The 72,089-nt window shown below is 39.7% G+C and overlaps 3 protein-coding genes, 1 long non-coding RNA gene and 1 pseudogene across 26 annotated transcripts; 3 read left to right on the plus strand and 2 right to left on the minus strand.

The window, feature by feature from the left end:
• The first annotated feature begins 14,934 nt into the window (after nt 1–14,934).
• LOC105040165 (protein NRT1/ PTR FAMILY 6.2) lies at nt 14,935–19,145 on the plus strand. The gene is given in 7 exon segments (XM_010916570.4): nt 14,935–15,073; nt 15,202–15,304; nt 16,631–16,848; nt 17,193–17,743; nt 17,856–18,115; nt 18,118–18,198; nt 18,428–19,145. Coding segments are annotated over 7 exon segments (1,746 nt in total). The 5' UTR covers nt 14,935–15,070; the 3' UTR covers nt 18,958–19,145.
• A 5,799-nt stretch (nt 19,146–24,944) lies between these two features.
• Nucleotides 24,945–35,931, minus strand: LOC105040163 (uncharacterized). 19 transcript variants are annotated; one of them, XR_012140332.1, is made up of 6 exons: nt 34,837–35,911; nt 28,160–28,473; nt 27,047–27,228; nt 26,306–26,644; nt 25,920–26,052; nt 25,572–25,816 (listed from the first exon to the last, which is right to left on the minus strand). It is a non-coding gene; the product is annotated as an uncharacterized lncRNA (long non-coding RNA). The 19 variants fall into 19 exon arrangements; XR_012140318.1 differs by adding an exon at nt 24,945–25,231 and having other exon boundaries at nt 25,406–26,644; nt 34,837–35,921; XR_012140333.1 differs by adding an exon at nt 30,853–31,112 and having other exon boundaries at nt 25,572–26,644; nt 34,837–35,931.
• An 11,967-nt stretch (nt 35,932–47,898) lies between these two features.
• On the plus strand, nt 47,899–52,285 carry LOC105040162 (beta-glucuronosyltransferase GlcAT14A). The gene is made up of 4 exons (XM_010916569.4): nt 47,899–48,567; nt 49,153–49,228; nt 49,346–49,461; nt 51,434–52,285. Exons 1-4 carry the CDS (start codon nt 47,982–47,984, stop codon nt 51,946–51,948), a joined length of 1,293 nt encoding a protein of 430 aa, XP_010914871.3. The 5' UTR covers nt 47,899–47,981; the 3' UTR covers nt 51,949–52,285.
• An 827-nt stretch (nt 52,286–53,112) lies between these two features.
• On the plus strand, nt 53,113–57,535 carry LOC105040161 (DCC family protein At1g52590, chloroplastic). 5 transcript variants are annotated; one of them, XM_073254984.1, is made up of 7 exons: nt 53,113–53,375; nt 54,181–54,238; nt 54,384–54,401; nt 54,762–54,869; nt 55,185–55,277; nt 55,390–55,500; nt 57,262–57,535. In XM_073254984.1, the coding sequence occupies exons 1-6, from the start codon at nt 53,192–53,194 to the stop codon at nt 55,475–55,477; spliced, it is 549 nt and encodes a 182-aa protein (XP_073111085.1). In that variant the 5' UTR covers nt 53,113–53,191; the 3' UTR covers nt 55,478–55,500; nt 57,262–57,535. The 5 variants fall into 5 exon arrangements, with proteins under 5 accessions (XP_073111085.1, XP_073111084.1, XP_029118910.1 ...); XM_073254983.1 differs by having other exon boundaries at nt 57,341–57,535; XM_029263077.2 differs by lacking the exon at nt 57,262–57,535 and adding an exon at nt 56,681–56,896.
• Nucleotides 57,536–71,330: 13,795 nt separating this feature from the next.
• LOC140856729 (2-alkenal reductase (NADP(+)-dependent)-like) overlaps nt 71,331–72,089 on the minus strand; it is a 2,499-nt pseudogene continuing 1,740 nt past the window's right edge.

A 72,089-nucleotide genomic window follows, 5' to 3' on the forward strand; every position in this document is an offset into this window, starting at 1 on the left:
CAAATCAATACCCTAGATCTAAAATATTTTTAGATCTAAAACCTAGATCATATCTATATAAAAGAAGAGATCAGATCTCTTACCTTCATGCGGGTCGAAAACTTCATGGTTGATTTTTTTTATTGCTTTGGAGCTGCACCCACGTTCGACCTCTACAGGTGATCCACACGAGGCTGCAACAAAATCAGAGGTTCGTCGAACGAAGATCCGCTCAAAGTACTAGCTTCTTGCAGATCCCTCCGGATGGTTAATCTAAAAAATATTTTTGAATCTCTTGGAATTCTAAGAGTTGAAGAATATGAGAAGAATAAGAAAAAGTCAAACCTTTCGACCTTCCTAAAATCAAAATTAATATTTAATAGAAAAGGATCCTAAGAGAAGACAGATCTTCTCCTTCAGTACATCAACAATTGATATCCTGAAAACATCTCTATACTAGGACATGAGAAGACATTCTTCTCTTAATATTTTTTAATTTTCAGATCTTATGATATCTGATTTTTCTCATAGAAAAATCTCATGATTTATGGAGAAGAAGGGTTCTAAAAGAAACCTTAAGAAAAGACCTTCTTTTCTTCTTCTTTTTCTTCCATCAGAAATGATCATATTATGTCCAAAATAAGATCACCATGCTCCAACTCTTTGGAGCATGAATTCACCACGCCATCCCTCTTTCTCTTTCAAATTTTTTATCATATAAAAAAAAATATAAAACAAAGAGATATTAATATGAAAGAAAAATAATAAGAGAAGACAATCTTCTCTCTTATATTTCTCTTTACAAGACATCAACCTTTGATCTCTTGATTGAAGAATTTTCTCAAAGATTTTGACACCTCAAACCACCCATGTAATCCTTCTTTCTCTCTCATATTTTTATCACATAAAAAACAAAAACAAAGAAAAAAAAAAGAAAGAAAATCAATAAGAGAAGACAATCTTCTCTCTTACCTTTCTTCTCTACAAGACATCAACTTTTGATCTCTTGTTAGAGCACTCTCTTCCATGGATTTTGGTGCCTCAAACCTCTCAAGTCTTCCTCATTCTCCTCTAGTATTTTTTTCAATTTTTCACAAATTTTTGACTCCTATATCATGGCATATGGGGCGGCCTCCTTTTATATGGCAAACTAGGTCATAAGACCTAGTCTAAAAAAGAGTCCTTGGGGGTCCAACTCTTGGACGCCCCCTATCTCATTTATTTCATAGATAGCATGAAAATAACCATAAAAGGGGCAATAAAAAGAAGGATAAACATGGGAAAGTTGGCGCAAGAGAGGAGGGAAGAGTCCTTGTGAAGAGGGACTCTTCAAAAAGAAATAGGCTAAACCACTTTGCACAATGAACAAATTAATTTTCATATTGAACCAGATTAAATATGATTCAAATCTCTAAAATAAGTGGTGTGAGATTACTTTCCTTAATGTAAAAATTATAAAAAAATTATCTAAAATTAATTAGTGGTCGTGGGCTTTGATTTTCTTAGGTAGCGCAAGAGAAGATGGAATCCTAGTCTAACTAGGATTCTTATTTAGATTAGGTAAATACTTTGAACCCAATTTAAATTAATTACAATCTAATTAATAATGATCTAGTCTAACTAGGAGTCTAATTAAATAAATTAAATTATATTTAATTTAAATCCTAACTTAATTAGAATTAGGTGCATACAATCCTAGTCAAATAGGGACTTGTTCTCTCTTGCAACTGACTTATCCAATAAACTAATTAGATTAATCCAATTAAATTAAATCAATTTTAATTAAATCATATTCAATTAGACTTGATCTCAGCTCAATTGCTCAATCAGATTAAGCCAATTAGTAATCCAATTACTAATGATCCTCTACAACACTTCATTAGGTCAAACATCAATCACATTGATTGTTTAACCTTTGAACGATTCTCAATCATCGATTAACCATTGATTAGGTTACAACCTCTTATGTGTGTATCTATAGGTTCGAACCTAAGCTGTAGCATAGGAATCAATTTTTGTACCAGTCAAAGTAATATCTAGCAATAATTTCCGACATCCAGATAGGTCGAATGTATGCAAAGCAACATTTTAAGAACCCTGACCCATGGTTACTATATAATTCATCTTTTTGACAATAATGCTAAGATGACTTCGAATATGCTGTCAATTACTCATACAAGTCATCTCTATTATGTCTCAAAATTTTACAAATTCTGTGACTCCTCACGAGGATTACCAGGCCTAGATTTTGCTAAATTGAAACACAGTGAGACATTCTCTTCTGAATTAATCAGGAGAGGTCAATCCCATCTTGACTCATACACCAACTTCACAATATTTGACTGTACCTAAAAACTTTTCAAACTATATTAAAAATACAGACAGTCCGACATCAAAGCACAGTGAGTTGCTTGCAAGTCACCATGGAGATCTCAGATCGGAGAGACACTTATATCCATTGGTCTTAGCTAACTACTCTTGATAGTAGAGTGTTACATTGATCACGTTCAATACAGATATACTCCTACATCTCACTTGGATGCCATACCAGTGTCTCCACACCACTTGATTACGAGGACAACCAACGCATATGGCATACAGCGACCTATACTTGATAAGTTATCATTCTTGTTAATAACTTATCATTTGATCGTGAACAGTTTAAGAACCATCCGATAAATTCTTCTTTATCGATTAATTATGGTTCTAAGAACTTCATCATAATTTAGGAGTTCATTTAAGGAAGATAGAACTTTTATGATGAACTTGCCAAATAACTATTATTATTAGATAATTTATATACTAATTTCAATCATCTACCATTTAGATGATAAGCTTTAGGACATAATAAGTCTTTATTAACAACTTTTTAAGGTCATTCTTTAGTAGGTTGTCCGTCATTACGATCATCACGGTCGACTAGTCCAGGTCACGGACTTCTAGGATTGCCGCATTAAAATGATTAATGAAGAAGCAGATCTACTTGCCCTCCTTCTGCTTAATGGTGTGGAGGTAGTCGGATCGCTTCTACTATCATCGGCTATTGACAAAATGATAGATGAAGGATCGGCATAGCTCTTCATAAGACTGGATGGAGGTCGGCTTTAAGCTTGAATACTACTGTCGAGCGACCCCCTTGAGAGTAGTGGAGAAGGCTCGACAGAGGATGGCATCTATCACTCTCTGAAGGAGCATCACTATCTTGAAGGTCTCCAAATGATCGATGGGGTCGGCAGTCCCATCGTAGGTCTTGAATTGGGACACTTTGAAGTGCCTAGGGAGGCCAGATCTCAGATGGTGTAGGCCTCGAGTGTTGAGGAGAACGACGATCAGAGGTCGAATCATGCCTTGATCACAGACTGAAAAATCACCGCCTTGCAGGTTCCTGGATCCTGAGGTGGCTTTGGTGGGTTTGCCTCCTCTCTAGGCTCTGAGGAAGCACCCCATTGCTCTGGTTGTGGTGGTGGCTGGGAAGTTGGATTTGGTAGGGGCGCCACCACAAGAGGTGCAGTGGTGCTGCCGAGAGTATTGGTTGCACCACTGGAGGAGGTGCAGGAGCAGTCTGAGTAGGCTGTGATATCGTCGATGGAGGTGCAAGGATAGTTTGGACTGCTTGAACAGTGGCAGTCAAATTCTGAACCTGCTGAAAGAGCAGGTTGAACTAATCTGTCATAACCAGTACTTACTGGGTTGGTGGAGGAGTCTCCATTGTCAATGGCTGTGCTTGGCTGTCAGCCTGACTCCCCACCTGACGAGAGATGGTGGCATTGGAGAGACAAGATGAAACTCATTTTGGTGGCATAATTTAAAGATTATGCTCTTCCTCTATCTGTTGTTGTTTGTTTCGACTGAGGTCGGAAGATGGACGATCGGATCTTGTATGGTGGTATTCGAGTGACCTACAAAATAAGTCCAGACCGAAGATTTTCGCTCCGACGAAGATCCTCCATCACTCAAGTCAGAAATCAGAGAATAATAGAAGCAGCAATTGATTCTCTGAGAGGAATTACTTATCTGGATCATCAGGATTTTAGTTATTTATAGAAGATGTGGTTGAGTAACCATAGGAACGTGCAGTTCCAAGGTTATCGGATTGTTGGACGTGTTGTTATGTGCGTTATGGACGAGATATTCTAACCCTTATCTGCTCTCACGAGATATAGGGAGTTAGTTCCATCCGAGCTTATCCACTCGAGGTGGACAATCAGTGGGCCGAGGCAACAAAGGGAGCCCACATGCCAGATAGGCCGCACCACAGGTTGGATACAAATAGATCAGTTCCACGTACCTCAACTTGATATTTGGGTCGGCAACCACGAAGATAGCTTGCTGGCCTGAGGTATTAGTGATAACACATAGGATCCGAGACTTTCTCAGTACATAACACATCAGATCCAAGGTATTCACGGTACCTCCGTAACATAGGATATAGTCTAATTAACAATGAAAATAAATGGAGCGATCAGGAAGTCCATGAACTTCAATAGAATCTCTCGAAAAAAAAAAAGAAATTCAATAGAAAGTAAAATTGGTATGTTTTGATTCCACGCCAGAATACCAATAAACTTTTCAACGGCACGAATGAATGAAAGAAAATCTCTTCTTTAGTTCATGGACATATAATTTTTCAAATATGCATGTATGTATATATACATGTAAATATATGTATGTGTGTATTTAAACAAAAAAATTTATGTCAAATAGGACCGTCTGCTACACAAAATTAACCTCAAAACCTAAAGCTATCAGGGTAGAATAGTGACTTGAAACCTCGGACTAATATTCATTCATTAAACTTCATATTTTTTGCTTTTATTGAGTATATTAACTGTAATAGAAGACTCATAAGACTTGTGTTTGACTACAGGCTTACGTGATAGAAAATAGAATAGGCAGCATGTGTAAATTTTAAAATTTTAAAAACATGCAGCGAAAAATAAATCGGATTAAATTCTTTAACCCCACATGCAAGATACCAGATCTAAACTATCCAAGCCCAGAAAAAAGTATATATAATTAATCTAAAATTAAAAAAAAATATAATATCATATCTCATTATCTTTGCGCGGTAGAAATTTATCGCTTCAGATGATCTCGGATTCATAGAAGATGGAGCTGCACACATGTCCGACCTCTATGGTATCCGTCGGGATCAATCTCGAACTTTTCTTCTCGTAGAAGATTCTCTTCTCAAGAAAATCTTGATCTTGAGGACTTTGATTAACTCTTTTGATCTTAACTCAGAGATCAACTCCTTAATCTACAACCTTCTTCTTTTCTCCTCGATCCTTGATTTCTAAGTCACCAAAACTCCTTCTAGATTGTAGAAGAGAGAACACCCAACCTTTGGACATGAAAAGGAAGAATATGAGAGAGAAGAGGCATGAGATGAAGAGAGAGAAGGTTTTCTTGATGAAAAATCAATACTAAGAAACTCTAGAGACCTCCTTTTAAATAGACATAAGCCCTGACACATATTAGAACTCTGTCATCTTAAAAAGATAGATTCTTATCTCATAAGTATCATCTACATTTTAAATATGATTTATACCAAATAAAATCAGATACAAAAGATAGTTAATCAGTCCTTTTAAGCATGTACAATATAGCCATCTATGGAATACATGTAGGTGGTTGGGATGCCAACTCTTGGCGCCCCACAAAGGGATCTCACCATTGGCGCCCCACAAAGGAATCTCCAGCCATAAGAGATGGGGCATGGACCCCACCCTCTCTCTCCTTCACACCATGACACATAAGAGGGGTGGACCCCTCTAGGATATGGCGCTCAATAATTTTAAAAAAAAAAAATATGCCACCCATTTTTTATCTATTCCATATGCATACTTAGAGATAATTAGGAGATATGGAAAGATAATGTTAGGATAATTATGCCAACTACTTGACTTAATTAAATTCTCTCGGACTTATAATTAAGAGCCCAATTAAACCCAAATAAATTTAGGTTAGTTCAAGGCTATGGACTTGATCAAATCAAAGTCCCGAGAAGAATTAGGTTTAACCATGTGCTAGCATGATTCTCATAAATCAATAGAGTTTCAAATAAATCTTAACTCAATTAGAACTTCATAAGCTCAATTGGTAAATTCGAGATTAAATCTATTAATGTGTGATCCCATATATTTCATTCTATCTAATAGTGAGATATATTGTGATCTCTATCACAATATCATCGAAACTCTTTACGATGGATTGAACATTTTCAATTCTACCCTTTAAGAGCCATCGATCATCAAGATGATGTCCGATGAATCTCATAATCACCAGTGATACCTAGCAGTATGTAGTAACGATTCAGTAGAATAAAAATACGAACCCCTAGGTGCAGTTATCGTATGATTTAGTCCTTCTATCATGAGTTCCGACTTGACGGAGGTCATGGAGAACTCATCAAACCCCATCGTCAGTCTTATATAAGATTGACTTGACTCGAGTTCATTTGTGAATCCCATGGAAACTCTTTTTCAGTATTCATACTTGCTTTGGCCAAAGACTTTCTGAACTCAATCTTGCAAATCACATAGGACTTCTCCTTTTCTACCAAGGTCGATAAATTTCATCTAGGTGCATCCTACTCCAAACAGCGAATCTAAACCTACTGAAGCCAACATACACAGCAAGGATTCGAATGGCTAGGGACCAAGAGAACGTGCAGTCAAACTCAGTAGCCTCGCTGCGAATAGCCAATATCACCGTAAGTCAAAAGACCACTCATACCACTGCAGCATCGAGAAGACCACTGACGAGTGAGTAGATATCCATGTGGTTCTCGTGTTGGTCATGCTCGGTGCAAGTTGTTCTCTAACAACCACCTGCACCTTCACCCCAGTGTCTCTACACTGCAGACCCAAGACTCATCTACCTACAAGGGAGGTGAACTGTGCACCGATTTCAAATGAATTGATCACTGTCCTCCGTGATGATCTCTTGATTTGGAACATTTAGAAATTAACTATTAATTAATATATGTCTCAAATTCTTAACTCTTTAAGAATATACAAAATCATCTTTGTTAATTTCTAGGACAAATCATAGACAAATAAGCATGATTGAAAAGAAAAAAATTTTATTTATAATAAAATATTACAAGTATAAATTTAGGATCTGAAAATACATAATATGTCAGTCAATAATTGATTTTTAAGATACAAATCCAACAATACGCACACCAATTTGGGCAATTTGACATTCACTTAAAAGTTGCGCACTTCCAAAGCTGCAGCGAGCATCAATAATGATCATTCCAGTTGAATTTTATTTATTCCACATCATTCCGTTTTACCGCTTGCGCAACTTAATAAATTATATTTTTTATATTTTCAAAATGGCATTGCAACCTTTTGCTCAAAAGAATAGGCACGGCATCCACTTCTTCCACCCCCACCATTACGGCACCAATTATTCAGCCTTACCCTTAAGCAAGTCGTGGCAAACTTCAAATTGAGTTGTTGGTGAATCTGATCTACCTCTCTGATGAATCTTCTAAGAAGGACCACCCTCCAGCCACGAGGTTCACACAGTTGTGAGAACATACGGTTTTGAACAAGGCATTTAGCTTAAAGCTGGCGCAGACACATGAAAGTTGCAAAGAACACAATTATCAGCCTTCCATCATGGTGTTCGGTACGCGACTTTAGAAACACCTGATAGACATTGGAAGGAGAAATGGAAAGATAATTGATGGAATGACAAACACGTATATGATGCGCATTGGTGCGAGGGGTTGCTTGTTCTCTCGCATCATACACTTCTGTTGACTTCTTTGTTTACCTTCAAACAATTATCTTCATTCCTGTAGTGGAAATCAAATCAAAGTTGATTTGTTGGTTCACAATCATATGCCAGTGGTTCTTTGTAAAACACATGCATGTATCTTTACCAAAAAAAATAAAAAAACACATGCATGTACATATACGCATCCATATATACATCTACATAATTATAACAAAGAAAATTATAGAAGTCACATGCTTATGAATAATTAGAAATATCCTCAAGATGTTGGTAGTTCTTGTTGCACTAGCATTCCGATAGGAGCAGATGTGGCCGAGGATGGAGGACATCTGAGCACTGAGACGCTGACAAGGACCTACAAAAGAAGTCTATACTTATCGAAGGTTCTCCGATAAGGGATCCTCTGATAATTAAATAAGCAAAAGTTTGAGAATGGTAAGAGAGAGAGTATGAGCTTAGTATTGGCTGATGTTGTGTACCTCAAGGATCTCCTTATTATCTCTTTTATAAAGATGGAGTTGTAGGCTTTTATGTAAGCCGGTAGGTCAGATCATGATATGTTAGACTGTTAGGATAAGTAGTCTACCAACTAAGTTGTCAGTCATAGATAGTGGCCACATTCTGACATTCCATTGGAAGATTCCTAATTGCAGCCCACGTGGCTTAATAAGCCGATGATCTGAGGTCGGCACACAATCAAAGCCTTGGCTTGGATGCACTATCATCGGTGTCGGTCATGAAAAATCATCTTATGTGGTCAGTGAGATCCCGACCATGAGGTTAGTAGGCATCTGAGTCGGGGGATCGGATGGATGCCGACGGAATCATTCCATCCTTACTCTCATGAAGGTCTTGATGAGTTGTCGATCGTAGTTATCCATGCTAGGCCGATTGCAAAGTCAATGACAGCATGTTGAGGTCCTTAACATGTGATCGAGTATGACGTCCAAGGACGAAGTCTGATGAAGTGGTTCATTTCATTATCAGGATATTCAGATGGTATTCATCATTTAGAGTACACTTTGGTACTTCAGCCAATTCGAATAGTATATCTAAGGATGAGATCCAAAAATAATAATCGAGGTAGTATGATCTTGTAACAGTTATAATTAATAAACTCCTTGGCTCTCCATTGTACATGTGCCATCAAATTTTGACCTCTTAGAATCAATTTATCGCACGCAATGTGACATGTCGTCCGCATGGACATGGTGGGACGTGACAGGCAATAGCAGAAATTTTTTGTGCACCATGAGTGGTGTAGCAAATCTGACGTAGAGCACACTGTCTTATCCGATTGATTCATATAGTCACCACTTTCTAACGTGCATTTAATATCTGTAGATCATTTTTTTTCTTTAAAAATTTTGTATGATAAAAATACCTCTATCCTTTAGTTATGACATCCCTTTACAAAAATTATGACACTCTTTCAAAAAAATTATGACACCCCTATTTTTTAAAAAAAATTATGATACTTCTTCTTAAAAATTATGATACTTCTTCATAAAAATTATGACATCCCGGTACTAAACAAAAAATCGAAGACAGGTGTCACAATTTTTTTGAAGGGGTGTCATAATTTTTTTGAAAGGATGTCATAATATGTCGTAATTTTTTTTAAAAGATACAGGTGTCATAATTTATTTGAAGGGATGTCATAATTTTTGTGAAAATGTATCATAATCAAAGGGCAGAGGTATTTTCATCATATGAAATTTTTAAATCAAAAAGATAATCTGCAGATATTAAATGTGTATTGAAAAGTGATGACTATATGGATCAATTGGATAAGGCGGTATGCTCTAAGTTGGATATTCTACACCGCCTGTGGTGCACAAAGAATTTTTTCGAGCAACAGAAGGCACATGGGCCATCCTGTTGAATCGCACGTGAGCAACCGCAAGCAGGCCGTGGCGGTGAGAAAATTTAGAAAGGCCTTTGGACGCTACAGGGTCTCTTGTGCATACGTTTGGTGGAAATTAATTTGGCTTTTGAAAAATCACTCGATAGTATGTTTTTGATTATCAAAAAAATTAAGCTCACATGCAAGCCTATTAGATCAAAATAACTACATATCATGAGATCATGCCACCTTAGCGGATGTCTTCAAGATTCATTCTTGGATATCTTTAATTGGCTGGAGCTCCAACGTAAACCTAAACGACGAGCACCATCAAATCCGTGATGGAGTGCCAGAATGAAGCAATCTCTTCAACTTCCATCCGACACTTGGTTCAGAGTACCATCGACCTCCAAGTCGATATCTCATCAATGATAAGGATGAAGTTCCACAACCAATGCGGATACAAGAAAATATTCGTTGCAACGGTGATACCATGTCACCGTTGCGACAAGCCAATCAATAGTCAAAATACATGGAGATAGTGTGGGGTATAATCTATAAAAATCGATGAAATATACGGCAATCGATGAAATATAAAGACTTTCATTGGTTTGTTATAAATTTGATGTGATATCACCATTGTAACGAATATTTTTTCATGTGGATACAGGCTCCCTCTGACCTCCGAGTTGGAATCATGTCGACCACAATGGACAAGATCTGATGATCCATCGTAAAGTAGATTTAATCAGGATGGCACCTCGGCTGCAGGGCATCCTCAGTTCACTAACTAGTTAGGTCACATAGGTAGTTAGTTAGAATCTCCCAACAAACTTTCGAAACGTGGTCATGTCATGTGACAGACACCTACGACTAATAACTCGAGTAGTGGGTGGGCCTCCTATCCTGATAATCTGAGGGTTCAAGCATAACAGACTCTAGCACCTCTCTATATAAAGATGATAAGGGGACCTTAAAAGGTTTGTACACACATAATGCCACACTAGTCCATACTCTCTCTCTTACTGTGCTCAAATAATTTAACCATCGGAGGATCCCTCGCTGGAACACTGCTTTTGGTGCGATTAGACTTATTTTGCAAGTCTCTTGTGGCGTCCCGGTGATCCGACCGATGTCCCTTCTCCATCACATTAGCTTTTTTCAGAGTCTTGATGCAACACCATAAAATATCCATAAAAAAAAAAGAAAAAAAAAAATCCTCGAGTTATGATAAATACCTCATGTGATGATTAATATGAAGATGCATTAAAGGGAGCAAGGATTATGTAGATGAATTTTTTCAAAAAAAAAAAATCTTAGATCAGCTTGCGGTGGCAAGTCAGAATTGTCAAGAAAATAAAATTCATTAGAATAAAATTATTGAGTGCAATTAATTTTTTATTTTTTTTGAAAAAAAATCTTTTACATGCTTCTCTCCCCTTACATGGATCCGTGCATGTGTTGTTTCCTAATGACTAAAATCACAATCCCGTGTCTCAGGTGACGCATTACAATAATGTAAACAGGATTGCAGCATAGAATAATGCTGTGTTTTGGGCATGCGTGGGCGCAAATATTTAAGCAGGAGTCAAATCTGCGACCCTGCACCAAGCCTCTGGGTGCATTTCCGAAAGCCTGTCGGAAGGGCAAAGAGGTTAGGTGGTGCATCTGGACCGGCTAAGGTCGGCCACGTTATTTATATATATAACGTGGAGGGGCCGGATTGAGCGGAGTGGGCGGTGAGAGTTTGGACTTAAATTAATGGCTCATCAGCTCTTCAAACCACCTCCTTCCCAACTACTATCGCTAGGTGGAGTGTTCCGCATGCGCCATCCGCATCTCTTTTTTTCTTTCTTTTTTTCATCCGTCTTTCAGGGTGGATGCGTGGGCGTGCGCGCAAAGGATACCCCTAACTCGATCAGATCCTAGCCACCCGATCTCTTATTCATCAATCAGACGGGCGCGGCATATCTATAACCTCTTCTAGTCCATAAAAGCATGTATTGCTGGAATGTGGAAAGAAAGCATATACCTAACAGCATGTTTGGTTTGCGGTCAAAATTGTAATTGAAGTTAGAATTAAAATAGATTGAAATGAGAATTGGAATGACTATGTACTCCGAAACATTTGGTTCATAACTAAAATCAAAATAAAATTTAAATATTAAAAAGAGTAGTAATTAAATTTTGATATCAGAATGGAGATATGACTCCTTCTAACCATTGGAATGAGAGTTACTAATTCTTATTCCAATTCTCGAGTTCAAGAAAAAACCCCAACCAAATATGCCCTAATCGCTTCCTAAACAATGCTACAAGTATTTCATTGGCAATTCCAAATAAAACAACAAGCACTTCAACAACACCACATAGTACAAGAACTCAAGACCTCATGTAAAAGACTAGTGAAGAAAATATTTTTTTTGAATTTCTTGATCCTATATAAATATCTAGGATCTATCTAATGTATAGATGATATGGGATTAAATGCATGCCTATACATATTTTCATATATGCCTTTCATTGAAGCTCCGATATCCTCACTAAGCTAGAGGTTCAAATATATTCAAATTCAATCATAAGTATTGTTGCGTTAAAGAGTCAAGATGTCAGATAGTTCGGATGGCTGGATTGGCTCCGCATCTATATATATAAGATATTGTTCGCTTTGATTTTGATCATCTTTGGGTTTCAGTGGATCTTAACCATTTGGAGTCTCACGGTTTTGCTCTTTAAAAGATATCTTATGTGGGAAAAAAAGGTTCCAATCAATATAAGCCATATTTCTTCTTAATTCATAACTGATGTGCGACTAAAGATGCCGTCCCTCTACAACAAGTATTATAAATTTAATCATAAACATTATGATCATCCAATAATCAGCCCAAATGAGTATATAATGTAGTACTCCTTAGTCTACATGGGCCATGAGCAGGATCCATTCTAATATCCTTTGCAATGATTCAATATCTTATCTAAATAATATCTTTTGATTAGCTTTTTTGATGGCATTTTGGATCATTACATATAGGCTAATTGGTGGTTTCTTTTTCAAAAAGGCAACATACATAGAGTGAATGAGACTCCCACATAGAATTTTCAAATATCTGACCTACCCTAGATTGAGTTTTGTTTTAGACTAGATTTTTCTAGTGTTGGTTGATGAGCTTGTAGGCAATTTTGGATGGAACAACGGGCGCTTTTTCTATAGATTTGTGCTAAACATGCTGCTTGAACCACCCATAGCATACGGAATGTGTGGATGCGCATTCCGGTACACATATCACCTTTTAGAGTCACAATGGGCATGTATTGAGCTGCGTATGTACAACAATTTGTCGACTCATGTCAACATCGTCGAAGGATGTTTGACTTTGCTCTATCATTCATCTCCCTACAAGCTGTGGACAGGCCTACCCACGTTCAGAGTGGAATAAGAAACAGTAACCGGGATAACTCTCCCACCTGCCTCGCTTCCCTTGCCACTAGTATACTTCTCTGAACTGAACATAGCTTAGCTGAGCCAATCTATCCCAGCTCGCGTGGCTCTTAACCCAGTTGTGCACACGCAAATTGGAAATCTAGTATGCACTTATAATGATGGGCTAATCCGCAGGAGGTTATGCATCATCCTGTACTACACTGCTTCCACCAACCGGAAAGCACATCAGAATTATATTATGGGCCAGGAAACAGCCCTCATGCAGCTCAACTCTCTCATCTTCTCAAGAGATTTGAGTTCCCTTTTTTCCTTTTAATTCTACAGGTGCTCACATGTGGATAAGACTCCATAGAATTGCCTTCTGTCATTGAAGGACTCAAATTGCCTCTTCTGGCGGCTGAATGACCAGTCTAGCTTAGAATATACCCTTGGGATAACCTATCATAAACTTCTTCCGCTAGCTTTTGTGGTAGAGTAAGTTTTCCTTCTTTTTTTTTTTTTTTTTTCCTCTAAAAAAAAAAACTTTTTTGGGAGATATTAATTCCCCCGAACTAACCACCAAGTTAGTAGCTAGGCTCTGATAAGGAAAAGTAGATCTTTGAATAGGAAAATATCTCAGTAGTTGGATCGAGTATGGAAAAAATTATGGTCGAACTGTCATTGTCTGCCACGTGCATATATTGGGACATCCATTTAAAAAAAGACGACTATGTGATATTTATCTAAACTGTTCAAATATTCCTAAGATTTATTCATTCATCTTTTCTTAATATTTTAATGTTCGCGAGGCCATCCATCTTTTGATGGACGTTCTCGAAGTATGTTCGACCATAATTTTTTTTCTGATCGGCCCGACTATAAAAATTTTATCTTTCTGAATGCATCTACAACATCTCATAATTCTCTCTCTTCTTGCATGTAGCTTAACCAAGATTACAAAAGGTTTTTTAACAAGATAGGTCAAAAAGAAAGGTTATTCTACTAAAAATTATATCCTATACTGTGTGTACCAATATGATCACGCACCATGTATGAGAATCAACTCATCTCCTTGCTGTGTTTCAATCTTCGAAATGATTGCATGATAAATAGATTCAATAAAAAAAAAATGAGATGATTGACATGATGTATAGCTATATGATACATATAACATAAGATATATATAATTTTCTATCATTCCACCGGCGTCATTGATCCAAGATAACTTGCAGCCAATCGGCTTTTCAAGAATTCATGTAGAACCTCGTATGTAAAAGTCTGTAAATAACCTATTTTCAGCAATAAAAGCTGGATAGCTTTTTGCCCCCTTGCAAACAAAAAAGAAAAAAAAATAAAAATGTAATTTGCATTTTAATAAGTTTGTGGAATTTTTGCACCTTAAGTTTAGACTATAGTTTCACTACGGCAATGTGGTCAAAATTTCTTTGATTTTATGTGGTTATCGCATATCATCCCACCTCCACATGCATCATGGGGTGGAAATTAGGAGGAAAAGAAAAAGGTGACATTTGGATGTGGGGTAGGTGGAGCACTAAAGTGAGACATCGCGCTGTGGCTCAGACCCCCTACGACCATAAACCCATTCCTTCACGAAAAGGTACGAGTCTGGATGCCATAGGCAAGTCATATTGCAAGATTCCTTCTTTGTTGATTTCTCGATCTTGCCCACCTCCTCATTAGCTCTCCATCACCTTTTTCCGTGACAAATATAATATCGAGACCCTCAAAGAGAGAACAAAATGTTGGACTCCCCGGCGTCTTCCTTTTCAAATTAATTTTTGGAGAGCCAATTCCCTACTTTCTCAAAATAAGTTGTATACTTTAATTGTTTTGGATAAAAAAATAATAATAAAGTATACAACTTATTTTTTCGAAAGGGATGGTGGAGGAGGTCTTTGTAGGGCGAGGGAAGGCTTCAAACTTTGGTCTATAAAAGGAGACCCTAAGATTTGTGAATGGGAGCAAAGAAGCGAGAGATCTCTAGTTTCATTGCATCTCTCTAGCTTTTGAAGCCCTTTTGCACTGTTGTGACTCCTGAAAAGATCAACATGGTGTGTGTCGTATGGCTTGTTATCCCCTCCAAACTTTTGAGGGTCCATGCACAGCCTTTTCAGATATCCTCCTCCATGGTTCCATTTTTATTTTTCTTTTCTTTTGTTCTTTTGAATATGCTTCTTAGGATGGAAAGATGAGCTTGTCGGTGGAGGACGCAGTGGATTACAAGGGATCGCTTGCGGACAGATCCAAGACCGGCGGTTGGGTACCTGCGGCTCTTATATTAGGTCTGTCATCCAATTCTTCACCTCCGATCCCTAGCCTTAACTTTCCTTTTCTTTTCTTTGTTGTTTCAATATCCAGTATCCACCTTTCCATTTTTTTTTAAAAAAAAAATGTTTCCAAATAACTCTGTGGCACCACTTCCTGAAGGAGCAAATCGAGTATCAGAGCATGACAAAATGAATTTATATGTCTTTTGAACAACTACAGTTCATCCTTCCGTGGGTAAATGATCAACGATCTCCTAGCATTAACATAGTGGAAAGCTATTCGCATTCGATTTTGTGCGTTTGTAGATAATGCTGCGCGTTTTACCACTATAGCTTTTCTCCTTCTTATAGGACTGAACTTACTATGCTCAAACATCAAGATTATTTTGGACCAGATCAGTAAATTATATGCCTAACAGAAACTTAATTTACTAATAATTTTGTCATTGGGAATTCACTTTTCACCACTATTTGTGTTCCATGCATGAGCATATAATTTGGCACCTGAAGAGTGTTTTCCGCACAGGCACGCAATCAAGTATTAAACATATTTACGGTACTAAGGAGACCATAGAATTCCAGGTTGCGTCACACCGTAGTCCGACGAAACTCCTGCCCATTTTCCTTGGTTGCCACAGATTAGCCTTGGCCTTTCAACAAGCATGTTTAAGTTGCTTAAAATCACTGCAAGAGAACCATGACAAGCTTACCAGCTTCTGAACCATTTTGTCTACACACACACACAGAATAATAGGTGGTTCATGCAAAAAAAAAAAAAAAAAAAGTTATAAACGCACAAGTGCCATAAAGTCAACTATAGACAGATTACTAGAGTTCCGAGTGTGATCGATCTTTTCTGTCCCAACAACATATATTTGCCTGGTTAAGAATTTATTGGGACCGAGCGAGTTTTGTGGCTGAGCATTTGCGGTTAAGCTTATCCAAATTTCACCATCGGTAAAGACCGGCCGGGACAGGCGGTATCCTGCCAGTTAGTGCTGTCCTGATGACTACTGGTGCACGCACTATTCTACTATATGTTGGATATTGTATCCATGCATGCAGGGCTGAGCATCCATGCACACGAATTTTGAACTCGTGCCTATTCGTTGCCTTTACTCAAAAAGTGATTGGAGGCATTATTTGAACTTCCATTAAACCATTCAGCAAATATGTGCTACTCCCTGATCACTACAAACTTGGCATTTAACTATTGTGCTTTTAGCATCATGAATCGAGCTAGTCAAATTATATATAGTGCTATGCTTCCTAAAAATGTTCTGTCTGATCGAAGTAGCTAATTAATTAATTAAATGTTTGCCGATTCAATTTTGGTGACAGGAATTGAAATATGTGAGAGGCTATCGACGATGGGAATCGCGGTGAATCTCGTGACGTACTTGGTTGGCACGATGCATCTTCCAAGTGCGGAGTCCGCTAATGTTGTGACAGATTTCATGGGCACGTCCTTCCTGCTGTGTTTGCTCGGAGGTTTCCTAGCTGATTCCTTCTTGGGCCGATACCTCACAATTGCCATCTTTGCCGTGGTCCAAGCATTAGTATGTCACTTAATTAATCCTATAAGATATATTGATGCAATTAAAAAGAAAAAGTCATGAATTAGTTACATACTTCAGAAAAATCTCATCTGTAAAATTCATCATGAATTAGTTACAGTAATGGCCGACGGCACCAACATGAGAGAGAATTGCTCCATTAATAATCGATCGATCGACCTTAATTGAAAGAAATTAATTAGAATGTTCTTTAATTAATTAACAGACTTCTGCTCTCCTCTGCGAGCTGCCAGTACCTGAATTAATTTGATTTTAATACAATTAGTGATCAACTAATTAATTATTATTGTCACTGTTCGATGCCGGTGAATAATTATAAATTATAGGGGACGGGGATGCTCTCTGTGACAACAAGACTGCCCCAGCTTCGCCCGGCGCCCTGCAACGCTTCTACCGCCACCAAGTCATGCCAGCAAGCCAATGGGTTCCAGATGGGCATCCTCTACTTGAGCTTGTACCTGATTGCGCTGGGCACAGGGGGACTCAAATCAAGTGTGTCGGGCTTCGGGACCGACCAGTTCGACGACAAGGACGAGAAGGAGAAGGCCCAGATGGCCTACTTCTTCAACAGGTTCTTCTTCTTCATCAGCACCGGCACCTTGCTTGCAGTCACCGTCCTGGTCTACATACAAGACGAGGTGGGCCGAAGCTGGGCCTACGCTATCTGTTGCATCTCCATGCTCATCGCCATCTTGGTGTTTCTATCTGGGACAAGGAGATACAGGTACAAGAAGAGCGCCGGGAGCCCCATTGTTCACATCCTTCAAGTTGTCGTGGCTGCAGCGAGCAAGAAGAAGCTCCAGTACCCTTCGAACCTTGCTTTCCTGTATGAGAATTGCCCAGAGGCCTCCAGAATCCAACACACCGACCAATTCCGGTGAGAAGAAGTTATATATGATTTATGCATGACCAGGTTTAATTTAATTTGCGTCCGCCATGAGCATGCATGACGCTCTAATTACAAATAATTGCATTTGATATGCATATAGTTGTCTCGACAAGGCTGCAATCATGGCAGAAGGAGATAACGAAGCGAACGGTGAGACCTCGAGTCCAAATCCTTGGAAACTATGCTCGGTGACCAGGATCGAGGAGGTGAAGATGATGATCAGACTACTTCCAGTGTGGGCTACGACCATATTGTTCTGGACCGTCTACGCTCAAATGATCACGTTCTCTGTAGAGCAAGCGACGACCATGGAGAGGTCGATCGGAAGCTTCCAAATTCCAGCAGGATCACTGACGGTCTTCTTGTTGGGGCCATTCTGATCACCCTAGCGGTCTATGACCGCATGATCATGCCCCTGTTGAAGAAATGGAAAGGCAAACAAGGTAATAAATAAATTAATATACCCATGTAATTGGGAGATGGATACATACATACATACATACATACATACATACATACATATATAATATATATATTTATATAGTACTGTTACATCGATAGAGTATTAATGCATGGTTTTTGTTTTTCCATATATGCTCCCATATCTACGGCATGGAATTGGAGGTAATTCCTGACGCAATTAAGTGCATGGTTGCAATTAATATCCCACAGGTTTCACCAACCTACAGAGAATCGGCATCGGCCTCGCCCTCTCGGTGCTAGGGATGGTAGCTGCGGCCGTGGCAGAGGCGAAACGGCTGTCGGTGGCCAGGGGAGCAGGTGCTGCTGCGGCTCATCGCGGGGGCACGACGCTGCCCATCAGTGTTTTCACATTGATCCCACAATTTTTCCTGGTGGGCGCCGGAGAGGCATTCATATACACCGGTCAGCTCGATTTCTTCATCACCCGGTCGCCAAAGGGGATGAAGACTATGAGCACCGGCCTCTTCCTCACCACCCTTTCGCTTGGCTTCTTCCTCAGCAGTTTCCTAGTTTCGATCGTCAAGACCCTGACAGGCGGCAAACATGGGAATGGGTGGCTGGCAGACGACATCAACCATGGCAGATTGGATTGCTTCTATTGGCTTCTCGCTGTACTGAGCGCTATTAATTTGGGAGCTTTCATCGTTTCTGCTGCATGGACAAAGCCACAGGCCGCTAAGAGTGTGGCGAAGAGTTATTCTGTAGATGATCAGTGCTAGGGATGTGTAAAGGCACCAAAAGGCATATCTTGCTACTTTTCTTCCAGCCTTTTTTTTTTTTTTTTGACGAGTATCAGATGTTTGCTTTAATTACTTCTGGGGGGAGGGGCGGGTGTTCCTTTTCTTCTGTGTTTGGGTTGTACTCTCTTGCTTTAAAAGAGTGCTCTGTGTTTCGTTTTCAATCGATGATCTTCTTTCCATGATTTTTTTTTTTTTTTTTTTTTGGAAGCGCGCACGGAGGCACACAGTCAAAAAATAAAAATAAAAAAAATAAAGAAAAGGATAGGAAAAATTCTAAGAAACGGCGCTAAAGTAGGCGCGCTCTCTACTTGCAATTTGTGCTGGCTGCGAAGGCTTTAAAGCCAGAGATCGTGTATTTTTGAGAGAGAGAGAGAGAGGAAAAAAAAAAAGAGATTACGGTCCAAATTTTGATCGCATTAGATGATGCCATGTGATACAGGCTTGCGGGCGCCCTGGATGGGTCGTAAAAACGAAATGTCCGCGGTACGCTTCTCCGTTCCGTCCGCCTCCGACCGACCGCCGGACCCTCCCCACTCCTCTTCCCTCCTCTTCTTCCTCCTCCCCCTTCTCCTCCTCCTTAATCCTCAGTCCTTTTCTTCCTCTCCCTAAACCACCTCTCTCTCCCCCCCTCCCTCTTCTTCTCCATCTCTTGCAATATCCTTCTCTCGCGTGCGCAGTCCTTCTATTGTCGTTGATCTGACCCAGCATTCGCCGGATCTGACGACTCCTACTCTTGTCCCTCTTTCTTTCCTTCTCTATCCCACTCTCCCCTGCTGTTGATTCTTCTAGCTCTTTTCCTCTCCCACTTTACCCCCCCTCCCCAAAACAGCCATAGATCAGTTGTTCTCTCTGTTTTTCGTTTTCTCTCCCTCTCCTTCTCTCTCCTCTTTAGATCCCGGTTCAACCGTTGCTTGATATCTTATTTTATGATATCCTCTCTAACATCAGCTGACAATCTTTCCTGATTCTCTAACAGATCTGGTCATCTTCCAATGTCCGCTAAACGTGGTTACCAACTAAGCCCTTTTCTCTCTCTCTCCTTGTATCTCCCGTCTTTCTGTTCGTCTGATTACCACGGGAACAGGAGACCCTCCTTCTTCCTCGGTCTCGCGCCATCCATTCCAAATCCCCCACTGGTAGATGACCCCCCATCCTCCTTCTCGTGTCGTTCCCTCCTAGGGGCCCCTCACTGCTTGCCAAGGATCATCTCTTTCTTGCACCTGCGCTTGACTCACTTGGTGGGCAAGTTGACGTGAGGAACGGTCGGCACAACGAGTCAACCAATTTTTCTTCCTCTCCTTCGAACTCACCTGAAGGACGGGTTGACTCGGGAGCGACCAGCATCGCGGCGAGTCAACCCGATCCTTGATGAGATGAAGTCCATCGGGTAGTCGAATCAAGCGCAAAATCTGGGCGTTTGCCCTTCCTCCATTCAAATCTTGGGAAAACAGAGTGTCCTATCTTCACTTTCTGTGTCTAAATTTTGAATTTGATTTGATCTTGGACTCACCTCACCTTCTCCTCTGGATTCATTATGGAGCCTATTATCTCACATGGCCTCTCTCTTTTTTGATAAGACCACATAGCCTCTCTTGACACCACAATAACCCGTAGAGATCTCTACAGATCCGATTGGATGGAGCCTATGGATACAATTCTTCTACTTCTCCTGACTGCTAAATCTAGCTGTTACTGAAGCTCAGCTTGCTGGTATTTGAAGTTTTGTTCTATTTTAATTTTCTTATTGAAAAAAAAAAAAAAAAAAAAAAGAAGGATAGCTAGGCTTATGGGCATCTTAATAATGATGTATGATTTGATTGAGGGCTGGTTGACCGGAGGTCTAATCTAGTTTTTTTTTTTTTTTCCGTTATGTTCTGAATTCCCATCTGGTCAACATGCTAATCTGCTGCCAACCTTGTTTCTCAGCTGTATATGGTCGTGGCCCTTTCGGTCCGCATCCTTGAACGTAGAATTAGAAATTATAATTTACTTTAAAAATAATAATGACATGGTGCCTAGTTTGATGTACAGGATAGGATAGTCCAAATATGCCTTTTGGTGTTAATTTAACATTTCACTAGATCTTTCCTCTTTCTATGCGATTTGGATCGGTCCATTTTTTATCCAAATAAGTTTAATTCGGACCATTTTTTTTTTTTTTTTAAATTACACTGATCCAATTCTATGAATTTTACATATCTTTGGGTCCAAAAAGTCAAATGCTCATTTAGCTGCATCTTGGCTCTTCTGATTCATGAGGGCCGACATTTTTTTTTCCACTATTAAAGATTTTCACATTCCTTTTCCTAATCACGACGGTCAAACCAATTGCATGAATTAATCATGAATAATTCGATTTATAATTGAACAGTTCATGAACGATCCCATCGCGGAATAATTTAAAGAGGACATTCATAACGAATGCTCGAACCCAAAAAGAAAGAGGACGAAAAAGATCAAGAAATGTTTAAAAATGTAGTCATCATTATGAATTCTGACTAAATGCTTCTCTGCTGACCAAGCATGTATGCATGGGACCCTACCTGTGGGGCTGAGGGCATGACGGGTCGACATGTGCGCATGGGCACATTATCGAAGGGCCCTCGCGTGCATGTAGCGCAGTTAGTTCTTCAGATGCATTGTTATGTGACGGGAGCAAGGCAGGAACAAACTGCAATGATCTATATATTTGGTGGGGCACAATGCATGTCATCAAAGTCACGGAATCCCTCATTGAAGATCGTGAAAATATTCTCATGTGACCCGCAGTGCATGAACGGTACTGTAGGTCCTGATCACATGAAAATATGCCGACTCCCATCCTCTCGAAGCTATGTTTCTCTCATTCCCATCATCGGGCAAACACTACCGTCATGCGAGTCTCTCAAAACCAAGAGTTACAAGCTCATCATCTCGTTCGTTACAATATATATATAGACGTACAGATAAAAATTCCCTTTCGATTACAGTTAGTACTCCCACCACCTATGGTGCAGTGATATTATATACACACACACACATGCATGCATGCATGCATATAATAGAATCGAATCAATCTTATTTTTGAGTTTTCCATATTATGGAGAATCTGTATCACCGCTATCATACAGACCAAAAGAAATCTAATGAGGCTTGGTTATCTGCGCACAAGAGTGGCATTGGAGCAGGATTTACCATGCATTTGATCTCGTATCTTTCAAGTTGGTTTCTTAAATCAATAAAAATTCCATACAAGCCACCGTTTTGCAGGTTGATATCCTTAATCACACTTCTGAGATGGTTAGCACGCACCCTCTCTCTGTCGCACGCGCGCGCACATACACACACAAAGATGGCAAAGACTTAAACCTAATGAGCTGGTATCCGTACAGTGATGATTGCTGCGGGAGTAGGCACGGGCCTTTGCCGAGATGAGTGCGCTTAGCTTGCTGGAAATGTCAACGAGTCATTGAGTCCTTTTGCTTGAGTCGAATGGGAATCGTAATAATACACCAATTCCATTCGGCAGCAGTCATGTTTTGTGGACGGCAGCGTCTGGACGTTGGGCGTTGCAACATCACTATCATCATTATATGGGAATACTGTTGATATCTGTTTATTAAAAATGAAAGTTCAGATTAAGATTCCCCACGGATAAAAGTCCGACCTTATCCTCAACGCAACGGAAAATAAGTCCGCACTAGGGAGCAAGTTTCTAATATTTTAAGTCCATTATTTCTTAGTCTTCTTTTCAGGAGTAGATGGAATTCATGGCTAGTTCCGCTATTTTGTGGGAACTCGTCATGAGTCGTCTGCTCTCATACCTATCACACACGATATATTTGTTACCTAAACAGCATTTTGACTTGCTATCTAAAATTAGATCGATTGGACTCGAATGAGCGCAATATAATTTGCCTTTATTTCAAAACTAATTCAAAAATGGTTCGATGGTACTTTCCACTCAACTGCATTTATTTCCATTCGTGGAAAAGGATCCAATAATTTGGCTATCTGCCGGCTTCTCCTTTCAGCACCTCTCGTCACCGGATGGAGTGAGGCAATCAACGGATGCTTTCAGGATCGTATAGTTGTCTGAATGCCACGTTAATATGTTTTGTGGACTGTGAGAGGCTCCACCATGGACGCATGAACATGGGAGAAGAAAAAGAAAGAAAAAGAAGAAAGGCATTCATGGAAGGATGACGCCCACACAGCACAGCTCGAGCATCATTTCTCCAAGGTGGGTTGGCACCACTGGCTTTCTCATTTGTGAAAACTATCTGACGAAACGCAATCAGTGGGAAGGCGACATCGGCTTATCCAACTTGCAAAGGAACCATCACCAATTGCCGCAAGGACAAAGAGATAACGGCAACAACATCTGATGTGAACTCACTCATCATAGTCATACGAGGATATGTTTGCTAACACCGGATGGAGAAGCAAGCATTTGCAGTCAAAAAACAGAGAACTGCATGTTCTCAATCGAAAAAAGAGGACCGCAACTTGCGAGCAGACCTTGATTGGTGGTGGACGAGCTCGAGAGGTCCACCAAGATTCGCATCGAGAAACCAGATGACGTGTTTAAATTTTTGCCCTTCAATTGCTGTGCCCTGGCCTATTTTGACCTATGACAACCTCGGCCACTCCACAAAAGGAATCTCCTAGTCCGACTTTGGTTGGCTGACAAAAAGGATGCTCATCTACTTGCAAAATGGAAGGAAGCCAGAATCCTGTTTAGTTTGGAGAGCCATCATGCCCTGCAATGATCGTGCCCAACCGTCCGGGAAACTTATTCACTTTTTTTTAGAAAGGAAAAATAAAGAAAATTGTCATTGCAGCTCTTCACTGCAAAATGAGAGGGCTTTGGATCGTTTTGAAGCTAACCAAGATAAGAGACATCTTGCTTATATGTATATTTGGTAAGGATATAGCTCGTTCAACCCTCTTATCCACGTTCATTCACTCATCAAAAATTGGTCTCATGGGTCTCATTTCCATTTTTATGCACAATAACCATCGAACTTTCACCACAATTATGAGGGCGTAAAACACCATGACAACCAGCCAATTTACTTTTAAGCTAACAAGGAATGGACCACCAACGTATATATAAGAGAATTACCATTCATTCACAAGAATTACCCCCCGATAGTGCAACTGAATGAAATAAAGTATCAACCATAAACCATATTTTACATGAGTGCTGAAAAATTTAGCATGAAAATCTAAAGCAGGGAACTAAAAAATTCCAAAAAGCAGGAAGTAGGATGTCCCTTGGCCTGAATTGTACAAGTCATTGATACTATGATGGCTGAGACATCACTAGAAAATAAACATTAGTTATCACGCAAAGACAGGCAAAATACAGGCAATCAAGATAAAGAGGGTCATTGAGATCAAGTTCTATGGTAGTAAACCAGCATGAGCTTGCTCGGTCTAAGATTGGAACGCCGTTCATCTACCACTTCCCATTACCGTTGGGCACCAGAGACATTGAAGTACAAAAGGGTGGAGATGGACCCGCTTTAACACACCCCAAACAAACAGAACCATGCGTTGGGATCTAGAACTCTGGCATAAGTTGGATTAAAGAGATCCAATAACTAAAGCTTTAAGCTTCCCAGGCTACAAGGCTCTAGTTACCAACTCTTGATTAGTGGAGAGGCGCTGATTTGACACCATCACGGGAAAGCAATGAAATCCAAGGGAAAAAAAAGGTATTGCATATTTACAGAAACAAAGCCTCCAAGCAGAGACAAGCGCATAAGCTCAGAAATGAGAAGCATATCATATCCACCTATCTAGGTCTAATAACTGATCCTAAGGTTGCTCCGTGCAGATAGCGGTAAATCCCACGTGAGGCCCCAACCAGCATATGCGGACAAATTCATATTAATCAATCAACAGATAAACTACCTGTTTTCTACTAAGTGAAAATGAACGAGTCAGGCCCAAGAGATTGCAGAAAATGGATGAGTACAGGTAGCAAGCTAATCTTCATAATTGAATAAATAATCATGCTGCAAAAGTAGAAATTAATATGTGCCAAGTGCCGATAAATTCTGAAAAGAAAATTCAGCAAAAATACACTGGAAGGAGATCTTGTTCTTCTTCAAAAGATATCTGCCAGTTGGAGGTCCCTCATAGGAAGGCATATGCAGGTGCCAACTGCAGCGAAATCTTAAGTATGCATACATGCATCGTGGTCATGGTTGGCAGATAGCTTCACTGGTATAGGAATTTTTACAAAGCATAACGCTTCTGAAATCTAAATAATTGCAACACAAAAGAATAGGTCAGAGAGCCATCTTTTTGCAGAGGAATAAACAAATGATAGTTAAAGTACAATCAATCCCTAAGATGGAAATGGATAAGCTACAGAGCCTCTGAATTTCATCAGTCAACCGAAACACAGAACCTCCGACAATCATGATAGAATTACCCATCTAAAGAGTTCAGCAGGTCAGCCTGGAAACATATAAAGCCAAGAAGTAGACTGGTTTCACCTACAACACCCAGCATCAAAGATATCAAAAGTTCAAACAAGTATAACAGCCCTGATGAATGAACTATACGGCATTAAAAGCTGGAAGCAGTGAGGATACAGATTATATTACTACCAGAAAGAACTGACTTTATATTAATATTCAAGAGTACATCCCTTATTTGGTACACATCAGAGATGAAACATAAAACCAGTTTGAAGGGCGGTTATGCCACACCAATGCAAGATTTGTATCTCATTTCACAGAGTGCTCTTCGTTGCCAGAATCAGGTGAAGGTGCAATATAAGGGGTAGATGTGGATGATAATGCACCTGCTCCATAATCTTCCTTAAATCTTGAACTCGAACCTGCATTCTAAGCACTTCCTTACTAAAAATGTTATCCTAGATAGAAATTTCTGGTTACTAAGGTACTGTTTAACATAGAAATTACAATAAGAAAACACATTACTTTCCAATCAGCACAAACAAAGAATGAAAAGGCAGCCTAGTGCACAAAGCTCCCACCACTGCAGGGTCTGATGAGGGTCAGATGTATGCAGCCTTGACCCTGTGTGTGGAGAAACTATTTCCATATTACAAACCTGCAACACCCACATACAAAGAATGCAATTGATAATATGGTATTAGCTAAGAGAAGAAGAGACCACAAAATCTTGCTTTCGCATTTTCTTAGAGCAGTAAACAAGATGATACCTCACTAACTACGAGGTGGAGGAAAACTTGTATGGAGAAACATGATGCCTTTCGGCATCTTCCAGGAGCATTTTTTCTATTATTTACTGCTTGTAACAGAAAAAGGCTTCGATAGGAATGAGAAAAGATTCACTACCAAACCTGTGGAATTAGAATTATGCTTTTCCATGATCACAAAGTCGCACCAAGAACGAGGTAGCTTGCTTCATCAAAGTAATACAAGTCGGGCAAGAAATTTCATCTATGTGATTGTATCTACATGGCCAAATAGAATTGTTGATCAAGTATGTCTAATTCCCTATTATCACTGATATATGAATCAGCCTCAGTCAATTATACAAGCATGTCTCGATAATGTCTTGAAAGTTACTGCAAAAGAAAAGAAATATGCAAAACCTGAAGAAGAGATTCCTTGTCATAGTCGATAAGATGCAGATCAACAATTTCCACCAGCTGGGTGCTTTCTCGATAGGATCACATCTGAAGAAAATAATTCTCTGTCAGTGATAATATAACATGGCATAAATTCCATCTTACTTCATGTCTACACTTCAATGCAGTAAAAGCTGGACAAATGGAGCTCAGATAATCAAGGAACAGTACACACAAGCAGATATTTCCATAAACCTAACCTGAATATTTTCTTGTAAGTATATGAGAGGCAAGCCTTTTATGGTAGAAAGAAAATTATACAGTTGCATAGCAAAACCAGAAGGTAGCTGACTGCCTGATTTAGAGGATCCAGAGAATGACTTCTCATATAATTCTGGGATAAGTATCTCAGTTCTTTATTTTTCATACGCTATTTAATGTTCATTTGGTTCATGAAGAATGTGTTGGTTAAGAGATATCCTCAAGAAAAGTTAAAGGCCAGGTTCTTGCCCGCTACAATCTCCTTCCCAGGGTAATGCATCAACTTCAGAATCTTCTGAGAATCTCAGACCCACACCAACTTCCTAAGTGCTAAGTTACTAAAAGTGATTCTAAAGTATCCACTTTCCTGCAATCGCACTCGCACCTGCTCCTGCACCCAATTCCAGCAACTAAAACCATGTCATCTGGTCCTACATGCAAAATGGAAGAAAAAAAAAATCCATAATAATCACCAGATATTATTCAAAATCCTGTAAAAAAATAAATAAATAAATATTTTAAAAAAAAAACATGAGTTTGAAAACCAATGCCAGAATCCAACTCACCACTAGAACATTCAAAGTACATACATAACCACAATATATACACCAAATCAATGTTTCAAGTAATGGTAGCACAACAATATCACAATGTATTAAAGAGATCCATGTTCAAAGGTATTGAGGAATTCCCACACTGCAACCCCTAATAAGCTAGTTACAGCTCATCCAATTTATTGACAAATTCTGCAATTATTCTTCAATCTTTTCACTAGTAGATTCAATACCAAGTCTATATGGCAAAGGAACAAGAAACTCAAGCTTAATTCACAAGTTATAAAATTCTTAGCTTGCATTCACCAAAATTGTTGATCTACATCAATATTTATCTTTAATTTCACTTTTTGGTCTATGACTAACTTCCAAATTTCTCCTAAATCTCAAAGTAGTTTCAATATGCTAGTAACAGTTGGTTGACAGGTAATCTAAGAAAACAATTAACACAAACATTTACAAGATCCATAAGATAAATGTTTGAGATATTGGGAATGTATCACACTCCAATTTCTAGTAAGTGCTGGCTGACTAGTCATAAGCTCCATAAGGACAACCCCAAGTGCATAAACATCACTTATTTGTGTCATGCATGCATCACAAACATACAAGTTACTCAACTAAAACAATTTTATCAGGCCTCTCTAAAAGAAAGGCATTCTGAATTAAGAGGATCCCAGCTTCTAGGAAAAGGTTATTATTGAAGGACATGTATATGAACATTAAAGACTTGAAGTGGAATATTAAGACCTTTGTTCATGATATTTCCACATAAAAGGCATGCATGTGGGGTTTAAAATGGTTTTACCTTCTTTGGAGTTGATTCGATCCTCTCAAGGATAGATTAAAGTTGCGAATGCAATGACCCTTTGAGAATTACTATCCATGGCCACTTCAATCCACATGCTCTATCTATGAAAGTGCTGCTTAGCCCTGGATCTCCAGCAACTACAACCCAAGGAGATGCTCTACAGGAAGACCTTGTTCCACCTCTTTAAAACAAATGTTTTCTCTTCCTCTCTCTTTTCTTGGAGAAGCTCTCTCTAGCCAGCCTGCCTCTCTTCTTCTTCCTCTTCTTCTTCTTTTCTTTTTCACGCCAGTGTTTCTCCCACGCACCACTCCCTTTTCGAAATAAATAAATCTTGATTAGATAAATAAATAAATAAATAACTTTCCAAATTGTGAGATGAGATTATGTGAGCAGAGAAGTTTGAAATGTTTGAGCAAAGAATGAAGCTTATTTATCTGAACAAACTTACAGGGGAATCACTTATTAACTGAATAAAATATAAACATGGTTTCATACCTTACTTTCATCAACAAGCTATGCGTGGTTTGGATCAAAGTAATATCTTTCCCCCTAAAGTAGTTTCAAATTATAGTCAAAGTAAGTTTAAGTAAGAAAGGAGATTACATGGAGAACTAAAAACCAGTTTGCATTAGTAAGCCTACATTAGTGCTTAATGATTTTAAGCTAATGCAACTAGGGAGAAGTCAAGGCTTGCAGTGCAGACGCATATCACCCTATATTAGGCATACCATACTATACCAATACAGTATTGAGGAAAAATTCAATATATGAACGAAGATATTCCGAACTGGTGTGAACCAAGACGAACTGCTCCATACCACTTAGTTCTGTATCGTACGAGCTTACACACCCCAGTTTTCGAATGGTACCATGGCTGGGCATGAGAAAATGTTATGCCAATATAGTGTACATACCATACCATGCCGATAAGGTACCAAGGTGGTACTAGGTACCAAAATAGCAAACCTTGGGAGTAACCCCTTACAATAGATGTTTAGTGTCATGGAGAGTAAATATCTGATCATAGAGGACTATAATCGCACATTTCCATTATTGCTGAATGAAATAGCCTTCAGGCTATTTAAAAACTAAAAAGACATATCTAGTAGGTAATGTTCTAAGCTACCATATAATATGGAAAACTAGATGAAGAAAGAAGGCAATGTCTGATGTAGGGAAATTATTCAACTAGATGGAGCAAATAATAGGCCAAACAGGCCCGGAAATATTCTCCAAGGTTAGCGGATAGAAACAGTCAAAACAACTGGAGAATATCAAAAAAAGTTGTGGGTTGAGAAGTAAGAACAAAATTGTAGGACATACCTTGATGTGATTAATGAAAACATAAGTGTATGAGTTAGAAAATACATTGTATTGCCTTCATTGATAATAGCTAAAAATATTGTCCGTATTTTATGATTCCAATTGCTCGAGTGGTATGAGGATTTGAAGGAATGGGATAGAGAAATACATGTTAAATGCGCCTATAATGGTGTTCAATTATCGGAAACAGAATTTTCCCAAAATTGGTTAACATATGGTATTCAGATAAAGATTCTATTGCCTTTCTTTCTTAAACCTTGGCTAAGATCTAAAATACGATCTCACCACAGAGATCTAATGAAAAAAAAAAAAAAAAAAAGAAGATTCAGCTTAGATGGAACCTAGCTCTGTGGAAGTAGATGGAAAGGAAAACTCGCGCTAACTACCTCGCCTAAATGAGTGAAGTTGACCCGTCGCAAAATAGATGAACTGGAAAGGGGAGGGGTATAAGGAAAAAAGATTAGAGCTGTTTGCCCAAGCAAGAGCTTTTGAAACTAGAGCCCAGAGCTAGAGCTGGTGCAAGAGCCCAAGCTAGAACTCATACTTTACTCAGACCTAAATCTTTGATGTTCCGATACCATACTAGAATATTTGAATTGATAATATGATGAAAAGGAAAAAATATATATATCTTCCAGATCATTGTCTTCTAGAACAAGTCCACTTCATCAGCCAGCAACAGTTTCAAATTTGACTATTATTTACAGTAAACAATACAATAAGACAGTGAATATCCAACCAACGTCAGCCAAGGTTATTGTACATACATTACATGGCACTTCAAAGCCCAACAATTAACACAAATATATATAAAATCAATGCCAACTCACATGCAATTGTAAGAGCAGTTACTAAATCTCAAAGAATTTTAATTGACTGGGATACTTATGACAGACGGATTCTTTGTAACAGCTATGCAATTCAGTGCCTGTGCAGATTATGGCATAGCTTTGCCTTTTAAGAAGTCACAGTTACAAGACATGATTTGTTTCTCACTGGAGATGAAAGTGCTTCAGAAGTGGAACAGCATCAGTTGTAAGAACATAACTTGAAAGATACTACCAACAGTGCTGCGGCAGTAAAGACAAACACATGCTAGTTACAGCTTCTCCTAATCTACCATAGTGGAAGCACCCATAAGATCCCAGCCCAATCTTTGGACATACACTAAAATTTGAATTTGCAACACAAACTTCAGTATATGGGAAAATAATTGCTGTAACAGACTCAAATGATGTCATACCCCCTTTGAATCAAAAAGCAATTCAAATATTGAGAACAAAATTGAAAGACAAATTTCCAAAGCCTGCATAAATGCAGTAACTGGATGGAAAAAGAAAAGATAACAAAGATAACAGATAGCATACATTCATAGTGCTACAATCGTTTCAATGAGGTATGAGATGCAAAATTATTTGCACCAGCAGAAAAAATAGAAGCTTGGGGAAATGAGATATTATCTGCCCTCTAAAATATGCTTCCCAATGCACTTGTCTTTTCTTTTTACAGCAACAAATCCAAAAAAAAACTGTGCATGAAACAGAAGATGCTGCTATGGATGTGAGGTCAACTCCTAAAATAATGTGTAAATGGTGTTGAGATCTTGATAGAATTTTGATATTTAGATCTGCAGGAGGAAAGGGGAAAAAATATGAGAAATTACACCACATATCAGAATCAGGAATCAAGAAAATAAAATCATGACAGAAAGTAGCTGAATCATGCAATGTAAAGTGATCCATATCCCATTCCCAATAAAAGAAACAGATCATAACGATTTCAACCTAGTCCAGGCGTCCAATCCTTGTAATGCAGAAGAAATTTGGAATAATGCACACTCCCTCATTTACATGATTACCATAGATCAAACTTTTTACAGGAGTTACAGGTTAATAAAGCTTTAAGTTCAAACAATGTATATTACTGAGACCTTGAAGGCTTGAATACATAAATAGTTAGAAGAATCTGCTCAGTCGCAATTATATTACATCAATGGGGATTGCAAGGAAATTTACTGATTAATCACCAGAAATATTTATTTTTAGATCATCGGTTGGCATCCTAGTTTCATCTATGCTCTGTATCTGCTCCTAGAAACCCAAAATAAGAGACTGGTGTACTAGCAATTGTTTTACATACAATCAAAACATTACTTGCAGCTAATTTAAATTACTATATTTTTATGTCATAAAAGATGTAAAACCCTGTGACTTACATCCAAAAATTGCAGCAACTTTCAATGGTTTTACATTGACAAGCACAAGATGAAATCTCCAATCAGAAACACAGAAGAAATCTTTATCATTACTACTTAGCAGATCAATGATTTTATCAGAAGTAACATTAGGACTGCATCAGATATTTTTCAGGGCAAAACAGTTCTATGAAAGAGAAAAATATATATGTTTCATATAATGATATAAGCATCATTAAGCTTTCCATGATGATCAATCCAACCAAAACCAACCCCCCCCACCCCCCTCTTCTTCCCCAAAAACTTCCATATTCACCACACAATGATCACTTGGCTGTAAGTTCAAAATTTGAACAGCATACAAGCAAGTGCCATGTATAATGAATCACTGATATGCTTCAAGTAACATGGGTTGCAGTTGCCCATAAGGACTTTAACCAACCAAAACTTCAATTAAAATTAATCACAAAAAAAAAGGTCCAAGAAAGTTGAAAAGCATAAACTACCTATAAAGCAGAGATGATAAGAGAGATGATAGTTTTCCCTTAGGAAAAAAATAAAGATAACAGATATGAGTGTAATTTTTCATCAATCATCACATCATGACCAAGGCCTTCTCCAATGCATTTTACAAGCAAAACCAGGGAAAAGGAAAAACTAGTTAGCAGCATACAAGCTAATTTTTGCAATGTCAAAAGTACAACTATAGTCAGACGTGCCCTCAGGCCCTGCAGAACCTTTTGTTCTCCGGCTTTATGGGTTGTACTCCCCCTAGAGTGGTGTGATCGCCCGTTTGTACCAGAAAAAAGGTACAACTACAGTAAGAATTTCATGAATTCTGACATCTAAAAGGGAAACCAATTGAGATGGGCTAAAATAAATGAGAATTATAGTATAAAGAAAAAAATTGGAAGGAAATTTGCAGCATTTTAACGAGGCATAGCACACTGAAGCTGTGTAATCGAAGATTTCATAAGTTCTATGCACATGAATGATTTCAATCCAAAGACATTCTAGATTGTTTAACAAATCAACAGCTAGAAGAAATAAATTTGCACTTATCATAGTTATAAGTGGATAAAATACCAAATTCTCCTATAACAAGTTGGTTCAGATGACAAACAATGTGATTACTTAGTGGACATGGTCAAGAATCTGATCTGTATGATTTTATTTTATTTTATTTTATTTTTTTGAGATTATGTGAAAACAACTCATGTATGGATAAAATCTTTTTCTGCGAGGGTAGGAGTTCAGACTGAAGAGGAAATCAAGAAATAAAAGTGAAGCAACTGTGCTGAAGGATTGCCGTTAGATGTCAAAGGGAGGAGGCAGGGGCATAAGCAGGAAGCATGACACAGACTGCCATTTCTTCTTAGTATTCCAGCCAAGCTTATGATTTTAGAAGTTCAACTTTTACTCATGTTCTATAGGAGGATTGTAGCTGATTATTGGTTCTACAAGAGCAAGTAAGAAAAATTTAGGGCTGAGTATGGGTTGGGTTCGGTCGGGTTGAGAGAAAAATTTTATCCGACTGAACCCAACAAGTTGAAGAAAATTCAACCCATTGTCGACCGTTTATCATATATAAACCGTTTGAACCCAAAGTGAACAGTTGATAGTGGGTTCAGGTGGGTTGTGTCGGCTTCAATGTTGACCCAATATTGATTTTAAGTCCAATGTTGGCCCACTTAAGCTTTTTTTTTTTTTTTTTGTCAATTTAGTGCAAAAAAATTTAAACCTTATAAATTATAAATTTTGAGCTTATTTTTGAACATGTATAAAATAAAATAGAAAAATAAAAAATTTACTCATCCGAAAGCAACTACATCTAAAAGCTTTCACTTTAGAATCATTTCAAATTGATGTGCTTCCATCAATAATTTAACATTAATATTCCTATGAATCCAAATAGGTGACGCGGTATTTTTTAGAATGAAGTATTGAAGTTTAAACGATGCTGTCCCAAAATGAAAGTGAGTTTGTGAAATACTACATCGGTTTGGTTTGATTTTATATGGTTTAAAAGTATAGGAACTGAACCCGATCGTAAATAACTGATTTTTTACAAACTCTAATCCGATGCATCCGATTTATATCTTTCAACCGATCGAAACTGATGTTTACTGGGTCGGATTGGGTGGGTTTCTTCGGATTTCAGTTATTTGCTCAGCCCTAACTATATTGAGCTTAAAAATAGAAGATATCAGCCACTTAAATATAAGGGGCTGCAACCTCAATTAGGGTTCATTTATATGTTCCAAAATGAAAAGGTGGATACCTAGATTGACAGATGGTTATTATTGATTGCGAAATTTAGATCACTGTTTTCTAATCACTTCTCTGATTTTCAAGTTGAGCCACAAGCTCTATACAGGTAGGGTGCACTGAAGGGGGATACCTAGATTGACATACGGTTGCTACTGAGGAGGGAGGTTTCAAAATGAAAGGGTAGATACCTAGATTGACATACGGTTGTTGCTGCCCAAATTAAATCTCTGTTTTTATCACTCCTCCAATCTTCAAGCAGAGCCTTAAGCTTTACAAAGGCTCTACAAAGATAAGGTGAACTATTTTTAGGGAGAAAGAAAAGTTTATGGAGCGCCTATCAAGAGCAGAAAGGTGGTGCAACTTGGAAGAAAAGAAAAGAAAGTGGCACTTCAACAATGCTTCAAAAGCACTGCCCCGTTCCAGTATTTCTGCATCTCTTTTATATGTGGATCTTAAAGTTTGTTCACATGGCAGTTTCATTGGACACCTTGTACAAAACTTTCTATCTATCTTGAATCATTACCTTGTTTCGACAAAATCATAAAATTCTCGATCCAAGTTCACAAAAATCTATCAGCATCTATATATTCCTCTCATCTTAGTTGATTTCTTATTATCTTCCTCACCTTCTTTGAGCCAAACCTACACGGATTTGACAATAGAAAAGTATCAAATGCAGCTTTAAACATGGTAGATAGACCTCGGTTAGCAGGCATTTTGGGTCACGACATGTAGGTCCTGGGGTAAATCACAGGCTAGTCAGCACGGAAAGAAAATGATAGACTTAACAAAATGAAAAGAAACCAAGAAGCACTGCCACCAATACGGTTTCCATAAATTTGCAGGGAATAATGATAAATGCCCGTTGTGGGAATGAAAATGTTACCTCCAACATGGATGAAAGAAGCGTCACCTATCCTGTTCAGATTCTTAGCCTCGCCAATGCCCACCTTGAAAGGAGAGAAGAGTGTGTCCCCGGGCTGAATGGTGTGGGTTACCAGTTCCACTCCCTTGAAGCAGCTGCACAAGAAATCCAGATATATCTTAATTGCAGCCAAGGAGAATCATGAGGCCACAAAAGGAACTGCGCATCCTCGAGAAGAAACTTAAGCCTGAAGCTAGTTTAATCATCTTGAGATCATACTTTCAAGAAAACCTAAGCTTGATAAAAGGAAAAGAAAGTTAAAAAAGGAAAAAAAAAAATCCGCCTCAAGATCGAGTGCCGAGAGTGAAGAACTGTGTTGGGTGGGTGGGGTGAAGCACGCCTGGGTTTTCAGGACTTGCTCATGATCGAAAAGAAGTAAGAAACGGAAAAGAATCGGATGCATACAATAGAAAACCGAATTCAAGAAATCAAGCAAGAATTCAGCAATGGTGAGAGATTCGAAACTCCTTAAAGTTCTCGCTACGATAAAATAGCGGCGATCAGAGAACCCTAATCTCGAGAATCTCCGATCAGAAAACGGTAAAATTATCGCATCAAAAAAAGGCGTAAAATTAAGAAAAGCCTAAATTCAAGATTCCTCCTACGGTTTCTTGATGAACAGAGGATATCCGATGAAGAATACGTTGGAAAAAAGACGCAAAAAAGGAGGGAACAATCAAATCAGAGTAGTTTCGACTCCTTTTCTTTGACCACGACCACGAGGCCGGCCAGCACAGAGAGGGAGGCTAAGAAAAGAAACAAAAGGGACCAAGAATCCAGAAGGAAAAAGGAGGAGAAGGGGTCGCATTGGTAAAGATCGGTCTGTTCCAACGTCGGTGTAGCGTACGTCGGACGCCCGCCCTTTTTTGGGTGACACCGGTGCAACAGGCCGGAAATCAACCAATCAATAGATCGGTCGTGTCTCACGGCGTTCTTCCTCTCCGTTACTCATCCCTTGTTCCAGAATATTTTGACCCTTAAACTTTCTCATATACATACAAAAGAAAATCGCCCAGCAAATTAGTTGGCAGCACAGGCTTGTCTTGATAGTTTTTCCATCTCTCAGACTGATGGGCTTCATCCAGATTTTGACTACTTCCGGAATGCTAATGCTATGGGGATTACACATAAATACGGGCTTAGACTCCTCTTTACTGTTTAACTCCCGCGAATGTTTGTATGTAATGTCGCACACTGACCGGTGCCTCTCATACGTTGCCCGCTTCGTATTTGGGTGTTACTAAACAAAGATCTCTCCCCGGATCACGAGTTAAGGATCCTATCCAACGGGTGATTGAGCTTCTGACTCGCCTCTATGTCAATTTTTCTCTCTTTTCTTCTTTCTTTTTCTATACAGAGGGGAAGCCCCAAAAAAAGGATTGAATTATTTATTAATATACCATATTACTAAAGCTTCCTCTTCAATCCAAACCCTGTTATAGTCTTACAGATAAAAATAGCAGTGCATAAGCCTTCCCACACTGCCCTTGATTCAGCATCAGACACTTTTATAATAATTAAAAGTTTAGCAATACCATATGTGTTTGTTCAAACGATCTTTCACAATATATCTGATCCAAACCAAGAAGAAACAAGAATTTTCTGAATCCACTTAACTCAAAATCACTCTATAGAAATTTAGAAAAAGATAAAAGCAAATTGACCAAAATAGGGCTTAGAGCTTCTTTTCTTCCGATGTTGATTTAAAAACTAAGGTATATAATATCTACTTATAATAATGAGATTCATCCTTGTATAATTTAAATCAAATTTTTGTTATATCTTTTAATAGAATTAGCTTTCTAAAAATAGACATGACGTTAGGATTTAGCGGTACCATACAGGAGAGATCGGATGTCAGGGTTTGGCGTCATCGTGCATCTCTAGGGCAGTGTCCAAAGAGCTCTATGTGATCTAAAGGGGTGAGCTGTTGAGGACAATGGATGGTGCATGGATTTGGGTGCTCCAAATTTATCTCAAGGTGTGTCTGTTTCTCTAAAAGATAGCTTGGAGTCGACTACCTATCAGAGTTGTGCCGAGAACCAAAGGGATGGATATTCTGACTATCTGCCCTTGCCGTGGTTGGAGATTGAGACCCTGGGGCCTAGAGCATACACTCTTCCTATACCCTAGAGCGTGGCGAGTGTGGTGTTTGGTTACCCCCTATCCTGACTATTTTGAGAGGGTGGTCTATCCAATCCTCTTTGGAAGCCCTGAGACAAAGCATGGAATCCGAGGCTACTAGACTTATTGGCATTAGGGCAGCATATATTGCTTATCATATTTGGCTTGCCCACAATGTTAAAATCTTTGAGGCGAGCTGGCAACTGACATGGTTGGTATTTGAGAGGGCCATGGCCCAGGCTGTGGAGATCATGGAGGATTCATCGTCCAAGTCGACCTTAGAGACTCGGGATATCTAGAACTCCCTTCTTTTTCATAAAGTATGGAGAAGGGTCTTCTTCTCCTAGAAGCTCCCACCTTCGATTTTTCTGAAGGTCAATTTTGATAGTAGTGTCGATGATGGGAGAGGTGATGCTGGTTTAGTGATTCGAGGCTCCGACTCTCGATTTATCACGATCAGTGGTATCTAGCTAGGAGGGACCATTGTGCCTGCTGTGGAGCTTAGGGCGGCCTGCGAATGTATTATTTATGTGAGAATGATCCTTGGGGCCAACCAGTTGGTGGTGAAGGGGGACTCGATGATGGTAGTGACTTGGCTTCAAGGGTTCAAAATCGTGCGGCTACTTCTCATCCCCTGTTGCATGACATCCAGAGATTACTTTAGAGATATTCTCTCCTACGAGATTCGGCACACCTATCACGAGGCAAACAGTGCGATGGACTAGGTGGCCTCATTTATTGCTCACCACTCTTGTGGAGTTTGGACTGATGTCTCTCTTTTGCCTTTGTTCTTTCGGAATATCTTTTTTTCTGATCTTTTGGGTTGTATTCATACTAGGGTTATATGAAACAATCATTGTACCTAAAAAATAGATATAACTAGTAAAAATAAAAATAAAAAAATAAAATCATATAGAAGGTAGATCTGAATTTCTATACCAATTTTGTCTCCTATCACTATATATATTTCTTCCTTGATTTGGAGATATAACCGGTCAAAATTTTTTTTTAGTCAAAATTTTTTCTAAAAAAAAAATTTGATTTAACCAGTTCATTTTGAACCTAAGGGATGACATTTGGACTTAATTGCTAACTGTATGACCGCATTTCAAAGGAAGATGCGATGTCTTGGATCTTGAGAAGTTGTTTAATATAACAAAAAGAAACATTCAAATTAGACATCATATGATCAAGTTGTAATTTTCAAAAGTTTAGCATGCATTTGACTTCTTGGTGTAATCCACATCAAATCTAGTGATCTTCTTAAATTAGGTTTTCATTGTTGAAGAGATTTAGCACCTACCAAATCAAAATTATAGATGGGAAATACATACTTCCATACTTAATAATTGTAACATTTAGCTTTGCTTGAAGATAGTTTTCATTTCTATTTTTTTTTGTTACTTCCATATCTCAGTGAATCATTTACCCCATTTCTGCATCTAGACCCCATCATAAGGCTACTCTTGGCTATCCTTCCTCATTGACGATGGCAGCTTCCCCTTGATCTTGATCTTAGTTAATTAATTGTTGAAATAAATGAGCGAGAGCTTGACCTCTTATGAGTGGTATTGGCTTCTCATATGATTATCATAAATTTATTATAGAAACTAGGAGGTTGCTGTTGGTTATCGACATCACATAACGACAAGTATACATGCAGAAATTTCAAAAATTTTAATCTACACAGAGATTGCAGCGGAACAAAAATTGTAGATTTGAATTTTCAATATTATTCTAGAACAACCATTCAGCATAACTTTTAACCATTATACCAGGACAACTTATATCAGAATGATTTAAAAATTCAGATCAAATATTATATCTAATCTAACAAGCATGCATAGAGATCAAATCTCAAAATAAATCAAGCATCATCATTAATTACAAGATTAAAAATCTAAAAGAGAATTTGAATTTTATTTTTATGCGGATAGATCTTCACCGCGATCCGATGATCTATGAATATCTTCGAGGTCTCATTGTAGCCACATAAGTGTTCAGCCTCTACAGTTATCCATCGAGGCTGATCTGATCAGAAATACTCGATCTTACTGGGGTGTTAGTTTTCTTGCAGAGATCGCTTTCTGGATTATCGAATCGGTTTGATCTGTTGATTCTCTTCTTAAGAAAATTAAAATGATCTATAGGAGGAATATGAAATCAGATCAAATCTGATTTTTTTTTCTTAGGAGAAAATTAAGATCTATAGAAGAAGGCAAGAGATCAAATCTCTTATTCTTCCTTCTTATCCAACCTTTGGACTAGATCTGAAGAGAGGAAGAGGAGAACCATCAATCTCATGGATCAAAAAAGTAAATCAAATCAAATCTAATTTTAATGTCCAACTTTTGGATAAGAGAGAGAGGGAGTTACCTTCAACAATCAACTATTGGTTGTAAGAAAGAAAGAATGAGAAGGGATGGCATCCCAAGCTTCTTCACGTAGAAAAACCCCTTTTGTGCGTTGATCCTTTCTTCTCGTGCCAACTTCTTTTGCTCATGCCCCACTAGTTGATCTTGTCACGAGGAGGTGCCATCTTATCTCCTTTTTTAAAGGCTAGGGTTGGTTAGGGATTAGCTGAGATAGAGTTTGAAGGAACTAGGTCTCTCTCCCATGATGTGGCATCCCATCATTCTTCCTTATTATTTCTCCACGTCAAAAGAGGATTTCACATAGAAAATCTAGATGTGGAAACCAAATGGGGCGTGGACTCCTCTTAGGACTTGGATCCCATCCTAGTCCAAGTCAAATAATTGGATAAGATTAGGTCAAACCCAATCTAAATAAGTTTAGGTCAAGTATTTATTAAATCCAATCCAATCAATTAAATTTATTAAAACTAGTTTGAGTTAAACTCAAATCAAATCTAATCAAATTAAATTTGATTTAATTTGATTAGGATCCAATCCTAATACTAATTGCAACAATTATAATTAAGTCTTCCTATAACTTACTAACTCTTAGCAAGTCCTTATGTATTTTTATATTTTAGTTCAATCATCAATCAAATTGATAATTAAGATCACTTATGATTTACGATTCGAAATCATAATTCAACAATCTGATCAATCATGATCTCTTTTATGTGTGACCCCATATGTTCTATTTTGTTTGATAGTGAAAAATATTTTAATCTCCATCAAAATATCATTGAAATTTCTTTCAGTAGATTGAAACAATTTCAACTCACCAATCAAGAATTATTGACCATCAAAATAATATTCATTAGTCCCACAATCTATCAGTGACGTCTAGCAGCATGTGGTGGTAATCTAGTAGAACAGAAGAATGAATCTCTAGATGTAGTTATCGTATAATTCAGTTCTTCTATCGTAAGTCCCAACAAGATAAAAATTATGAAAAATTCATCAAATCTTATCGTCTGTCATATGTAAAATTTATTCGATTTGATTTATTTATAAAATTTGATGAAATTTTTTTTCATCATTCACACTATCCAGACCAAGATCTTTCGAACTCAATCTCATAAATCACTTAGGACTACTCCTTAACTATTAAGATCGATAGATCCTATCTAGTGCACACTCTATTTCTATAATAAATCTACTGTAGCCAATATATACCTCAATCTTCATATGCTAGGAGACTGAGTTTTAATATAGTCAAACTACAGCAATTTATTGTGAACAGTCGAGGTACTGCAGATCTAAGAACTAATTACACCATTACAGCATGAGAATATTACTTACGAGTAAGTAGACATCAAGTGACTTCTCGTATTGATTACGCTCAGTACGTTATTCTCTAACAATCACCTGCACTCTCACTCCAGTGTCTCCACACTGTAAACTCTAGACTTGTTTATCTAAGGGAAGCGATCCGTGCACCAATCTTACTGGATCATTTATCATCCCATGATAATCCTTCGATCAGGAGCAATTTGAGAATTAATCATTAATGACACATACCTCAAATTTTAACTTTTGAGAATTTGTTATCATCTTATTAATTTTTTGGATGATTCATGAAAAATATACTATATGAATGAAACTAACTGTCTTAATTAATTTGATCAAGTACAAAATTATATTTTAGAAAGAATTAATATGTCGGTTTGATTGACTTTTAAGACATACATCTAACAGTCGCTTAGCTTAAGCTATAATTGTAAAGTCTATGTTATCTTGTACTTTAAAGGCATTAATTATAAACTATTTCCCACACTTTACAAGTCTATACTTCCTTTGCCATTTATGGAAGATTGTATCTCAATCCCAGAAGTATGGACTTCTAAAGATGACATAACAAACATCCAAAAGAATAAATTTGCAAGTTACCTTGTCAATGTATCTCACAGTTATTACAAATTTAAACATACACTACTTGTGATCTTCTATCGACATCTTTTAAATCTATCCAAGAGAGTAGAGACATAAATGTGATTGATTTGCAATCATAGCTTCTAAACTGCACTTTTAGATTTAAGGTTTTCTAACTTTCAAGTCTACAATAGCTTTGATAATGTGTTGCTTCATCTGGATCTTTAAGTGAAAGCGCCTCTCATTTCTCTAGGTTTGGCTTAACTGTTGTATCAAATTTTCTCACAATCATGCTCTATTTTGAATCAGCTTACTCAAGCTCAAGCAACTTCTCAACCTATATCAAATTGAGGATTTTTTTCTATTCTTCCATATATATTTTGTCCTTCAACTTTTCCTCTTCGGCTACAACTTGGGGTGAAACTTCCAACGCTTCTCGTTGGTATGTTCATTGATCTGGTCACAATATTTTTCTCTGAATTATGTTGGCTTGTTTCTTGCTCTGCTCCTTTTCCTAGTATGGATTTCCACTACTTTGCTTGAATCTATCCATTCTTATCATCCTTGGGTAGATTCTTCTCCTCAATGCCCATAGCTCATGGCTTTTATGCTAGTTTTGTTGATGTTTCTTTAAACTTTGAAGAGTTTCAACTTCTTTTGAATGCATTTGTGGAGACATCTAACATATTTTACTAAGATTGCATGATTATCGATGAAGATCTTGGGTGAGATAACTTACCTATAGAAACTGTAATGTAATCTGGATAGATCAATCATACTTTTACTATAGATGCTGTCACTTGATCCATCGATTCTTCTCATAACTAATTGGATAAAATTACTTCTTGATTAAGTCCTTAAATTTACTCTACGTTAAATTAAAGATATCTATTCCTCATATATGAATTTCACTAGATAAGGCATGGCTAGAAAGCTTGAAGCAGGTAAAAAAAAATCTTCAAAATAGTAGTGATTTATAAATAATGAAGTAGGTTTTAATTGATCTAGCTAATTGTCCAACCTCTCTGTACTGAGAGTCACATCATATGCAAGGCTCTTAATTTGAGCTTCGACTTTGAAAGCATGGTAAGGAGGATGCTGATGGCGGTAGATCCTTGTCCTCAGCATGAAAATCGGATTTGCTATAAAAATTATTGGTACTTGTATTGAAAGCATCGTTAATCAAGACACATTCTTATTGCAATAGATAATCTTCTTCTCTAATTATGTGAGATGTCCCTTCATCTCATCATCCATTGAGCTAAAACTGGCAGCCATATCCACTTTGTTCTTTAATATATTTTGAGCACTACTAGTCCTTCTTCTATGTGTCTTGACTATAAATTAAGATCCCTATAAATGTGGCAGGCCAAGCTCTAGTACCAATTTGATCCGATTGTTTATAATTTATGAACTACCTTTTTTTTTTTCCATCCTTCTTGTGAAATTTGTGTAAACAACTACTTTGTTGTGGTGCAGGAGGTATAGTTTAGTATTTTATCTACCACCTCAGTTTGTTTTTTTGTAATTATGACTTATTATAAGGTCAGTTCATACATGTGAATTTTTCTTTTTGTTTAGAAGTTTTATATTGAAAGATCATGAAATATAATCAAAGGCAAGATCCCACACCAGTAGTCTTTGCCAACTTGGAGAACATGAAACCTGTGATCCATGCATACACATTCATGGAATTGGTTAATTTGCTCCTACTTGGACAAGATGCAAGTTAATTTTGACGTTAAGTGATAGAAAATAAGAAAGCTCCTGTCTTATGTTTGTTTTTCTGTTTCTTTTTTTCTTTCTCCATCTTTTTTTTTTTTTTTTTATTACTGTTCGTAAACTCAATCTATGATTTTCGATATATGATGCCCAGAGATGGGAAATTTGACCTGAAAATTTTATACCAAGCTCAACATGTGTTGAAAGGCAAGTGCAATAATACATCTTTCACTCAAAAAGCTTCTCAAGATGTTAGAAAAGTATTAGTTCTTTCCCTCTGTTAAAGTTCTGGTTCACACGTCCAGACATTATTATGTCTAGCATTATCTTTTTGAGATATATCATGCTTCAGAGATGGGATAGCTTTGACAATTACACATCTGAACATATTTTTCTAACAATTGTGGTTACATGTTGATTAGAGAGTGACCGCATGTAATGTTAACATAACCAAAGACCCTAATTTTTTTGCATGTACTATGCTGCCCGTTGCACACCACTTTGAGATATGCAACTCCAACTTGAGTCTTGAAAAAGCTTCAGGTACTTTAGTATTACTTTCTTTTTTTAATAAATAATTATTTTTCTACAAAAAAATAATATTTATATTTTTAAATATATTTGGTATTATTAAGTATTTTAAAAATAAATATGATAATAATGATGCAATAATAATGGTAGCTGCAAAGATGAGTGGAGGTAACAGTGATTCTGGCGCTAGGACTGACAACAATTTGTTGGGGATTGTGACATTGGAGATAAATATTTTTTAAAAAAAAAAAATTCAATACTTTTGGATCCCATCATCTCCGAAACCGGTGCTTTTTAGAAGCAAGGAGCCATCACTTATATCATCGTGCAAGGAGAAAGGCATTCCTTATAACATGTTGGATGAGAAGGTTCTACATTGGGGCTGTAAGTAGCCAACAGTCATGTCTATATCACTATTGCTATCTACCTGTTAAGATTTTATTATGGCTATTGCGGTCGTTTGTTTTAATCTCAATAAAATAGTATCTTTTTTTTTTTTTTTGCCCCTGAAAGCCAGATTAGACCAGGTCTAATTAAAAAAAAAATCCTAATCTTTTTTTTGTTGGTAACAATCCTAATCTTTCTTTATAAATAAATCTTGATGCCGGAGCTGTGGGCCGAGGATCTTACCGTTATTTAGGACAGAGAACACTCGGGTGCCATAAAATATGGCTTCCGTAGTTTACCACCAGCAATAAAGCTTTAAATATGCTATCTCTGGTTGATGATGGATGGCTTCCCACTCACTCAGATCCCCAACTTTCCTTTCTCCGAGTCGATCCCGACTGAAATTATTTTCTAATTACTATACCACATGCACCATCTGACCCATATGTTGTGTCATGTATCACAACCGTTCGTTTATACAGCAGTGCACCGTGATGAGCATACGAGGGGGAGGGGCCTGTGATTGGTTGCATGTGGAGAATAATTTCTCCAAGATGCCGGGCACTTTTTTTTTTTTATACAAACGGACGATCACACCACTCTGATATGAGAACAGTCCAAAAATTTAAGATATAAAAGATCCCACAGAATTGGAGGGCAAACATCATTTTATCTCCAGACTCAATTGCCAGAATGTTCCATTATGAAAACTGTAATCCAGTCTGCAGCAGTGTTTGCCTCCCAGTAAACATGCTGCACTTGAACCATAGCAACATAACGGAGAGAAGTCCAGACGTCCCGGATGAATGGGTGAGTCTTCAGGCCCCTCTCTGGATCCAAATGATGATTATAGCAGAATCATCCTCAATACAGATTCTGTCTGCCTGAAGCTGCTGTTTGGCAAAGGTGTTGCTCACCCAGATGGCATGAAGCTCCGCTTCTGAAACGGAAGGCTCAATAAGGTAGGAGGCACCGGCAACCAAAAGTCTAGCATCAGGACCGCGAATGATGAAGCCAACGCCGCCCCTCTCGTCTTTGACACTGCAATCAAAGTTCACCTTGGCAAATCCCGAGAGAGGGGGGCTCCCAAGAGATGGATAAAATCTTGCGGATTGCTACCAAGACAGCAATGGAGCTCCAGGAGTCAGAGTTATCAAGGGATGATTTAGTAGTATCAAACTGGATGTACTCCGCAGCAAGGCAAATAGCTCTCTTCAGAACCCGATGAACAAGAACTACATCGTCCTCAAAGATCAGGCTATTTTTGGAAAGTCAAATCTGATAAGCGATATAAGCCATCTGACCACCTACTACAGTCGTCTTGTTAGTTGATACTCTGACGGATGAGATCAAGGAAAGGAACCAACCACGAATCCATACTCGACTCCCAAGGGTGGCTGCCTACCTGTCTCTAGATAATCCTCACTTTAGGGCGACGCAGATTGGCATGCTCAACTGACTCTTCCTCCAAACCGCAGACTGAACACGAGATCGAGATTTCCATGCCTGTCCCTGAGAAGTATCTGCGTCGGAAGATGATTCCAGACGAGTTTCTAGAGAAAGAGCCTCACCCTAAGGTGAGCGGTAACTCTTCAAATCCACGTAGCCTTAATCATCCTAGTCGGCATCGGGTTGCACATCATGGAGAGGTCCCTCAAGGAATCCTTAAGCAACAGGAATAACCTCGTACCCTAACATCCTGGCTGGGGTGCGTAGAAATTGGGATGGTGAGGATCCTATCAGCAAGAGGGCCGCCAAAAAATCGAGTGATCTCCTGTGCTTTCCAGCACGTATCATCTTCAATAATGAGGTCACGAACCCGCATGTCATCACTCACCTTTTTGCTGAAGAAGGTCGGCTAGTGGGAGGAAGGAAGAGTTGAAATCCATGCATTTTGGACCACCGCCATCGAGTGCCCATCCCTATTCAGACATCTGACTTGGTCCATAATATCCGATCTATGAGCACAGATCTCCCTTCAGATAAAAGAGCAACTTTGCACAATCTGGATGGGACCCCGATGCCATACTTTGTAACGAGCCTTCATCATTCTACTCCACAAACAGTTCAATTGGATCAAAAATTTAATTGCATGCCTGATAATCAGGATTTCTCTTTATCAATGGAGATTGAATCTCGAGATCTCTATCTCATATCGATTGATAAATCATCTTGTAAGATTGTAAGTGGTTTTGATGTTATTTTTGTTTGGAATCTCATAAAAAATTATGAAGCTGCTGTCCTAATTTATTAAGATATGAAATCGATATGATTGTATTGGTGTATATTGAAATAAAATTTATTACCGATCTCATCAGAATCATTTTGTCCATCAAAGATAGGACACTGATCTGCCATCCATGCAGGTAGTCTGGATCCACCGCTCAGTAGGCCTGTACTCCTCTCCCCACAAGGCGACGGCCCGTTAATCCTCAGCCGTTTCCTTGGTCATTTTTCCCGGCACAGTGGCCCGTCAATCTTTTTCTCCGCCTTGCCTTTTTTTTTTTTTTCTTTATTATCATTACTACGTAGACTCACCGGCGGTTCCACACTTCCGTGCCAATTAATAAAAATTATCGGCCCACGCAGTGTCTTTCCGATTTTGAGTGCCAACCACGCGGTACGCTCACCACCAACGGTCATCCCCACGTGATTCGATTTCTCTCGGCGTGGTGTAAACTGACGGGCGGTTATGATGTTACGTAACTTTGCACCGTGCCGACGGAAATTGAATGACGTTGCGTGCTTCCTTCCAAAATAAAAATAAAAATAAAAAAGGCCATGACGTTGCGGTCTGACAAACACTACTACTAGTATTTGTCTTAGAAATTTTTGATTAACTTCACCATGTTACTGTTAGAATCTCTGCCCTATACTTTTTGTATATCGATATATTTTTTAAAATTTTGATATATTTAAATTCGATGGAAAGAATCCAAAGGAATTTTAATTTCTACAACCATCTTCCATATGTACTGAATATAAACTCTTCTATTCTTATTTTCATATTCAATTAGCTAAATACCATATTAGTAGATTGGCCAAATGCCATATCAAATTGATCCATGTTAAGAGTATTTTCTTAATATTTTTTTCATATCAGATGAGCTAAATGCCATATCAAGATGATTTATATGAAGAGCATCTTCTTGGCTCTCTTTTTTGTGAAAATTTTTTACGTCAAGTTGATTATTTGAATCAAATGAATATTTTTAAGAATCATCTTGAATGGTTGCCTTATTACTCTTTGACCTATAAGGTTAACCAACAATATTCCCATTTTATTTCATGGTGACTTGAATGCATCCTTGAAAAATGGCAGAATAGGTAATGAACTAATTGATATGTTTTTTTTCAATAATACCAAATAATTGATGCCGAGGATCAGACATAATAAATGATACTTATTCCACCTCTCATTTACAAAGTGATAGTCCAATTTGAATGTATTTCATTAGTGAATGGTTGACTACCATTTATATAACATTGATGTTTTGACTATATAAATTTATTAATCTTCACAAAATCAATGTTTTAGGAATGAAATATATGCCTATTAATTCAGTTCACGCAAGTGTCATACAACAATACCCAAATTTTTTATTTAATCGGACAATTATATGTTGTTTATTTATGGTCCAAGAGATTAAATCTGATCTCATTAAAAAACATAAAAGACAAAATAAGGGGAAATCTTTTTGAATTTAGATTTTTTCGTTAATGTTCAGCAAACTTTCATTCTTATTCTCTTTGTAATATTTTTTTTTTTCTGAAAAAAATTGGCATGTTACATTACCATGAAAAGAATTCAAAACAATTTAAATTCCTGAAGTCATTTTTTTTTATGTGCGCTGGACATAATCCGTTCTCTGCTAACTTCAGGAATATCTTCTTGATTTTTTTTTTTTTGCCATATTAGATGGGCTAGAGCCTAGATATTGACTGCATAAGAGTCTTTCGATAATTTTTCTTGTTCGTTTTTTTGATATCTAAGTTGATCATTTAAATCTTTTTCCTCCTTACCATTCACACCTCACCAGCGGTTGCTGGTGCGGAGCCATGGACGCGAAGCTTTCGCCGCCGCCGCCGCCGCCGCCGCAGCAGCAGCAGCGGAAGTGGGCGGTGCCGCTCCTCGCCTCTCTCCTCCTCTTCGCCTCCCTCTTGTTCTTCTCCTCCGGCCAGACCCTCCTCTTCCTGTTCTTCTCCCGGATCCCCTCTTCCTCCTCCGCCATCGAGGAACCCCTCTTCGTCGAGCCCAAGCTCCGCCTACCGCCACTTCCCGCCATCCCCGCCCTTTCCGTACCCCGCCTCGCCTACCTCATCTCCGGCTCCGCCGGCGACGGCCGCAGCCTCAGGCGGACCCTCCGGGTGCTCTACCACCCAACCAACCGCTACGTGCTCCACCTCGACCTGGAGGCCCCCCCGGCGGAGCGCCTTGAGCTCGCGGCCGCCATCCGCGACGACCCGGTCTACGCCCGCTTCGGCAACGTCCGGGTCGTCGCCCGAGCCAACCTCGTCACCTACCGGGGCCCTACCATGGTCGCCAACACGCTCCATGCCGCGGCGATCCTCCTCAGGGACGCCGGTGATTGGGATTGGTTCATCAATCTCAGCGCCTCCGACTACCCCCTTGTCACCCAGGACGGTAAGATGCTCCTATTATTTCTCCCTTTCTTTAATTCTAATTCGAGGTGCTCTCGAGCTGAAATCGTCCTTCATCACTTGTTTCATTCCCTTGTCCAAATTGGAACCCCTTCCTCTTCGGGCTCTTCAGATGACATGATCTCTCTTCGACATTCTTATGCAGGATTTGTTTATAATATGTATATAGTAAAACGGAATCTTTGAGCTTTCTTCTCTTAGGTGGTCTGTACCATATCCGCTCGGGGCTTACCCTTTAGAGATTCTTCCACTTCTATTCGGGCTTCAGAGTTTCTTCGGCCATATCGTACCCATTTATTCATGACTCGAATACAAAATAATTGTGTTTTATTTTCCGCCCTCCAATTAAGGAAAAAAAAAGGGGAAAAGAATACTATATATTGGTTCTATGTTCTGTAATAAAAAGAAATTATCGGCTCCTTAATTAAAAGAAGATATCTTGGCATTGCTCGGGATGCTGTTGTTATATATGTGTCTTATTAATGGACAAAGAATTCCTCCAGACCTATCATTATATATTGCTTGTTTTGATGGTTCTTGTTTTCTTCCTCCCCCCCTGGCTTCACAGATCTGCTCCACGTGCTTTCAAGTTTGCCAAGATATCTGAATTTTATCGAGCATACAAGTGATATTGGATGGAAAGAGTGTGTGAAACATCTGCCCAATAGTATCAATGGCTCAATCCATCGTTCCTTTCTATAGTGAGGTATCACATATCATTGTTGCAAAACTTATTGTTTGGTCCAAACTCCATTTTGCAGGTACCAAAGGGCTAAGCCTGTTATCATAGACCCTGGGCTGTATAAGTTGCAGAAGTCAGACGTGTTTTGGATTACGGAGAAAAGGAGTGTACCTACTGCATTCAAGCTCTTTACAGGTGAAGCATCTCTGCCTATTTCTAGTCATTCATATGCCAAGCTCAGAGTGTTGGCCTGTCTTCTTGTATGTTGGTTTCTAGTAGGATGTATTTGGTACCTCCCATTCAGGCAATTATGTTCTGCCAAGGTTCTAATTACATAAATTTTGGAAGGAAAGGGACTTATTATCTTGGGATAATAATGTTTTCTAATAGCATTGTTATTAGTATGAGAAGTCTATGCATCTCCCTATGCTCCAAACCTCAAAAATTAGCAGTTTTTTACTCTTTCCATTTACTTGCATGGTACATACCTTTTCACATAATCGAAAAATTCATGGCACTATCAAATTTGTTTAATTGTTCATTCCAGGTTCAAATACCAGTGCCTAGCAATATTACATGAGATAAAAAAGGAATTTACATGCTTGCTCTTAGTGAAATATATCATGGACTGTAGAGAAAAGCTAAATGTCCAAACTGTATTTGTGGTTAAGAATGGAGCAACTTGCAACTGAAAACCATGTCGCTTACATGCTTCTGTGTTATTAGAGTGGTACTACATCTACAATGCTTGTGTCTATAGAGATTATAATTGATGAAAAAAAAACATTGTTTCTTTCTGTGCACTTGCATAAAACAGCTCTTTTTCCATCATTGGAAATCATGTTGCTCCATATCTTTTGTGCTAGCATGGCGACTGGATGCTTGTGTTCTATGGAATCTAAAATATTGAAAAAGCCTTGGTTCCTTCTCACCACTTGAATATAATTAATTTTTTTCCTCTATAATGGAAAGATGAAACAAGACTTCTTGGCAAACCATGATACATAAGAGGTTGTTATCTGTTCTTATAAAAAGAGTCAATCCCGATCTCAAGATACAAGCATTGGATGTTCTTTTAGTTGTCATGATTCACATGATTCATTGACATCATGAATATCAAGGATGATTTGCAGTGCAAAATATAGTCTCCCTTCCAACTTTTTAACCTACAAAACCATAGTCTGGAAAAAAAGTTTAAAGTCTCATTGCTGGTATGTATTGTACCATACTAAGGCATGATATGGTAGTTTCTGCTTGCATAGCAAAGGGGAAACCAACTTTTTAGCATTCATTTGCTACTTAATGAATTCTATGTCACTCACTGATTCTTTCTCCTCTATCCACTTTCCATTACTTTTCAGAACATCACTTTGCAATTTATTGTATTTTTCGAAGAAATTATTACTATTATTGTAACTGTTCACATATATGGACAAATCAAGACATATTCATAGATATGTATTCATATTTCAGATATGAAAGAAAATATACCCATTTATATCCAATTCAGCACGTCAATTATATCTTGTTCTGGAAAAATGGATATGATTATAGAAACAAGATATGATCTTTCAACTCTGCATTACATCAGAAACAGTTTGTCTTCATGGGTGGTATCAAACGTCCTGTTTTGGAATTTGACCTTTAATGTCAACTTCCTTTAGTAAATTAGTGAAGCATCCATTCTTAGGCTATTTATTAAAATAATAATACAACTATTCAACGTACCATATTTGAGGACCTTGTAGACTTTCTACAGATTGGTTTTTGGACATTCATGCTTTTCTGATAAACATGTCAGACAAGCAAGGAAATTATGCATTGTAGATATTGGAAAATAGAATACAAAAAAATGTCAGATTTTTATGTAACAAAGAGTGTCGTTGTTATGACATAAAATTTTGTATATATACCACATTATGTTGTGCTTATAACATGCAACATCATGTCAGGTTTATTAGCAAAATTTCGTGTTATTTTGATCAAATAGGTATACTTATGTAAATTGAATATATGAATGCTACAATTGCAGCAGTAACGTAGATAGAAGTGCTTTCTTTCTTTTAGCATATGATGATACTGGATTTGTATTGCCTTTGATCTTCCGTTCCATAGTTATGATCTGTGGAAATAGTGCTTATGACAGTAAGGATTTTTGTCTTTTTAGGCTCTGCTTGGATGATGCTTTCTCATCAGTTCATAGAATTCTGTTTATGGGGATGGGACAACCTTCCGCGGACAGTTCTAATGTACTATGCAAATTTTCTTTCCTCACCTGAGGGATACTTCCATACAGTGATCTGCAATGCACCAGAATTCCGCAACACCACTGTTAATCATGACCTCCATTTCATATCTTGGGACAACCCCCCAAAGCAGCATCCACACTTCCTCACTCTGGATGACTTCTCGAGAATGGTAGACAGCAATGCTCCTTTTGCGAGGAAGTTTCGCAGAGATGATGCTGTGCTCGACAAAATAGACAGGGAGCTCTTAGGTTGTGATGCTGACGGATTTGTGCCTGGTGGATGGTATGGTGCATTAAAGATGAATACCAGCGATAGACACTACACTGTGAGGAATGCGAATGAGCTAACGCCTGGGCCTGGTGCTGAGAGGCTGAAACGCCTCATCACAAGTTTGCTTTCAGCTGATGGTTTCGATGAGAAGCATTGCATTTGACATGTACGATATGCCAGCAGATGTGGAGTTGAATTGTGAATTCTGAGGCTTTGTGCTGTTGGCCTGCTCTTCATCATTGTAGCAGCAAGGTCCCCTGAGTGTGGGTATTGGTGAAGCTATGTTGGAAGGCTGAAAGCGTGGATCGCGAAGGTTCCATAAATGTATCTTCTTGAGAGAGTATAAATTAGTCAGCTATAAAGCACCTCTCCTGTATCTCTTTTCAATGCTTTCGCCATGGATGGAGTACTGTATACTGCATTTTGGCACACTACCGCTGGATCGATGTTTTAATATCATTTATATTAAACATGTGTTTACAGGTGGAGGCGATTATCTCCATGGTGCTCTTTTCTGTTATGTGTTGTTCTATTGATAGTTGGGGCTGCAATTGGATGTATGGGTACGTGGTATTGTTTCGTGGCATTGATAGTTTTTCCTTGTACAAGTTTGGTTGTCTTGTGGGGCAAATGACAGCAATTCCATGCTTATGATGAAGCATGATCGTCCACCCTCTTCTCTCTGTCCGATCCCTAACACCACTGATTTCTTGCTGAATTTTGCATCATGTACCAGGGGAAATGGTTCTGGTGATATCATACCTCTATGGACTACGTGTCGGGGTCCTCCTGTTGATCCCGGGACCTAGGTTGTCAGCTGATTTTTCGTGCATCCAACCATAGATTGGATACAATTCCATGGAATGACAGCATTAGAATCATAGATGATTTGAACTGGCCACCGATCCTTCGTCTTTCTTTAGTTGAGCGACATTTTTCAGTGCACCTCATCGTGTCCGTCACCTGTTATCATCAATAATGTCCCCCAACGTTCCCACCACCACCAACAGCGGCACCCAGACACATTATTAGTGTTTTTTTTTTTTTTTCCTTTTTTTTTTTTGGGTGTGTTGCGGTTGGGGACAACTCAAAGAAAGAGTGACAACAGAGCAAATATGAAAAGATGTGCGGTGTTTTATTTGGGTGACTACTATGACATGCAGGATAGATGATATGATATGCTTCATTAAAAGAAAAACATCTTATGAGAAAAAAAAAAAAAAAAAATCTGGTGGCTCCGATTGAAGAAAGCAGCAGCGGGTGGTATGGGTGTTCGGTAATGTCTTTGATAACTTGCGGTGGGCCTCCGCCACGACTGGATCGACTCGGACTCAACGATTTCATAATAAATTGACCAGAACGCCCTTGTGCTTCTGGCTGTGGTGCACCAGTAGAGTAGGCTGCCGATGACCGTCATCCCTCTCCCGGCCCGATCACCACCGGTGGTAGCAGCGGGGATGGGGTCGAACCGCCTCGCCCTCCGCACAAGCACCGCCCGCCCGGCGGCCAAGGCCGTCGTCGACTGGGTGAAGGTCACCGACGCCGAGTTCTTCAACAACGGCGACAGCAGGCCCATCATGCTCTTCGATGGTACCTCTCCCTCTTCCAAGCCCTCACTTCAATAATTACCCCTCTTTAGTTAATAACGGGCCCTATAATCTATTGATAGAAAGAAAACGCATCAAGTTAATGTTCCATAAGCTTCCAACTTCGTGTTTCCGACGAGGAGTTGAGCACTGAAAAGAAAATGGGAACAAGTTACTGTCATTCCAGAGAAAACCTCATTCCCATTCTAATTTTAGAAAAAAAAAAAAAAAAAAAATATTTTAATTCTTTAAAACTTAATTTTTATTCTTCTCTAATATTCAAATTGCATTTCAATTCGATTCCGATTTCCATAGCATTCCTAGAAAAATTTAAGTAGGTGATATTTTGTGGCCACTTCAAATTTTTAAGGCGGCACCTTATTTCACACCGTATCGTTAAGAATGCAGGCTGACAGCTAACAGGATACAAATAAATATATGGATTTGATGGTTCATTATACCAAGCTTAAAAGTAGTGGAATATTTTATCGGCACACTTATAGGTGGAAAGTCCGGGGCAAGGAAGGATCATGCAGCTGTTAAAGTTGGCACCTCATTGCTTTTCCTCACCAACCTATCAGCATCATCCATGCCATCGGAGCCCACCACAACCATTTGGCCCCTTCACGTTAGGTGGATGGGCAGGTAAAGGAATTAGTGCGTATCATGAAACAAGACGCCTCATAAACCACTGCAACAACCGATACAGCATTATAGCGACCTTCATTCTCTAACCTCGTTCGCTTCTCTTAAATTTTTACAAGATATGTATGGATCGTTTCTTTAGTCTGATGATATTGTTGGAGCAGGTGTTTGCAATTTGTGTAATGGAGGTGTCCGGTTCGTAAGGGAGAATGACCGCCAAAGGTCAGCCATTTTTACTACAATTGAAACCTTACTTTCATTCTTTTCCTTTGCTAATTTATATGACGCGTAAGCAAAACCCTGTTCCAACTCTAACCTTCTTCTTTCTTTTTCCTCCTTCAAAAACACCCCTTGTTCTCTAAATAAGATACCGTCACGGAAACAGGTATATACTATCCTATTTGATAGTAATGGACGATGGTAGAAGTACACTACGATTTGCTGTATCCGTTTTCCATGGAAATAGCAATCATTTTCTCCAGCGGGTTTTCATCGATATGCTTTTTTTCTTGTTTTCTTGAACGAGATATTTTGTCCAGATGAATACCTTCCAATCCCCAAGCATTCTTGTTTTCTTTTTCTCTTTCTTCTCATTTCCCCCCTTCACTCTGTCTTACTACATATTATTCTGCAGAAATTTTGTATCATGGGTAGGCAGAATACTTGTTCCCATTTCTAACCACTTGCGCTTCTTTTCGACTTGTTTATATTTTCCCCGGATTTTTTGTGTGCATAAATTGAACAGGAGAATAAGGTTTGAAGCACTGCAGAGCGAGTCTGGCAGAAAGCTTCTGCAGAGATCAGGGAGATCACCTGATGACATCTCTAGTGTCGTGCTTGTTGAAAAGGATAGGTACAATACGGTCACAAGAATCCTCTTTTCATAGTATCAAGTTGGGAATGTTGCCCTTGTAATCCAATCCAAATCACCCTTGTGATAAATTTGGTGAGAGTATAGCACCCACTATCATCATACATTTGCCTTGCGAATTGCCATTTGATGTTAGGGTTATTCTGCATAGGTGCCGGCTGAAAATTTGCTTTTAAGGAGCTTATCAGATTAATATGATTTATCCGCTGCAAAACCAGACATAAAATGTACATACAGATGACGCTGTATTTATCTGTTCGCAAAGCATTGACAACAGTTTTTTTTTTTGGCTCGTAGGTCATATGTAAAGTCTGAAGCAGTGTTGAAGATAATGGAGTACCTTGACCTGCCTTTCCCTCAACTAGCACTTTTGTTAAAGATGATGCCTCTGTAAGCTCCTCAAATATAAAAGATCATAACTTTCTTCATCGACAAATCGAGTCGTGTTCTCATGTATGTTGTATGGTAACCAGAATGAGTTTCATATATGAAAATTTTGTAGGTTGGTGAGGGATTTTGCATATGACAATGTTGCGAACAATCGCTATATGATATTTGGCCGGTCAGAGTCAGAATCATGTGAGATATAAGGAGCTGATGGTCCTACGTTCAGGTTCTTCTCTACATACTGGATAGTCTGTATTAAATAACTAGGCACCTAGACCAATTGTGCAGATATATCATGTATACTCTCTAGTCAATTTGTACACGTGCTGCTTTGTATCCGTAATGGATGAAACACTTTACTGTCATTACCAAGATTTCTGTACTTATAGTTACTTTAAAGGTCTCTCCATTGGCAGATTGTCATTTTCATTTGTTTTCCTGATAAAGAAGATTACATACTAATCCATCCTATTCTTGGATAGAATTCATTTAAAGCATGATTAATTTTGGAAGAATCTGAATACCACAAAAACAAACATGTGGCTTCTTTTTGACACCTAGATAAGCCAATCTAGCAACATCCATGCTCTTCAAACAATAATTGAGGTGCCCACTGGCTTCACCAAACTAAGGTCTAATGATCAAGAATATGCATTTCTCACTTGTTGTAAGTCAAGGATAATTTTTAGTCCTGCTAAAACATAGCATGCAATATTGACTGCTTGTTGTATGATGCAAATTACCATAAACGTGTCATACTTGTCCATCTTGTCTCTAGCTCCACAAAAGGGGATCACCACATCAAATATTTTCTTTCTGTAAGAATAACTTTAGGAATGCCACCTTCTGTATTCAAAAACAGAACTTCCCCAGCAAGTGCGGTGCCAGCTGGTGGATCCAACATTGTGTTGGCACAATGTCATATGATTTTGATGTCCAAGATTGTGTTCTCTTCCTTGATTTTACTGAAAAATAGGGTGTACATAGAAACACTTTTCCATTTCTGATGACTTGGTTCTTATAGGTACTAATGGTTAGCTAGAACCTGTAAACTCCAACTTGATTTGATTTGAAATTTTGTTGTTTTAACTTTGTGAACTAACATAATGCCATTGTTTTAACAACTGAAAACTTATTCATGCCTCATCCCCTTATTGATCACTAAAGTCCTACTATGAAAATTTTATCTTACTCACTTGGACCAACTTCGTGTCAATATTATCACCTTGAAAAAGTCCTGCAAAATCTGAGGATACACTTTCCAGGCCACGAAAATAGTCCTTGGGTATATCCAGTCTGCCATGATGAAGGTGGTCTGAGGTTGTTGATATGAAGTCAGCAAATGCATGAGCAGGATAAGAATCCTTGGATGGTGATGCCCTTGTTAACTACATCTATCATGTCAGGTGCTGCTTGCCTCCCTACATCTGTATGCTCAGAGAAAAGACCACACCAGCAAATCTGCCAAAGGCATTCATGTTGGCAAATGCAGCTTCTGACATCTTTGTTCCTACATTATTGAAGTAGAATGCCAATCCCATCTGGTAAATACCTGTTGACAGCATGAAAAAAAATAAAGAAACAGCATGATCTGACCAATCATGTCTACATGGTTTATATTCTATCATACGTGTGCATGTCATGTGTGTTTGTGTTCTGTTTGGCATGCTTCTGCACATGGAGATAAAATTGATCCTTTTACTGCATACTTGAGGTCAGGTTCCTCTTTATAGTTGAAAGCTTCATCAAATTCAAGCTTCTCTTTTAGTAGATCCACTACAAACTCCCAAATATTTGCCTCGGATGGATAAAAAAAGTGTGATATATATTTTATATGCACCCAAATATATGCATGCATGCATGATGTTTGTAAGGATGTACATATGTATGTGCGTGCACATGCACACTCTGTGGTGGTACACATGTTTTCTGAGTTTTATGTAAAAATCAAACAACTGAAAATGGAAGTTTATGATGCTGGAGGCAGAAACATAAAAAAGTGTGAATGATAAGCTAGATCTACTGCACTAGAACACTCAAGATTCAAGATCAGATTTGGTTCGCAGATGATATTTCAGTTTGTTAAGGCTGCTGGTTGATGAATGGTCCTGTAGTTTCTTGCTCCCAAATTCACGAACAACCATCTGAACCTGACCGGGGTGCTAGTATATCTTTTATATTTGTATAGCAACAATATCAGTTTCTTCAGAATTCGTTATTGTGTTTGAGAGTTTGAACATCTTGTGCTTTCTTCCTTCCTATATTCTCTTCATTGAACCTTTTTTTTTTTTTTTTGGTGAAAAAAATAAGTTGGGATTTCATGATCAATTCTGCATTCAACTTAAGCGCACAGGTTTTAAAACTAGCTTGATGAGATGAGGTGATAAGTTCTTTAACTAATTTTGTGCTTGTATCACTATCTTTGCCAAAAACAGTTGAGTTGTTCTGATGTCAAAGAGCTTGATTTGAGAAATTATTATTTTTTGATAGGATTGGTTTGATTTGAGAAATTACGCAAGCTGTTTGTTTTAATGAAAATTAGATTCTTTCAATTGATGGTTGAGGCCTGGCAGACTACATGTTCCATGTGATGGAAATCATATAACTCTGATGCATACACATTGTGCCTGCATCAAACATCCTGGTCATTGTGTTGGAACCGAGTTCGTGTAATGATGTATGAGGTAGCTATTGAGCAATTAGATTAGGTATTCGTCTTATTGGTTTTTATAAGAAGGGACCTGGAGGCTAATGCCGAATCGCATAGAGATTGGACATCTGGTTGGCAAATTTGCGAAGCTCTCTGGCTGCTACGCTGTCGAATGTGCTGTTAGGTCAGGAAAAGGTCATGTCAACATCTGCTGCTGACACAAACGCCTTGCCCTTCTTCGGTTTGCAAACATCACGGAAGCAAGCAAATGTGGTATGTCCGTGTTGTGTCTGTGTCTGTGTGCCGCCATTTTACATGCATACAATGTTTATGTCGTTTTATATATATCGGTAATGAGTAAATTTAAGACGAGAGGAACAGAACAAAATCAGAATGAATGATGGAGGAAGAATTTTGAGGAGAGGAAAATACGGAAAGTCCTTCATGAGAAACAATGCGGTCGATTCTTTTCTTATTTAATGGAATAAACTGCTAATTTTTGTCAAAAGTCAAATCAATCAGCTAGCTACAAAGAACTAGGGGTGGGGACCGCAGATGGATGAGTGCTGATAAATTTCAACTCCAAATGATTAAAAACTGATATAAGATAGGATCACGGAGAAATGAGACCGTGCTAGAGCATTGACATTCCCGGATTGCCTTTTGTCTGACTTTGGTGATATGACTTTTGGAGCATATTATTTTCCTAGACAGAAAAATTGAAATGTCTGGGTACAGTCTGAGGTGGTGTTGAAGAGGGAATGCATGCCAAGGAATTGCAATTTAAGTAGGTTAATGCAGTTGGCCATAATTCCAAGACAAGAATTGTGCGCCAAAAGTAGCCCTCCACTAAAGGCAGTGCAGCATACTCATCATAAATCCGAAAGCACAAGATAAAGAACACCCGGCCCCCAAAATGGATGGCAGGGACGCTTGGAAGTTATAACGAGCAGCGGTGTGGCTGCAATCGGCAGTACAGTGGGGAGAGCTTGGACTGGTACGTCGCAAGATCTGACTAATAATTTTTCCTAGGATGGATGGTCTTCCGGGGACTTGTTTGATGGTTACAAACTTGTTCTTCACCTTCGTTCTTCTACTTCCCTCCGAAGCTGTACGTGCCGAGAAGGAAAGGATGCGTGGAAGATAGAGGTGTTTCCAACGCAGTTGAGCTTCCACTAGTTTTCTTTTCCTTTTTTTCTCTCTTTTTTTTTTTCCTTTTGTGTTTGCTTCTAAGGCGAAGTGGAAGGTCCACTGCTCTGAATGCGCATGATGTTTCTACTTATGATCAGACCAACAATGGTTAACATCAGTTGTTGCGTCTCTTTTCTGACAGCATATCTGTTGGAAAAGATTTCCGACCATGTACGGACATGATTGGAGTAAGTCGGAGACCACCAGAGCAACGTTCCAGCAAATAAGTTTCGATCAGAATTGATTTCGACAAGGAACCTCCGACGGTCAAGTCAAGAATCTGACACAACAGAGGAGAATGAGAGAATTGCAAGAGAGCACAAGGGGTATTAAGCACATGCGGAAGTGTATTTGGGGGTCTCCTCCATCGGGGGTGTATTTGAGCCGTACAGATTATGTCAGTTGATAAGTTGCCTTTCGTCCGTTGTGCAGCCGATAAAGGAGACGAAATGACATGGGCTTAGTAGGCACGTGGGTACGACTGGAATGGCGGTGACATATCTTGACTTGATATGTTTAGACAAAGATCATTATTAACCCTTCGGCCTATTCGTGTGGTGGTTGTCTGCTGTCTAGTGCACGATCCTTTCTTGGATGCCGAAGTCGGGGGACCAACAGGAGTCTCTACTATTAAATAGAGGGCATCAGCCAAAGAGGGGGATCGGTCGATTGTCTAGAGTTCATCTATCCACCGATTGGTAGAGATCGGGATGGACAGTGGGGATATGGACACTGAAAGACTTCCCGAAGGGTTCTGTTTGGAGGGTCAATATTATAGAGGCCAACCTCCTAAAAATAGTTAGTTATAATAGTAAAAGATCCTTGGTCCGATTAAGAGTAAGGATTGGCTAAGAATCTCAAGAATATTGTACCTTTTTTGGTTCAATACTCGGTGCCCTGAAGTTACTTTGGAAGAAGATGACCATCGTATGGTTTGATGAGGCATAGAAATATGTGGCTGGGTTAGGGGATTGATGCCGTCATTTTAGCCCAAGTCCCTCCAAGAGAGGGTTAAGGTTAAAGGTGAAAGGACAAAAGGTCATTATGACTGTATCCTGTCGTATAGAGCCGTGTGAGGTATTTAAATATCTCTGATAGCAGTCATAAATTGGCTCGACATGCAATTAGCCATGAAAGAGACGGTGATAAGACATGGTGTGCAATAGGAGTAGAGTGACATAACTGAATGACAAAACCTTTTGGGTCAACAAGGGGGGATCGTCAGGCATTCTTTTGCTTGAATTTCAGATAGAGATCGGCGAGGATGTGGCGGTGCCGAACCTCTATAAAGAGGATCGGTTCTATCCAGTAGTCGACAATGGCAGGTTTTGTTGCCGAATCTCTATGGGGGATCGGTTTATCCCTTCCAGCAATGCATGGTGCCACTTGTCTTCCTTTTCTGTGGACGCTCCTCTAGGATGCCTAGTCGGTGATTCTTCCAGGCCAACCACTAATGGAGTCTTGAGATGCACCTTGCCAGGCGAAGTCGAGGGCCTTAACCATTTTCATTAACCTATAATAGCTAATGTATTATCTCCCCCCAATATATGCCCCCTATATCTAAGTCCGAAGCTTAAAGGGTTCGGAAGATGGGAGTATAAGAGATTATAGAAAGCATACACTCATTTGGAGTAGAAGGGTATTTTCTCGAAATGAGGGGCTATCGAGTTATTTAGCCTTTAAGGGTTGAAAAAGAGGAATTAATTTGCATGGGGTTCGAAGGGCGGCGCGCGCTTCATTTTCAAGGCTCCCTATTATGGGTCGTTTCTTGATTTGCATTGGCCAACAAAAGGGCGCCAATTAATGTCTATTTATTAGCTACCTAAAATTTTAAATTTGAACCATTGGGCCCCGACTACTCTCCATAAAAAAGGGGTTTAAGGTATACAATTTTTCTTTCAACATTTTGAGTATGCTCCTGAGGTTTTTCGTTCTTGGAAGCCTTTTCATCCTCAACTCTCCATATCATCGATCACCTTCGCCGGCCTTCTTTCCTTTGCTTTCTTGTTTCTTCAATTGACAGATGGGTTTTCATTTCTTCCCACTACTCTCTTTTTATTTCTTCCTCTGATTTTCAATGGCGGGTACTAAGGGTTCTGCAGGGAGATAGTCTTCTAGCCATTCTCCGGTGCTAGGTGAAAGTGTAGAAGGAAATGGTGCCGGACGAGAAGGTGGATCAACCTTCGTGTCTGGCACAATCGAGTCTATCATAGGTTCAAGGGAGTTAGATTTAGTCCGACTCGCTTCGGGATTCCGACTTCCATCAAGTTAGAATCTTCGGATGTCGGTGGTAGGATTGGTAACCCTCCGAAAGAGTGGATAGGCTTTTATGAGGAGTCATTTTGGGCCAAAATTTGTAACCTGTACATCCCTTCGTCATAGAAGTCTTTCATTTTTTCAACCTGTCCCCTTGTTTCCTTGTTCCTAATTCCTTTCGCTTCATCATAAGGTTCATAGTTGCCTGCTCCTTGACCAACGTCCACCCTTCTATCTCTCTTTTTCGATGCTTTTTTATCTTAAAAAGATGTACCCCAGATTGATGGTACATTTTTCCTCTGCAGAATGCTTTTGCCCTACTGAAAGGGGCTTCTATCTCTGTTCACGGATAGAAAGAATGATTTTTCTATATTTCAGATCCTTCTCTTGAGTCGTTAATGTTACCGAACTGGGATCGGCCAAGGGAGGCTGTATTCGATGTCTCGAAACTAGAGGAGAGGATCTTCGTAATTCTGAGATATGATGGGAATACAAGATTCCTCCCATGAAGGAGCTGTTGTCGGAACAGGCCCTCTTTCGTGTCGGACTAAGTTTGGCCAAACCCGAAGGTCAGTTCGATTAGCCCTAGCTTTTTTCCTTCTCATTTAGTCTTTTAATATGTTAACTGTTGGACTACGTAGGGATGAGATCGAAGAAAATGGAGGTGCTTCGAAAGACGAGTACCCAGCAAGAGGCTGAGGTGCTTCAGAAAGGAGGCGCCCAATGTCAACAAAAAAAGAAGGGAACCATTCCAATTGCAGTGGAGGTTACGAAGAAATCATGGCTCGTGAGAGCGAGTGCTGGGGAAGTACCTTCGACATCTCAGCCACCGATTGATGCCTCTTCCATGCCCCTTCCGAAAGCTGCTATCTCTAGTCCGAAGGTCTTTCCTGCCCCTCAAGGAGGGGCGGCGTTAGCTGATTCTCCTAACCAAATGGATCCGTTGGAGTATTTAGTCGAAGTCTCCAACGACACCACTATAGAGAATTACAAAAATGTCTGAAGGACTTTGGAGGGGATGTTGCATGGGTCTGATGTTTCGAGAATAGGACAACAAGATCTCAGGCTATAGCAGAAGGAATGGGTATCTTCTATAGTCCAGATGAGTTCTTCTAAACCCTTCCTTGAACTCCTAGTATTTTTACTGATCCATGTTCAATTGCTTCAATTGGTTTAGCTGGGGCATCAGGTTATGACTTTCATTGTCTCGATGAGGGAAGCAGAGTCAAAGCTTGCCGATGTACATAAAAGGCTAAGGGCCATGAAGCCAAAGCCGAACAGCTGAGGATCGAGCTGGAAAGGACGAAGGTGAATAAGGAAGAGGTCGGAAAGAAAGCCAAAGCAGACTTGGCTACTGAGAGAAAGAGGCATAGGGCCATGCAGGCCAAAGTCTTTGAAGTCAAAAAAAAGATGGAGAGGCAAGTCGCTGAGGCAGGACGGTCAGCTGTGGAGGCCTTTCACAAATCTATTGAGTTCATTAAAATTAAGATGGATTTCACTATCGAGGCATATACTTTAAGTAAGAAGGATTACCGGATAAAGGTCGTGGAGCATTTTTCGGACCTTGACTTGTCTTTTTTGGAGGCCACCGAAGAGGCAGAAACTCAAGGAGGTTCGGCTCCAGTTGAGATCGAAGGGGTGCAAGAACTCAGAGCGATCGTGGTAAATACCGCACATCTACCGAAGGCTTAGCCGAAATGGCCTCTATCGAAGCAGCACCTGCTGCACCCCAAGCTTCAGTGGGGACATCTCCGGCTGAAGGCATCTCAAGGCCCTCCGTGATCCATATCAAGATTAGAAAAACTTAGGATGTAACTATACCTATTTGTGTCTAGACAATGAAAACAATATTTTGAATTAATGAAAAAGAAAGCTTTATTTTTGCTTCTTATCAGTGTTACCCTTTTTTATGGAAATGACTTTTTCTGATGTTTAGCGTTTGTTTTCAGTCAAGTCAACATAGACAACGAACTGGTTTTCCAATCATAAAATCGACATTGTCCATTCAACCACAGGTCGATGTGCTACAAAAGGTGCTTGCTAGAGCAAGAAAAATTACGGCCAAGGCCAAACAGGATCTGCTGGTTATGACAAAAAAGTGCGAGGACCTTTCGACCAAAATAAATCGTGTCCGTGAAGGTTCTAGGCTAAATTTACGTGATTATATTACCAATAAGCATAAATTGGTCGAGGAAAGGGACGCAATTGCTAAAGCTGTAAGCGAAGTCCAATAAAAATCAGCCGCTCGAACAAAGCAGCTTGAGGGCAAACTGCATTCGAAGCAAGTGCTCACCTAATGGGGATCAGCTAATCAAATAAAACAGATGGAAGGAGAACTCCATACAGAATGATTGAGGGTTTTTGATTGTGATCGGACAATTAAAAAGGAACAAGAGCTATCATCCAACCTTCGATGTGACTTTGCCTTGTCCGAATGCGCTAAAACTGATCTCCTTAAGGTGATTGGAGAGGAAAGATCAAAGATGGTGGAGCTTCGCATTAAACTGACAGAAAGTGAAGCCAAGAAGAGGACCGCTAAAGATAGGATTAGAGGTAAAATTTTATTTGAGGCTGCCCGAAAAGAAGCGACTACCCGAGTTGCGAGCGCATCCCGTCAAGCCTTTAGAGGCGGGTTTGGAGAATACGAAGCACAAATCTTCGAACTTTTTCCTAAAGTAGATGTCGGTCTTCTCAATATTCTAGAGATTGGATCTAAAGAATGTGAGTGTTCAGCTATTGTCCTCGTTTCTAGTCCTAGGAGATCATCAGGAAAAACTCTTGCCTTGTAACTTTCATCTGCTGAAGACAAACCCCTTCTCTTTTTTCTTTTTATTGTCTTCGCTGTAATTTTTCTGTGATTAATATGAAATGCTTCATTTAAGACATATTCATTCAATCCCTTGTGATCCTCCCCTCCGAGATGCTTCATTAATTTTCACATTCGCTAGGCCAATAATGTCTTAATGTTCTACTTTAAAGGTTTCACATCCTAAGTAACAGCATTGCGAAACTTAACAAGGACTTGATTGGGGCTGACAATCTTATTCTAGGCTTAGATTTGCCTTTAGTTCGATCCCACTTTTGCACCTATCCTCGATCTGGTACCCCAACTTGACTTTGGCTTCGGCCTAATTGGGGATTGGATATTAGAAAGCCTAGAGTGAACTCCTTTTGGGAGGGGGGGGGACCGATACCCGAATCTGTAGTCCTTGAGAAAAAAGGATATTCTTTCAGCAACTCGAGTAGGCACCAAAAGTTCTTCCCTTGGGGCTTCTCCTTTACTTAAAACAATCATGAATAAAAAAATTCTGATTAAGCTGGGGCGCTACTGAGTCAAAGGTTTCATATGCAAACTGAACACTTGTGTATCCAAATGCTGTAGTGCGTTATATCCCTGTAGTAAAAAAGAAGTCTAGGGAAGTCGGGGTTGTTGTTTTTGCAGAGTTTGCTTTAGAAGGCAGAGCCGGTGATTTAGACAACACAGACTCTATAAGAATTAGTTTCATTTGGGCATCAATGAGAATTCATTTCGGTCAAAGCCCAGTACGCTTGCCCAAGATATTTTTCTCCATTTTCGAATATCGAATGAAGACATTTACATGTATGCCGTCTAGGGATGGCCTCATGCGTGACTTCTAGGATACGTGCGTGCTTCTGTGCTCAGCTCGAATGCTCATCGCTTCAAAATTGAAAAGAGTGTGATGAGATAATACGGCTATTTTATATCTACATTTAAGTGCATGCCAGTTGGAGTGGAGCTTGTTATTAACCGACAATCACCACAATACATCTGTTAATAGATGCGATTGTAGGATGCTTAAATTCGACTTTTCTTTTGTAAGGGAAAGGACGTTTGAGAGGAGCTCCACATCTTGGGTGCTATGGAGCGGTGGGGCGGCGCTTCTCGCCGCAGATACATGATAGAAATTTTCTCCATAAGCAGAAGTGCCATTCTTTCTGACCATACTCATTGTTTATCATCTAAGAAAGTGGGGTCGCTTAATGATGTAGTGGTTTGGCTTGGGAGGGGTTGGAAATAGCCAACCTACTCATGGAAAGAGCAGATCCACAGCCTTGAGAGACCGTCCTAGTGCTATGCCCAGGTCGAGTATGGCTTCGATGATGGTCTCTCATGATGTTTGTGCGAGCATGTACTTTCAAGAGGGATGGCCAGTGGGCCACGCGACTGCTTTTTGGTGCAGACCACAATCTTCACCATCTGGACACCTCGTGTCTGGGACCCTCAATGGCCTACTAGCATCGACTTTATCTACCAATGTCGATGGCATGCTGCTTTTCGATTAGATCGGTAAGGACTCCATGGGTGGAAAGTGGAGAAACCACCGCGCTAATAACGAAACAAGGAAAATACTAGCTCCCACCTTTCCTTTTTTTGCTTTGACACGTGTTTGAATAATCATCTTTGCCCGGCTGTTTTACCTTATAATCATCATCCTACAATGTTTGAACTATGGCAGAACTTATGTTACACACATCTGGTTTGTTGTAGTTTCATTGCTTGATTGTATTTGGTTGTTTTGTGCTAGTTGAGTTAGGTCAATGAAAATTCTGTGTCCAGAATCTTTCCATCATAAGGGCCTTCGAACTTCTGGAATGGATCTGGGTCTTTATCTTCAGAGATTATCTTATTTTCACTTAGGTTCGATCTTGGCAGGAGAGTTAGTTAACGTCACAAGCTCCCATCTTACTGTCAAGTATACGTAGCGAGTGCGTGCGGAGATACAATCACAACCCAACAAACATGTAAACAACAGAGTTTAGATCTTCGATAGTGCGAACATTCATAATATCACGGGAGCTTTTTATACTCCCATCGAATGGATGAGGACCTCGTTTGTGCTCCCACCGAATAGGTGGGGGCTTCACCTACACTCCCATCGAATAGGTGGAGACTTTTTTTGCACTCCTATTGAATATATGGAGACTTCACTTACACTCCCACTGAATAAGTGGGGGCTTCTTTTGCACTCCTATCGAATAGGTGGGAGCTTCACCCGTACTCCCACTAAATAGATAGAGACTTCCTTTGCACTCCCAACGAATAGGTGGGAGCTTCACTTACACTCCCACCGAATAGGCGGGAGCTTCACTTGCACTCCATCAAATAAGTGAAGATTTTTTTTGCACTCCCATCGAATAAATAGAGACTTTACTTGCACTCCCATCGAATAGGTGGGGGCTTCCTTTGCACTCCCACCGAATAGGTGGGGGCTTCACTTGAGAGGAGAGAGGAGGACCAAACTAGGGCCAGAGATCAATTTGGCGATTGTGATGATTCGAAAAAGGAGAGAACACTTTTATTGACTAGATACATAATTTATAATACATGCGAAGATTTTTTGAATTCTAGGGAGGGGGTAGGAGTGTTCTATCCAGTTGTTTCAAATGGTAGGTTCTAGATCTAACGATCTCTTTCACTTGGTAAGGACCTTTCCATCTAGGAGCCAACTTCTCATGTTTTGCAGGCTGAGATATCTCGATCCGGTGCAAGACTAGGTTGTCGACTTTGAATTCTTTATTTTTGACATGGGAGTTATAATATCGGGCCATCTTTTGTTGGTAAGCTGCCATCCAGACTTATGCTCTTTCACGGACTTCTTCCAATAAATCAAGATTTGTCTGGAGATTTTTCGTATTGGCTTCATCATTATAATTCTCGATCTAGAATGATGAAAGTCCGATCTCCATTTGTATGACTACCTCATTCCAAAAGAAAGGTTGAAGGGAGTCTCACCTGTTGGAGCCTTCTGGGTGGTTTTGTAGCCCCACAGTACACTATATAGTTCATCAATCTAGACTTCTTTAGCTCGATCTATCCTGACCTTTTAGTCCCGCAGAATAATCATATTGGTGACTTTGACCTCATCATTTGCTTGTGGATGTCTACTGATATTAAATACTGAGAGATGCCTTGTTCTTGACAGAATTCTGCAAACTTTGGCCCAAAAAATTATCGTCCATTATTTGTAACCAATACTCATGGGAGGCCAAACCTACAAATAATGGACTTCCAAACAAAGTCCATTACTTTTGCCTCAGTAATCCGGGTCAGAGGCTCGACATCCACCCATTTAGTAAAATAGTCAGTTACCACGAGTAGGAACTTTCTTTATCTCGAAGTCAGAGAAAAAGAATCTAGGATGTCCATCTCCCATTGCACGAAGGGCCAAGGAGCTGTAATCAGGGCCAGTGGGATAGCTGGTTGGTGCTGAACATTGGCAATCCTCTGACATCGATCACAATGCTTGATGAAGTCGACGGCGTCATCCTACATTTTAGGCCAATAATACCCTTGTTGTAGTAATCTATAAGCCAGCGACTTTTCGGCCATATGGCTCCCGCATATCCCCTCATGCACCTCTCGAAGAGTATAATCTACCTCAGAGGGGTAGAGACATCGGAGGAGCAGTAAAGACAGAGATCGTCAATAAAGTTTGCCTTCATGGAGGGTGTTGGGTATAAAATACCCTCCGACCGAAGTTTGTAAAAGACCAATCCTTCCAGGACTTTTCCGACTTCTGACCTTGTGTGGCGTCTCTCTGAACCCTCTGACCGTCCGAGCTTCCGAACTTCTCCGACAATGAGCTTCTCCATCAATCTACCGGGCCGTTCCAAAGGCTCTCTAGGCCTCACTATCAGCCGACCTTCTATAGTGATCAACTATTCTCCGAACTTCTTGCAGACTTCGTCAATATCCGAGCTTCTCCAACGGTGAGATTTCTACAGTAATCAGACTCCGTCCAAATTTCTACGGTGGTTGACTGCCTTCAGGATTCCAACCGAGCTCTGACGAGAGCCGAACTTCTACTACGAGCGGTCTACTTCGAACTCCTACAGCGGACGGTCTACCCTGGATCTCTACTGTAAGCAAATTCTATTCGAGCCTCTACTGTGAATATATTTCTTCTGAACTTCTATTACAGGTAGACTTCAGTCGAGCTTCTTCGTAGTCGGATCCCAGATGAGCTTCTACAATGGGGCAGGACCCACCGACCAGATCGCTACTCCGAGCTCCCACGACAATCGATCTTCGATCGAGCTTCTACAATAAGCGATCTCCCTTCAGCCTTCTACAAGAATCAGACTCCGTCCGAACTTCCATAGCGGATGGATATCGAATGAGCTCCTACGACGGACGGACTCCGGCAGCTGAATTTCTACAACGATCGATCACCTCTGATGTCTGCCGAACCTCCCCAACGCCATTCGAGGTCCATCGCTGGCCGACCCTCCGCCAGATTTCTCATGAAATCGAACTTCTCCGATGGATAATCTTCAGACGAGCTTCCACATCAGACAAATCCCAGATGGCCTTCCCTAGCAACCGGACTCCTACCGGACTTCACCAATAGAAAGTCTCCATCCGAGCTTCTACAGCAGATGACTCCTACCTGTAGCATCAGTGCCAAAGGCATCCGACAACAGTAGACTCATCAGCAGTCTCGAAAACATCCGAGCTTCTCCTAGATCGACAGGATAGAGAGCCATTTCGCTCCATCAGATATCCCAGCCGAGCTCCAACCGACAGATCCGAACTCTCTGGCAAGTCACGACAGTGGCCACTACCCTGCTCCACTCTCTTCAACGAATTCCGCATGGCTCCATCACTCTCTGGCAAGTCGCGACAACAGATACCACTCTACTCTCCGTAACAAACTCCACGTAACCCTAAACGACCCCTGACGTCACTACTCTTCGTAACAAACTCCAGACGGCTCTGAACAGCCCACTACCAGGCGGTTACAGACGTCGCTGTCAATCAGTTATGCTCTCCGTCTATAAAAAGGGACCCCCAGATACGTTCCTCTCTAAGCTCAAAACCCTATCTCAAAACTCTGCTAAAATTCTCACTCGAGCACTCCATTTCTGTTGAAGCAGAGTACTGACTTGAGCGTCGGAGGGTCTTGCCGGAATACCCCCAACTCCGGTTTAGACTTCCCTTGCAGGTCCTGACGGCGGCCGCGGTTATCTCGACTCCAGCAACTCCGGCTTCGGCGGAATTCTGCACTAACAAAATTGACGCTAGAGGAAGGGGCCTGTATCTTCGCAGTACCCTTGTTCTTAAAGGAGTGCTTAACGAGACTGCCTCCAGTCATCTTCTCTGACGTCCTCTTCTCCTTCTCTTACTAGATCTCTACCTGATGCCTCTCCGAAAGGCATCCATCAGGCAATCCACGGCCTCCGCGGCTAGATCTCAGGCTCCGGCCTTGCCTCCAGCTTCCCAGGCTCCTCCTCCGGCAACGGCAATCGACGGATTCATTCGACGCCAACCTGAAAGTTGGGAAGATCGGCCAAAGGCCCCACTGCAATCGGAGCCGAGAAGGAGAAAAGAACAGCCTGGAGATCGACCTCCAGTCGGAATCATCAGCACCATCTCTGAAGGGTCCCGGAGGGGAGCGGCCAGTGGATCGGTCGGACCGCTCAAGCGGCAAAGAACTGAAGGACCTATAACCTTTACTGAAGAAGATGCCCGGGAGATCCAATTCTCCCATAATGATGCGGTTGTAGTTTCTTTAAATATTACTGATTATGATGTACGCCGCATTCTTGTTGATAGTGGAAGCTCGGCCGATATTTTGTTTTACGATGCATTCTCAAAAATATCCATCCCTGATGGTCGGTTAGGGCCGGTTAGCTCCCTGTTGGTAGGGTTTACTGGCGATGCAGTGCTAGTGGAAGGAGTAATAACCTTGACTGTAGTTGCAGGTCGGTATCCAAAATAATCTAGAGTGCTGGTGGATTTCCTAGTAATGAGGGCGCCGTCTACTTACAACGCAATCCTTGGCCGACCTGACCTCAACGCACTCCGAGCTGTAGTATCGACCTACCATTTGAAGTTGAAATTTCCTACTAGCCAGGGGGTTGGAGAAGTCAGAAGAGATCAAGTCCTAGCAAGACATTGCTACAACATAGCCCTTCAGAGAAAGGGACAGTCCGACCCCTGCCCGGTTGATGGATTGGACACTCGCGACGATCTTGCTGAAGAAAGGGGTGAGCCAATTGAAGATCTTGTCTCAATTCCTTTGAACGATGGGAATGAAGAGCACGTGGTGAAGATCGGCTCCAACTTGGGGAAGAGGTGCGGACACAGCTTATCAACTTTTTACAAAGGAATGCGGACGTTTTCGCTTGGGCTCTGGCGGACATGCCAGGGATCAATGCCGAAGTTATGGAACACCGTCTGGCTGTTGATCCCGAACACCTACCGATGAAGGAAAAAGTTTGAAGTCATGCATCGAAAAGGCAGATGGCAATAGCTGAAGAAGTTGATAAACTCCTTTCATATCAAGGATGCAACCGTCATCTCTCATTATTCTTTTTAGGTCTCGGATATCTAAAAGTAAGAAGGAATGGGATCTTCTGTGGTACTCAAAAAGTACTGCAGGATACTGTGCATGCTTCGGAGGAAGACATCCATAAAAAAAAAAAAGAAGATGATTATGTGATGTTTATCTAAACAATCAAATATTCTTGGAATTTATTCATTTTCTTTTTCTTAGTATTTTAATGCGTGCATCTAAGCATGACGGTCATTTATCTTTTGATAGATGTCTCCAAAGTATGCACAATATCCTGCGGTACTTTTTGAATACTGTAGAGGATCCGTTCTCAAGCAAGAAAATAATCAAGTTACAAACAATTATCCATGCTGAATGTAGCTGATGCTGGATGCATCTATAGCCAAAATGCAAGCAAAGTCCGTTGATGCAATATGTGAGTCCTGGCTTGCACACCAATCAACCGGGTACATGTGCAGGACATGCGCGTGCCCAAAAATGGACCTCAAGTGATAAAGCTGCCCGAGAAATGCCCCACAATCCAGCCGGCGGTGGTCACTTTGGCAACGACTCAACCCAAAGCCCAAGCAAGCTAATTAAGCACCCGCAAACAATCTGTTGAGTGAGTTTGGTATGCACCGCGTCCCAACCCAATGGACATACAAAATTTCAGTTTTCATTGCACAGCATACCTAGCTAGCTAATTAAACCTTCTTATATACTTCTACCAGCTACGTCCACATTAATCTAATTTGAAGTTTGCGATATGTAAAACTGATTATTTGCTTGGAAAATTAACTACACCGAAGTGCACGCGACTTGTGCTTCCTTAACGAGCACAATTGCTCTGACTTCTCGGCAGATCCTTTATCCAATATAGAACCACTTGTGATGCGAGATGGTGATCATATATATCCTCAAATGTCAGCCAGTTGGACCAGCTTCTTCCCGACATTGTCGCCCCGAAAGAGTCCTGCAAAGGCCGAGGGCACGCTCTCGAGGCCATGTGAGACATCTTCCAGCGACTGCATTCTACCATGGCGGATGTGGTCGGATGTGGCGGATACGAAGTCATGATATATGGAAAGGTGGTCGTAGGCCAGGAAGCCGCGGATGGTGATTCGTTTATAAATTATATCGAGCATGTCAGGGGCCGCTTGCTTCCCTGCATCAGTGTACTGGGAGATGGCACCGCACAGGGCCACTCTTCCGAAGGCATTCATGTTGGCCACTGCGGCTTCCAGCATCTCTGCGCCTACGTTGTCAAAATATATGTCGATCCCGTCAGGGAAGTACCTGTCAAAGACGAGCATCAAGGAATGCGGTGTCATCTCACAAAACTGAGCTACAACCGATCTGCATGCAAACCTTTGTGCGTGTGTTTTTTTTTTTTTTTTCTCTTTTTTTTTTTTTTTGATG

Source organism: Elaeis guineensis, chromosome 3 (assembly GCF_000442705.2).
Source record: "Elaeis guineensis isolate ETL-2024a chromosome 3, EG11, whole genome shotgun sequence".
In the NCBI taxonomy this organism is placed as follows: Eukaryota; Viridiplantae; Streptophyta; class Magnoliopsida; order Arecales; family Arecaceae; genus Elaeis; species Elaeis guineensis.

What these genes read in the sequence shown, in the direction of transcription:
- LOC105040161 (XM_073254984.1), top strand. Translation starts at nt 53,192, where the DNA reads ATGACCGTCATCCCTCTCCCGGCCCGATCACCACCGGTGGTAGCAGCG. An exon ending in GCCCATCATGCTCTTCGATG is followed by an intron (nt 53,376 to 54,180) that starts GTACCTCTCCCT and finishes TTGTTGGAGCAG; the next exon opens with GTGTTTGCAATTTGTGTAAT. An exon ending in TTGTTAAAGATGATGCCTCT is followed by an intron (nt 55,278 to 55,389) that starts GTAAGCTCCTCA and finishes AAAATTTTGTAG; the next exon opens with GTTGGTGAGGGATTTTGCAT.
- LOC105040162 (XM_010916569.4), top strand. Translation starts at nt 47,982, where the DNA reads ATGGACGCGAAGCTTTCGCCGCCGCCGCCGCCGCCGCCGCAGCAGCAG. An exon ending in CCCCCTTGTCACCCAGGACG is followed by an intron (nt 48,568 to 49,152) that starts GTAAGATGCTCC and finishes CTGGCTTCACAG; the next exon opens with ATCTGCTCCACGTGCTTTCA. An exon ending in AGTGATATTGGATGGAAAGA is followed by an intron (nt 49,229 to 49,345) that starts GTGTGTGAAACA and finishes TCCATTTTGCAG; the next exon opens with GTACCAAAGGGCTAAGCCTG.